This window comes from Phyllostomus hastatus, unplaced genomic scaffold (genome assembly GCF_019186645.2).
Source record: "Phyllostomus hastatus isolate PE091 unplaced genomic scaffold, TTU_PhHast_1.1 phas_scaffold_216, whole genome shotgun sequence".
NCBI lineage: Eukaryota > Metazoa > Chordata > Mammalia > Chiroptera > Phyllostomidae > Phyllostomus > Phyllostomus hastatus.
Genome location: NW_025334018.1, coordinates 21,013,159 through 21,084,384, shown reverse-complemented (window position 1 = coordinate 21,084,384; position 71,226 = coordinate 21,013,159). Strand labels below are relative to the sequence as shown.

At 51.0% G+C, this 71,226-nt stretch overlaps 1 protein-coding gene across 1 annotated transcript; it reads left to right on the top strand.

Moving 5' to 3' along the window:
* Positions 1–18,755: 18,755 nt before the first annotated feature.
* On the top strand, positions 18,756–52,584 carry PLPPR4 (phospholipid phosphatase related 4). Its single transcript, XM_045861635.1, has 7 exons — positions 18,756–18,910; positions 36,576–36,761; positions 42,246–42,375; positions 44,589–44,784; positions 46,588–46,645; positions 47,407–47,580; positions 49,468–52,584. The coding sequence occupies exons 1-7, from the start codon at positions 18,833–18,835 to the stop codon at positions 50,794–50,796; spliced, it is 2,151 nt and encodes a 716-aa protein (XP_045717591.1). The 5' UTR covers positions 18,756–18,832; the 3' UTR covers positions 50,797–52,584.
* Positions 52,585–71,226: the final 18,642 nt, after the last annotated feature.

The window sequence follows — 71,226 nt, the reverse complement described above, 5'->3', positions numbered from 1 at the left end:
TGTGCACTTGATCTTGAGTCTGCCTTTCACTCCATCTGACCTTGCATGGCATTTACATAAATTCTGAGCTTCTTTTACACGTCCTGAATTTCTTTTGTTATCTTTACCACGGATAAATAACCTCGTCTCCACAAAACCTGGGCACGTGCACACGCACGTGCACACGCGCATGCACAGACCAAGAGAAGTCTCAGGTTTCCAACCCTGGGCTCGTTTTCACGCCATGTGTGCCCGCTTTGCCACCCGGATCCGGGCGTGGCCCACCTGAAGTGCGGGCCGATTTCACAGCTCCGTTGCCTCCCATGCTCAGCCTCATCACAGGGCCTGAAATTATTTGCTTCGCCTCCCACTCGGAAATGTAAGCTTTTTAAAAGTAAAGCCCCGCTATAAATAGAACTGCTCTGAAATTACCTGTGGCACGTAATTAAGAGGCACTCATCTCAGCACTCAGCTCTTCCCTGATCCTCCAGGACCTGCCGGGGCCACCCCGAAACACAGAGAACACGCCGCCTGATTCTGGGCACGTCTCACCGGGCAGCCGGGCAGCCACGGGCCTGGCTGCTCAGGGTGCTGGGGCATGAGCCATCTGGGAAGTGGGCCCCCACCAAAGGGGCTTCTTTCCCCAACGCAGAAGCGTGGAGCTCAACACCAGCATCTTGGCTGTGCCGTCGCCCCCTCCCCCCACCATCGGGAACAGAGCCCGACCTTTCTGGCGGTTGCCGTCCTGGCCCAGGCGCCCGCCCACGGCGTCAGCCAAGTTTACAGACGCGCACGTGGCAAGTGGACCTTCTCCAGGGGCGGCGAGCCTCTAGAATCACACGTGGGGTTTTCTGTCCTTGGCAAGCCGGGCGTGCGGGGACTCGCGCGGGGCAAGTAACAGATAGAAGGAAAGATGTCTTAAGTCTCTTACCTGCGACTGCACCCACAGCTCCCCTGCCTCGACCGAGTGCCAGCCGGTTACATTAGTCGGCCACCAGCGCAATGCCATCAATATTTAAAGGGGAAAGGGACGGGCGGGCGGGAGGGGGCTCGAGTCTTTGTTTCCCAGGGACGCCTGACCGGTGTCTCCTTTCCATCTCTAGTGACCAATCGCCTCTGAGCCTGGAGGACTGAATGTCAAGGCCTGTAACAGGCCTCGTCTGCGTAAGAACAGGAATGCAAAAAGGAGGGGAGGAGAAAGGGGCAAGGAGTCGAGGGGAAAGGGGGACAAAGAGAACAGAGGGGGCGGAGGCAAGAGGGGAGCAGAGGATGCGGGCCTGGAACCGGGAAAAGTGAGTGAGGCGAACAGGACACAGGAGAATTGATGGTATAAATGAGAAGGCAGAACAGAGGACAATTACACTAGCCTGAGCATCATCAAATACTTCTCTAGTAGTCCCAGGGGAAGGCTTCCCACACTCCGAAACGGGAGGGGAGGGACAGATGCGGACGGACGGTCATTTACCTCCGTGAACACAGCTGGACGAAGGGCACCGGATGTAGGGAGGCTCCCTGGCCAGCTCTGGGGACGGGGCAGAATTACAGGAGCGCGTTATTTAGTGCTGGAAAGGAATTTAGGGGTCACGTAACTCGGCCTCCCAGTTAATGGAAGAGTCCTCTCTGCAAATTTTCAGATCTGTGACGCTCCATCCTCTTCTTGATTGTCTCTTAAAGGGAAGGGTCTCTACCCAAAAGGTTGTGTTTGTTTTGGATAGTGCTCAGATTTAGAAAGTTCTTTCTTCTTTGCAGCAGAAAACGAGCCCCGAAGAGCTCCCTCCTAGTGGTCTTACTTCTGCAGACACACAGAAAAGCAGCAGAAAAAACAGCATATGGCAAGAGGGGGGAAGTATAGTGGAAGATCACACGATCGCAAAAAAAGAGAAAGTATAAAGAAAAATGCATGAGTGTTGAAAGGGGGGGTTGTGACTCTGGAAAAAAAGGAAAGTTGTGAATAAAAAGAGAATAGAACAAGTTACCCACCGTAGGAGGAAAAGAGAGAAACTGGGAAGCATGTTTGATCATCGAATTAATTTTATTTCAGTATTTCCCTGATGACTCTTATGCCTTCTCTAAAATGGACCTTTATTGTTCTGCAGAACAATGGTAGCAGTTTAATTGCCTTTTTTATGTTATAATTCTGAAAGTATTATTTTTCCTCTAATTTTCCAAACATAGCCATAATCTCTGCAATCCAGCTTTTGATGTAAGCTAAATTTGTGATTCTTCTGTCTAACACGGCCATTACACGCTTAGAGATACAGTGATTGCTTTTTTTGTTTTTCAAGTGTTAGTAATTTCTGTGCTATAAATAAACTGGATGTTCTCTGGTTCATAAACAACTTCCATCTGGGGCCCAAAATTAAAATTGTTTTGGCTTGATATGTATTTATGTATTTGCCAGTATCTGAAATTTATTAAAAAGGGAGGTTTTGTCGACTGTTAACTTGTTCCTAGCCACAGGTTCCTGAATTTTCAAATAATTGCAAAAGGTCCTATTTATTCATATTTCCTTAGTGCCAATATAGCTTTATAGAAACCATTTTTTTTATTTCTTCCCTACACAGCAGAAAGCAGGCCATAACTATGTATTATTCGTGTGAAGAAAATCTCCTCACATAAAATACACTAGATGAAAAGACTCCCAAAGGCAAAAGCTGGATAAGGAGATTACTGCCCACTTGTGGAGTTAAAAAAAAAAGTTTGTTTTTTCTATGTGTTTGTCAGAAATCTCTGGGTTAGAGGAACATTTCAGAGCTAGAATGGCCAATGGGAAAAAGAATGGGCCCCAAAATGATGTTATTGAAAGTAATGCTTTGTTATGAAAGCCCTCCAAGTTGTATATAAAATCCTCTTTAATCATCTTGAATAGACTCTTCAGCATGAAAATTACACAGAGAGCCCCATGTGATTGCATCATTCAGATAGTAATTCAATTCAGTGAGAAAACATCTCCTGGGGTGCTTTACACTTAGCATTTGTTCATCCTGATTTTTAAATTTTATTGCTCTTCATGAAAAATGGCAGCATATTGAGAAATCAGGGGGAAAAAATGTATTTTGAATGTGAGGAGGACAGATTTGAAACCCAAGTGGGCAAAACCAGGATTTTATCACCCAACAAAAATAAAAAGCAATGAGATTTTTCTTCTTTCAACAGATAGAATTAACTCACTGACTGCTAACGGCCAATCGGAACTGTCATCGGACAGAGCCGCTCACGTGCTGTGGCAGTTTTTGAGACAGTTCCTGAGGTCTCGTCCAGGGTGGCTGCTGAAAATGTCCACGTTCAAGAATATCTACAGTGGAAAGTGACCATTTTCAGTAACAAGCTCTGAGAAAGAGCAAAAGCTCCTCTAGCCCCCCACCCCAGGGTCAGTCCGTCTGCGTGTCTCTCTCTACGCCTGTGCTTCTGCTGCCCGGCGTGGGGGTCCTACTTGGGAAGTGGACACTGATGCACGTAGGAGCTACATGAACCCACATCAACGTGAGGTCCTGGTGACCCTTCCTCTTCCCACACATTTTTTCTCTTGGAGAGTCGCGTTCTATGAAGAACACACCTCTCTTTTATCCCCTTCTGTTTTCTGCCTGTGACACTGCTCCCCAATGGCACGAAATGCTTCATGCCGCCTTGGCTTTGTAGCCATGACCCCTCGCTCCGTGACCTTGCCCGGCCTCTTCAGCTCTGGAGCTTCCTCCTCTTGTCTTAAAGGGACCTGCTGCGGTGACACATCGGGCTAGAACCTTCAGGAGCCTCTCCAGACCTCCTGCCATGCTGTGCCTTGAAGTCTGTCTGTCTGCACAGTTACTAACTCGTGTGCTAAAAATCCAGAAAGTACAAGTGACTGTCTGTACGTGTTTTCCAGGGCGGAGGGGAAGAAGAGAGAGAGGAAGGAGGGCCCCATACTCTCGGCAGGTTGGTCTCTGGGCGTGGCGGTGTGGAAGGGTCATTTTTATGAAAGCATGCCACGATGTGTATTGTCTTAAAACAGAATCATAACTCTTAAAAAAGGAAAGATGTATCCTGTCATCAGGTATAATTTCTTTTTCCGAGAAATAATCTAACAAAAAGGAAAAGCATTCTTTTTCATGGACGTACCTTAGGGTTGAGATATATATGTGTGTGTGTGTGTGTGTGTGTGTGTGTGTGTGTGTGTGCGCGCGTGTGTAGGAGGGCAGCGCAGCTGCAGGGTCCTCAAGGAAAAGAAGCTATTTAAGGCATCCTATGTCCTAGGTATTATTCTAGGAGAAGGTAAAATTATAATGAATAGGAAATAGTCCTGGCCATTCAGTTGATTGGTATTAGTGAAAACGTTTAGAAACTGTCCTAAGCATCATGACCTCGGCGGGTGATAAGTAAAAAAGGTTGCAGACTACCTTAGTTACCTCCATCAAAGAGAAAATACGATTCTAAAATCCCTGGAACCCCAAGTTTGAGAAAGGTTCATCAGAGAAGTTACTACTATTGGCCCCAGCATTTCCTCACATTCCTTTCTGTAGATTAAAAAACAAAACCAAACCAAACCTGGGGATACTCTGTGTTCTGAAACTTGACGAAGGCCTGCCCAGCAGACACAGAGGAACTTCGGGTTCGTTCCACCCCGCTTAGATGAGGTGGGACAGGCAACAGCGACACTTGACCTTGGCCTATTTCATGCCCACGTTTTAACAAGTGTCAGAATGCGGTTGATTTTCCGCAGCCTTCGGCAGCAATAAAGCACCTCCAACCACTCAGCGGGAGGCCTTTGGCCAGCTGCAAAACCTGAGCTCGGAAAAGGGCGCAGAACTCCACGCTGAGCCGGAGAGATTGGGGAAAGAACTTGGGCCACACAGCCTGCCTTGGCAGCCTTGGAAATTCGTGATTTTTTTTCACGTTCCTCTTTCACTCCTTTTATCAGCACGTCCACAGACACGCTTGATGCGCTGTGGTGAACCAGGCATTGTAGTTGACGCTACAAAAATAAGAAATAAAAAATCTCTCAGGGGACTGAGGGATGAAGTGGGGAGTCAGACAGATCTGGTAGCACTGGAAAGATCTGATGAATAAGCTGAGTCTTACTGAGTGCTTGGGGAAGAAAGCCTGTATCCCTGCGATGCTTTTGTAGGAGCGAGGGTAACCAGTGGCCTGTTCCCATTGGCTGGAGATTCTGGGGCAGCCGGACGCCTTTGGAATTGGGCCGGAGGAGGGAGGGAATCGACACCGAAATTAGGGCAAAAGCTCTGAAACGGAAAGAGTGGAAATGCTAACTCGCTCAGCGACCGTCTTTTTGAGTGACAGCCCTTTCTGGCAGCGGAGAATTCAGGAAATGAGGCGGCCTTTGCCCACGAAGTCCCGCCCTCGCAGATGCCCTGGTCTGTGCCGTCCCCTTCCCCCCACTCCTGCTGCGGCGAGGTCCCTACCAGCTCCTATGGGAGCCCAGCGCCAACCCCCTAGCTCAGCTGCAAACAGAAACGTTCTCCTTTGATTCCAGGTGCCTTCCAACCCCCCGGGGCCTGTCCCCGCAGAGAACACCTGACCAGGGCTGTGCCCACACGCTGCCCATCAGTCCGGGGCAGGCCCGATGGGCAAGCAGGCCCCTGGGGACCGCTCAGGTGTCGTGTGCGACACATGGGGGAAGGAGACCTGCTGAAGTTGTAGCTCTCCACCGCAATTCCAATGACAGAACAGGGAGTCTGGACCCAGCAAAAAGGCAAATGATCCCAACGGGACGAACATCAAGTTCACAACATCTGGGTATACAGCTGATTTCCATACATACTTGGTACAGAAGCCACAGCTAAACATGGGCAGCCACGGGGGAGCGTCCAGGCTGCATCACTGAACGGACACAGCGGCACAGAGCGCAGGGTGGGAACAGTGTTTGGGGGAGCTGTGCATACACAGGGTGGGGCAAAGCGGGTTCAAGTTGTCGGCATGCAAAAGTTTACTTTTGTGTTATTACTGATTGATGCTTGTCTTGTTCTCCACACAAACAACCGTAAACCTCCTTCCCTCACCTTGTCACTGAGGTCAGTAAACCACGTGATGCCAGAAGGACTCGTCAAATTGTTGGTCTTCTGGCAACAGGAGCAATGGCATTTTTCCCTCGTGATTTTCTGTGTTCTCAAGCAGTTTGTGCTGTTGCGTTAAGGGTTTTATGTCAGAATGTTACACACATAAATAATTCAATAGAATTAAACAATCCAAGATTGGACCATGTATAAGAGACGCGTGTATAAGTGCACTTGGGCAATGGTTATAGAAAGTAGTCCCTTTACGCTTGTAGACTCATAATTTCATTGGAAATTACATTTTTTACCAATGAAAAATAAAATGGATCTCTGGAAACAACATATTTGCCTTTATTGAGGACAGTGTCTCTAAAGTCTGCTTTAGGCAAAACAAAGGTATACCCTGTTCGGCGCGGCGTCTCTTGCTGATAGGCGCTGTGATGAAGCCAGAACTGTGAATATACACCATCCTCTGATTTCCCACTCCCGAGTGTGCCGTCGGCATGTTCCGCGGCCCTCCCCGGCTTTCCCTATTTCAGAGCGGCAGATGGATGTGGGGGCAGAGTGTGCTGGGAAACGTTCACTCCTCCCACTCACGGTTTGCGCCCACGATCCCCTTCTCCCGAGCAGCTTCCCTTCGACGGGTCGCTGAGCCAAGGCCCGGGTGCGGTTAACCCCCTGCGGGCAGGGGCGATGGTTTCTGGTCCCTTTCTTTCCAAGGGAGATCAGGAGATTGAAACGGAGTCAGATTCCAAATGCTAATTTGGGTCCATTTGGAACCTTCTTGTATTTTCTGCTATTAAGAACCCAGTGAAATAGCCCTGGCTGGCGTAGCTCAGTGGATTGAGCATGGGCTGCAGGCCAAGGCATCACAGGTTCGATTCCCAGTCAGGGTACATGCCTGGATTGCGGGCCACGGCCCCCAGCAACCACACATTGATGTCTCTCTCTCTCTCTCTTTCTCCCTCTCTTCCCTCTCTAAAAATAAATAAATAAAATCTTTAAAAAAAAAGAACCCAGTGAAATAAATTGTCATTGCTCCCCAGCATGTCAGTCTGCCTAGAAAAGGCGGCGTTAACAGCATCCTTGCCCAGGTCCGAGTACGGATGTCACCGGGGCGTGCTGTTGGCAGAGACACCCACGCCAGGCTGCAGATTTTTTCCAGCGCGATCTTGTCCTGCGGCTCCTTCAGATGTTGTGAAGATGTTATTCTGCTTGCACGGTACTTTCTTTTGTACTTTTAATGCAAAATCATAAATTAAAGAGTCCAAACATACTATTTTATTTAATTCATTTGCTATAAATGCCCTGTTCTGTGAAACGAGGTCTGAAAGGAACCTGATGTACATAAACTGTCCCCGGAGAAGTATAGAATTGTAAACTCAGTGTTCATTCTCAGCTGTGGCTGATGCAAAATACTTCAAGCGTCCTTGCCTTCAAAGTGAACAATAACAGCAACACACGAGGCAATGATTTCAAGAGTGGAGCCATTATTATGTTTCTACTGTAAACGCTGCCTGAGTAACTGCTGGTGCTTTCTATGGGGGAGCCAAGGGTGGTATAGAGAAAAAAATAAACTTTTTTAAAAAACTCATTCTAGCCCTGGCTGGCGTAGCTCAGTGGATTGAGCGTGGGCTGCGAACCAAAGTGTCGCAGGTTCGATTCCCAGCCAGGGCACATGCCTGGGTTGCAGGCCACGGCCCCCAGGACTGCACATTCATGTTTCTCTCTCTCTGTCTCTCTCTATCTCCCTCCCTTCCCTCTCTAAAAAAATAAATAAATAAAATCTTTAAAAAAACTCATTCTAAATTTCTTCCCTAGTCCAAGAACTGCTTTTGGGGAGTCACTGCAATGCATTTCATCTGCTCTCCAGAAAAGTTAGCGTATCACACAGGGTGGCGCAAAAGGAGGCCTACAGTTGTGCGTTCACCAAACACTGGTTATTCTCGTATCATTATTTATTAACTGTTGTCTTATTTTCTGTACAAACCATTGTAAATCTATGTTTGCCCCACCCTGCATACTGGCTACTTTGAATAGAAGAAAGGATCATGAAATGATATAAATTACTGGAAATAAAACTGCGTTAGGACATTGGAACCCTGTCTCCTTGCAGCACACCCGTTGGAGCGCTCGGTACAGGCAACAGGAACCGGAGCTCTGGCCGATTTCAGCAGGACAGGAATTGGTGTAAAGGTTGTTTGAAAATCTCACAGCATCACGGGATAAGCTGAAACACAGGCTTGAGAAAGAAGAATGAGAGATTTTTACAGCCAGATTCCCAGGCAAAAATCATTTCAACGGAAATAGCTTTTGCTGTGTAGTAAGTCACTCCACACTGCAGTGGCAACCGTGTGCTCCGCTGACACTTCCGTGGTCTGACGGTTGGACGGGGCCCCCTCACGGGCTGTCTGCAGTGCCAAGGAGCTGGGCAGCTCCGCCTCTGGGGGTCGGCTGAGCAGCAGGGCTGGGGTTCTCATCCACCAGCTGGCTCGCCCAGGCCCTTCGGCAGGGCTGCTCCGTGAGAAATGCGCTGCTGTTTCCATTTCACAAAAAACAGATACAATTTTGCACCTACCTTCACTCTCCTTGTGGTATACCAGGTCCCAAAGTGCAACCTACGATACAATATGCTGAATGTAAACAACTGGCTTTAGTTCCTTAGGATCCAGTTATCCTCCTTAGGTGGAGATACACTGCTCCATTTCATAATTGTAAATGTAATCAATATTAACCATAAAAAGCATTAAGCAATTTATGTGCAATAAGTCTAGTGTCCATTTCTCTTTTCATTCATTTCATATTTTAAAGTACTTTGGTCTTTAAAATAGTTAGCACACACATATACATTTTCACTTAAAGTTAATGAACAATCTCCAAAACCAAATAATCCTAATTTTATAAAGATCCTTTTACTCCAAGTAAAATAAATTTTACTCAGTAAACAGAGAGCTTCTACATGAATTGAATAAGGTACGGTTTATGTCTTCCAACTACATGTTGGAAGAAACTGAGAAACAAATAACATCTAATTAACAAATTATTTTTAAGACAGACAAAATTATTCCCATATAAATTTTAGAAGCGGAGTGTCAAGTTCCTCAAAGAAATGTTTTGGAATTTTCATTGGAGCTACTTTGGAATTATAGAGAGGATTGACAATTCTTCTATTGTTGAGTGTCCCCCTCCATGAACATGGTGTAACTCTCTGTTATTTAGGACTCCCGTTTCTCCCATTGGAGTGTTTTATCTTCTACTGTAGAGGTCTTGTAAAACTTCAGATTAATTTCTGTAGGAACTCACTGCCTCTTTATTCCATTAAAAGTTCATAACAGCTACAACAGTTTCTTCTGGTTAAATCCTTGTATGGTGTATTTGCTTTCTTTCCCCACACTTTAAAATTTTTTGAATCTTCTGTAAATAGGATGTAATTTTTAATCTGATGTGTTAGTTCCTATATTTTAACTAAATAACTTGATCAATTTGAAGCCAAAGTCATAAAGATATAATGTATTATATACATAATGCATTATATATTATGCTTATACCTTCCATTTCCCTGTGTGCCTTTTTTTGCTCCACCTGAAATTTTTTCCTTCATTTGACGTATTTTTCTTCCCTTTTGTTTCTTCCTTTGATACAATTAAAGAACCTTAGACTGCTGCAGGTCTATTTGACACTTTTCTGACTTACATGGTGTTTCTATCATTTTTTTTAAATCCTTATACTTTCACTAGGGCCAAACCTGCAGCTATTTAAATGTATCCATATAATTTTTCACTTACATAACTTTTAGACAGTTTTTCTTCAAATCTGCTGACCCGGTTTCCCTGAAACAGCTGAGGTTTGACTCTGTGTCCAGGAAGAGAGTGTGTTTTGCCCCAGCCAGCGTGAGTCAGATACGCCCAGTATGTGGAGTTTGTTTGGACAGTTCTGGTGCATGGCTTCTGCTGGTTCTGTGTCCCGAAAACTTATCTCATTACTTGCCTTGCCATTTTAAATTATTGGCTACCCAATTTTATCTTTAAAAATACCCTTAGAGAGAGTCTGTCACTTAGCGTACCATTGCCTTCTTCAGAAAGGATTTTGCTTCCTGCTTCCTGGGGATGGAGGTCTGAGGGTCCCCCGAGCTGCTGGGTGAGCCCCGAATCCATGCTCCTTCCTCCATCCCCAATTCAGCCCTCCGCGGTGCTGGCCCCTGGCAGGGGGACGCTGGGTTACGGCCGGGCAGTTACCAGATTCAGGCTCAGTCCCCCCTCTCCACAAGTCAGCCCCAAAGCTGTCTCCCAGGGAGCTCCACCCAGGCCCCCGTGACCCGCCCCCCACTGGGGTATGAGTGGTTCCCGCTGCAGGAGCAAATGGCCCGGGGTCCACAGCTCCGGTCACTTCTTTGCAGTGCTCACTCTTGCCGGTCTGAGATCGGCTGTTCCCCACTAGATTGCTGGGTGCATGATGCTACTCAGGGGGTATTTTCTGCATTGTGCAGAGGACACTTATTATGTCCAACATTTTTTACTAGCGCTTTGCAAGAGTGTTAGTCTGAATCCCATGGCCATTCCAGGGAGCATCTCTGTTTCGTTACTTTATTAATGAATGAAGGTGGGTATCCCATCATGATGGTGCTTCGATTCCAGTGGACACACGCTCCAAAGTGATCTTACAGATCTACCGAATACTAACAATACTTACAACAGGCCAAAATGACACCGTCGGAAATGATTCAAACATGTGTTAAAACTTAAGACACTGGTGTAAAATGGACAAGGAGAAGCATTTTTGTGTTACGTTATGGGATCCGCGAGAAAAGTTTTGGAAGGCCGGTGTCCGTGTTCTGAGCGTGGGGTTTCACGCAACTTCCCCCCGCGCAGCGTGGACTCGCCGAGGACAGAACTGAGCCGCCTGTTTCTGCAGCCTCGCTGCCTGGCTCAGAGCGGCCCTCGGCGACACCTGCTCAAGTGTTACAGGGTCATCTCGTCCCCAACGTGACTCACTACACGGGGGCGGGCGTACGCCACACTGCAGCCACGTCTCTCTTGTACCTGGAGGTATGCGTGCGTACCTATATACTCACTATGCTCACCATGCACATATTCAATATATATACTTTTTAAAAAATGTATTTATTTATTTTTAGAGAGGGGGGAGGGAGAAACAGAGGCAGAGAAACATCAATGTATGGTTGCTTCTCGCACGCCCCCTACTGGGGACCTGGCCCCAGGCGTGTGTCCTGACTGGGAATCGAACTGGGACCCTTTGGTTCACAGGCCAGCATTCAATCCACCGAGCCACACCAGCCAGGGCTCAAAATATATACTTTCAAAGAGTGTGTTGTGCACGGTGGCCATGAGCGACTGGTCAACAATGGAAACACTATTATTTTCATTAAATCAAGTCGTTTTCCTTTGTAATCAATACCACAGCTGGTGACAGTGTTTAAATGACATCCAGACCAAGCTTCCATCTGTTTTTCCTGAAATATTGGTTAATTGACTCTAATTTTCGTGTCATCCTAAATAACTTTGAAAGAACGGAGCACAGATTGAACAAACGAAGGATACTCGTATAATGTGGGTTTTGCCATTTTATGACATTTTTAAGATTTAAAAATGTCTCTGAGTAACATTTGCAAAGGCAACTGGGATGTCTGAAATTTAAATGTGGTATTAAAAATATTACTCTGCTGCATTTTATGGCATGCTGGGGTCTATTTTTAATCTCTGTGAAATCACGGGTAAAAATAAACCTCAAACTCTAGTTTGTGTACGTGCTAGTCCGACGCGCCCGAGGTCACGTCAGAAAATCTCTGCTCAGGGAGCGCGTGCCCCCAGAAGGCGGCGTTAACCAGCCAGGCCGCCGACGTCAGAGCGTGCACATCAGAGCGTGCACATCAGAGCGTGCACAGCGTGTCTGGGGGAGACTGGTGAGGGCAGCGCAGGCGGTCATGTGAGCGCCCCCATCGGGCCCCCACGGGGGCCGCAGCTGGGGTGAGCGCGGAGCAGGACGCGCATAGCCAAGGGCCAGCGTGCAAGCTGCTGGGGAGCAGGGCCAGCCGAGTCTTGCGTAAGGGGCCCGAGCGTGCCCAGTGTGCGCTCTGTGAGCCACACACTCTACGTCACAGCTCCTCGGCTGCCGCCGCCACGTCCAGGCTGCCCGGAGCCCGCAGGGAGACAGGGCGCGGTTGTGTGCTATCCACACCGGTTCTGACAGCAGCCTGGGCTGGGCCAACCCCTGCTGTAGACGGTCCATGACCCCCGGGCCGAACCGCTGCCCGGAGGGTCCAGCCCACACCCACGGCCGGAAGGGAGGGACATGACAGCTTCGCTTCTCCAGGGGCCCGGTGGCCCCGTTTGCTGCCACCCCTGGTCCTCCAGCCGGTGCCGGTCCTCCCCGAGGCGGCTACGGAGAGTCCCTCGGTGACTGGGAACCGGCCGGGCGGCAGCAGCTCCCCCAGGGGACCGCCACCAGGCCAGGACCAAGGCCAGAGGGGCTCCCCCTCAGTTACACTTCCTCCAGAACTGGCCCTCCCTGGACACCCCGTGGGTCCTGTGATGATGGGTCAGGGTCGCCGAACCTGAAAACTTTTCCTCCCAGCAGTTCCTCCTGTGAGTCTGTCTGTCCTCCCACCGGGAGACGTCTTGTGTAGGGCCACCCTAGGGCCCCTGGAGAGACTCCCTTAACTCCCACCCACCCAAACAGGGGTCAGAGTCATGGCCCCCTTCTTCCATGAACACCTAGCGGTTCTGAGAAAACGGATTCCTCTCTCAATATACCAGCAAACCGTGCCCAAAGTTCTCACGTTGGACGAATTATTACACAAACGCTGTGTGGTCAGTGGGTCATCCCAGGAGAATTGGGAGAACAGGAGTCACCCTGGACTCATTAAACGGGTTCCCGTTCGCACGTGGCCGACGCCCTTCGCACCTCCCGTGGAAGTTGCGGCGTTCTCAGGGCCTTGGGCGGAAGACGGGGAGCGTTCATCCCAACAGACCCGTGAATCACGGAGCCCTCGCCCGGCCGGAGTCTCACTCAGAATCCCAGAATCTCCGTTCCAGAGCCATCCCAACCCACGGTAGGAGCGAGCAGAAATGATAAAACGTATTCACTCAGGAAATAATCACCGAACTCTTCGTGTACACACAATACTATGTGGAGGGTTGAAAAGACTAGAGAAAGATGAGTCACCCATGGCTCCTGCTTTCGAGAAGCAAAATGCCACCGGAGCCGAGAAACTACGACAGTCAGGGCAGAACGCCACATGGCCTGCGAACGGAGTCCAGAGAGAGTCCTAGAGAACCACAGGGCGGGAACGATCGAGGAAGCCCCATCAGGAAGTTGCTGTTTGTTGGAAACTTCCAGAATGGGAAAAGGAAGCACACACCCAAGGCTCCAGTGCAGCAGAGAGAACACGGTCTGTGCGGTATCTCAGGGGCCGGGGTACCCGGGATGAGGTGTGTTGGGGGGGGAGAATGGAGAGCAAGGTGGACAGATCGCTGAGGCTAAGCCACGGGAGCCCTAAACACCACGGCTGAGACCAATGCAAACTAGCTGTCTAGACAACAGAGAGACCCAAGGGGTGTTTCGGAGCAAACAAGTAGCACGGTCAAAACTCTGCTTTAGGAGGAGTACCCTAATTAGGGCAAATTAAAGCAGTGGTCAGAACAGGAAGATTTGGAGCCAGGAAAAATGTCCAGCAGGTCGTTACCATGTCACCGAGATAACAAAGAAATAAAGAAAATGGTGAGAACAAGGATGGAAAGGGGGGGGGCGCGGGGCAGAAGAGAAATGACCTGTGTCATCTCCCAAGTCACAACGACAGTTGGGAGAACAAGGCCAGAAGAGAGCCACTGGAGGAGACGGCTCGCACCCCAGGGTGGGGGGCACGGTGCGGCAGAAGGCTTGCGGGCGCTCAGAGAAAGGCCCCCGACGGCTGAGGAGCATGGGTACCACTCAGGGACATGGGGCGGGGACACATCCCCACACAGGGGGCAGCACAGGAGGGCCCGAATGCACACGGGGCAAGCACAGTAGGTGAGGCCATTGGCGGCGAGGACAGTCCTCAAGGAGCCGCCATATCGTCGGTGATGAGGCCGGAACTAGAACATCACCTTCCCTCCTCCGGAACTCCCTTCATTTTGGCACTTTTGCTGCTTCCCACATCTACAAATTCAGGTTTTTAAGCCTCTCTCTTTTTAGAAAGATGCAATAAAATCTCACACTGTCTCCTCAGAAGGCTGTGGGGCGGTCTGAAGTCTGCAAAAAGACATGAGTGAATCAAATGCACATTTTTTTAGAACCTTAATAATAAACGCCAGACAAATATCCTGCGGATGACTGGTTGCCAGGAAGCTGGAAAAGAGTTTGCATTGATCCGACAATACGCCGAACGAACCCAAACGCACACGTGGGAAGATGACTTCTTCCTTATCTCAGGGGTCTGACAGATTTGATGATGATGTCAAATGCATTTTCAGGCCCGGCGTTTCCGGCTTATTTGCGCTGTGAAGTCCTCTGTCTCGTGAAATGTCAGCGTGCTCTTCCGTGGGTGCTGTCCTCATTTGAATGCACAGGCGCAGCCTTTCCGCGGAAAAATGTTCAGGTTCCCTGAGGCACAGGAAGTTGCTTTTCATGCCACCAGTTTCCGTGGGGACCTGCCAGGGGCGTGTGTGAAGCCACACTCAAGCCGTGAGTTCTGCCCTTGGCCTTGCCGTGGAGCCCATGGTGCAGTGGGCTGGACAGGTTCTCTACCGCAGGGACGTCCCCCGGAGCCACGGGGGCTTGGACAGCAGCCCCTCCCGGGCCCTCCTGGGCCACAGCCACGGCAGTGACAACACAACCTCGCCGCCCCTTCGGCCGCGGGGGCCCTGAGACAGCAGCGGACGTGTGTCCCAGAGGCAGCGTGTGGCCCTCGCGCTCACCAACTCAGAGCGGCCTGCCAGTCCCACGTTCTCAGCGGCACTAATCGCGGCGGCTGCCCCTGCGTGCGAAACCCAACTGCCCGGAGCTCGGTTTTCCAACTGGGAAGTGGGACCATTGCTGCCCGGTTCTTAAGGAGGTAACAAGGGTTAAATGAGGTTCATTATTATTTTTTTTTTGAGACGGAGAGAAGGGAAGGGATGGGGAGAGAGAGGGAGAGAAACATGGATCGTTTGCCTCTTGCACGTGCCCCGACCAGGGACCCAACCAGCAACCCGAGCCTGTGCCCTGACCGGGAATCGAACCCACGCCCTTTCTGTCTATGAGATGATTCTCGACCAACTGAGCCGCACCGGCCGGGGCATGCCAACCACGTGTGACAGGGCCGTGTCCAGGACGGTCCTCGTGTGAGTGTCTTCTGTTGTCAGGCGTGACTCCGGTCCGGGTCCCTCCCCTGGCCCCCTGCGCGGGCCAGAGCCGCCCTCCTGCGGTGGGGGTCCCTCCGCGTTTGGAGGTTGAACGGAAGGACGGGGAACGCAAGGACCAGACTGACAACTGACCAGGGCTGCCGCATGCACTGTCGCCGTGGGTCTGCAGAGCGCTGCCCCGGGTGGTGGGTACACGCTCCTCTCGTTTCACACCTTGGGAAACGGGAGTCCCCGAAGTGACTCGCCGTGGAGCAGGGCTGCAGCCGAGCGGATCCTGCGCCTGGACTCGGGTTCTCAGGCTCCAGGCCTCACTGCCCCCGGACTCAAGCTTTCGTTTCCTTTATCCCACCCCTGAATCCTGTCCGCAGTGTTCTCCGCATCGCAGGGACACCCCCTGGCCTGTCGGTCTCGCCGTGTGCGGCGTCAGAAGTTAACGCAGTAGAACACACCTGACAGCTAGTTCCCCCGGGGGGCGCCGCTGCCGTGGTGTTCGGTGCTCGGTGGAGGGCATGAAGGGGCTGGATTGCTTTGTGAAATCATTTTAAATGGGGAAACGCTAGTTTAAAGGAGAAAGGAGAGGAGAAAAATCTGGGCAAGGGAGGGATAGAGGGTTTATAGTCGGAATCGGTTCTGAATGCTGAAGCATTCCCTGACCCCTGACCCCCGAGGGAGGCAAGGAGACACCTCTGTGATGTTCGACCACTTCCCGAACTTCTACGGTGTGGTCAGCACACATCTCGGTGTTTGATCGTATACTTCCAGCTCTCGGCTAGCAAAATTAGGGGGCTATGGTTTCAGCCTTAGGCTTTACCTCACTTTCTATCAGAATCCTGAGTTTCTAGGATAACAAACTCAGAAGTCTTCTAGCTTATTTTTTTTTACCTCTACCAAGAATTGTAAATTCTGTTGAGCTAGTAAGAAAGTTGAGAAAAAGAAAACAAACAAAAAGTAACTCTGGTAGTAATAAAAAATACAGTTATTGATACATAGCATAATTAACGAGCAGAATCCCCTCACATCTATTGAACATTTAGTATGTGGACAAACCTATGTGACATGATGTTATATACAATATTTAATTTCATTGATTCATTCTTCCTTCAACAATGTTTGCTGCAGACCCACTATCTGTGAGCACATGCCACTTACTAGACTTGTGGTTATGGAAACGTGCTCGGCCTTGCAAAGCTTGCACGCTAGTAAAAGAGGACAGCAATGGAAAACCGACCAAGAAGTACTCGACAAACTATCAGATGGTGATAAGTTCTCTGAAGAAACGTAACGTGCAAGAATAAACCAAGAGTAAACAGTGATGGAGGCCTGGGCTCACTGATGCTCCTCAGATGAACAGTCTGGTCGAGAACCCCCCGACGAGTTCAACTTGAGCAAAGGTGTGAATAAAGTGAGAGGTTGGCGGAACAGTGTCCCCAGACAAAGAAACAGTAAGTGCCAAGTCCCTGAGGCAGTCGAAAGCTAGACTGGGCTGCCAGACCCTGGGGGCACAGGGTGAATGAGGCCCGTGGACTGGGCGGGGCCCTTGGGCAGGACTCTGAGGAAGTGGCAGGTGCTTTGACTTTCTCCTGAAGGTGACAGGAAGCTCTTGGAGGGTTTGGGCTGAGAGATGACCCGACTGGGCTTACTTTTCAAGAGATCCTTCTGGCCACTCCACAGGGAGTGCTTTGTCCTTACAGGGCTGGCCAGGCGGAGGCTGGCAGAACAGTTAGGAGGCTCCTGTGCCCGTCCAGGCAAGGGATGATGGGAAAGGACCTAGGTCCCCTCCGACTCCTCCCATTCTCAGGGGGAAATAAGAGTCCGAGGCATTACCGGGAATGACGGGAGCCAAAGAGAGAGGGGCAGGGGTGAGCCACCCTCGGAGAGTCAGAGAGCGAAGGGACTGGGGACAAACACGGGGACTGGGGACCAGCGGGGCCGGGCTGAATCTAACGTGAGACAAGCCCACGGGGTGGCGTGTTTTCTGCAAACACTCAGGCTGCTCTGCAGAGCGCACAGACCTGGGTGTAACCGTGGGCTCGCTGCACGGTCGGGCCATGAGGAGTGAGGCTGCTGGACTCTGGACCGCAAGCCTGGTAGACAGAGGGGGCAGGGGGTGGACTCTCTGTTGGAGTCTGCTGTGGACTGAGTGTCTGTGTCCCTGTCCCCAAATTCGTGTGCTGGAACCCTAACCCCTGAGTGGTCTCATTCGGAGTTGGGGCCTTCCCTTGAGAGACACTTAGGTTCAGAGCAAGTCACGGGGGTGGGGCCCTCATGATGGGATCCGTGCCCTTCTCAGAAGACCCCAGGAAAGTGGCTCACTCTCTCTCCTCCTCCACCACGTGAGGACGGAAGGCCACCACCTGCCAGCCCAGAAGGGAGACCACGCCACACCCTGACCATGCCGGCACCCTGGTCCCGGACTTCGGCCTCCAGAACCGTGAGGAAGCCCGCCGGTGGTGGGAAGCGCCCCAGCACGGTGTTGCCACGGCAGCGGGGGCGGACGAAGAGGGAGCGGCCAGTGAGGCCGTGAGCGAGGAGGGGGCTGGGACCTGGCAGAACCGGCTGTCACAGGCTTGACACGGAGGCTCTGGAGACGCTGACAATGCCCCGGGCGTGTGATTACGGGACGTGTATTACCTCTGTGAGTACAGTAAGCTGGCCGTGTTCCTGCTCACATCACTTGCAGGTTGCCAAAATAATCACCAAGTTCAGATCAGCCATGCACCCTGCCAAAAAAGGTGGGCCCTCGTGGTCCTGCACGTCTCACCTGCGCACCTCCCCTGCGGTTCTGGGACTGTGCCCAGAGGCTTGGACCAGTCCTAGCCTCTGAGCTCACTGACCCCACACACGCACCTGCCTGGCTTGATGCAGGGGACCCTCCCCGCCCCCCGACAGCAGTGGCCAGTGGCACGGGGAGTCCTCCCGGCACAGAACCCTCCAAAGGGGCGGCCATTCCTGGGTAGCAGCCAGCTCTCCTGGAGTCCCCACCACGGCCTGCTTCTCAGGGGGGGATCTGGGAAGAGGCTGGTTTTCAGACCGCGGGACGGGGCGCCGCAGGAGCCAAGCTGCCCGGCAACCCTGAGGCTCGCGTTCCTAGAAGGACCCAGGAGGCTTCCCAGGGGCGCGGGTGCCCTAGGTCGCCAGGCGCAGTGCTGCGGCATCCAGGGGTGTGTCCCCCTTTTTCCGATCCTTGACCCCCAGGCCTCACAGCGGCGGGGGAGAGGGAGGGAGAGAAGGAGGGAGGGGAGGGGCAGAGACCCTTCGTTGCAGCAACAGTTTGGAGGGGCAGCGGCAGGTCTCCCCGGGAAACCGGGGCGCACGAGCGGAGCTGGGAGGGAGAGGACGGCGGGCGGCGCACCGAGGGGCGGGGACAGGAGCGGACGGCGGGGGCGCTGCACGCGGAGCCCGCGGGAATGTGACATCAGCGCGCGCGCGGGCGCAGGCGGCCGGAGGAGGCAGCTCGCTGGGCTGCGCTGGGCTGCGCTCCGCTCACCTCGCCCGGGCAGGACGCGGACCCTGGCTGGCGGCGGGATGTCGGCGAAGGAGCGGCCGAAGGGCAAAGTGATCAAGGACAGCGTCACCCTCCTGCCCTGCTTCTATTTTGTCGAGGTAGGTTGGCCCGGCGCCTTGGCGTAATGCAGATCCTGCGGGCAGCTCGGGGCTCGGGTCCGGGACCGGGTGCGGGGGTGCGCGCCGCGGCCCCGCGGCCCCGCGGCCCCGACCCTCGCCTTCCCCAGCCTCCGGGGAGCTCCCCGGAGTGCGCCTGGGACCGCCTGCCAGCCCGGGGTGGCCCGGGTGACCACCAATGGCCCCGCCGCTGCCCCGCTGGTGGCCCGCAGGGAAGAGATACCTGTGTGAGTGAGCCGGGGCTAGTTCCCGGGCCCTCCTGCCGTGCCCGCCGTGGGCGCCGCGTCCGTGGGCCACGGGGGCCATGATGCCGATATCTCGGGATTTGTGTCTTCAGCCTGCGAGTGTGTTACCTAGCATTCTACCAGCATGTATTAAGGACGCAAATGCACACGGCCATGCCTAGTGGGGGGCGGGGGGGGGGGCTGAGGACGGGGGATGTGTATATAGTATTAGGCTTATCGATTGCTTCATTGTAAAAAAATCTCCTCTCCTGTCATTACTAGGGTGTTCGCATCTGCCTCTAAATTTGGGTCTGCACCTCTAGGCACCCATCTGCCGGCCTTTTTACATGGTTAGCAACAAATTATGTGTGCATTCACGCACAGGCAGGGACCCACGTACGGGCACATGCGTGGATATATGTGCGTGTGTGTGTAAAATGAGTGACATCACCTGATTTTACGTGGTCTGTGCATGTGCGTTTACCCGGGGCTGGGCAGGGCTGCACATGAGCCGTGAGCCTGCAGACGTGCCCCCCCCCTCCCCATAACGCACCTCTAACTCACCACAACGCAGCGTTCGAGGAGGGACCGTGCGGGGGAGGGCTCTGAAGACGGACAGGTGCAGTGACTCTGTGCACCGTGGCCCGGTGCAGGAGGAGGACATGTTTGAGCAGGAGGTTCGTTACATCACAGGTGGGGAAGGAACGGGCAGACGAGGCTCGGTGGGATCAGGTGGTCTCGGGCAGGAAACCGCGTCCTGTGCAGTCCGAGCTGGGGTGGCACGGAGAACGCTGAGACCGTTGCTGAATTATACATCTCCCCCCTCGGTCGTCTTCTCAGCCAAACACGGAGGCTGAGCCCGGCAAGTGCGGGGAGCGGAGTCTGTGTTTTTCGGTGGCGGGGCTCCTCTGGGCTGAGGGGTGCCCGCTGCCTCCCCACGTGCGGAGGGTCGCTGGCTGAGAGTCTCCACGGGCCCCGGCGCATTTGCAAGTTCCTCTTCAGAGTCACAGATGGTCTTACGTGGTTTCCATGGGAAGAAAGATGAGGGTGGTTTGCGTGAGTCCCGGAGAAATGAAGGCTGGCCCCCTGCTCCGTGACCCACAGAAAAGGAGCAGAGAGACTGTCCTACTTACTCAAAGTCACTCCTAGAGTCATTGACTGCTGCCCGTCCCCTTTTCATAAGGGCTTTTGAGGCCATGGTTTAGGCAACTTTGCTGAAAGATAACGAAGAGTTTTCTGAGGAGACAGGCGGGCAGCAGAAGGGCCCGTGATGAGAGGGGTAAGGGAGCAGGAGCTGGGGCACCTGCCTCCAGGTCCACTCCTCCCAGGCCACTTGCCGCACCGCGGACCCGCCGCTCCCTCTGTCCGGGAGAGATCCCTGAGTGGCTCGGGTCCGCCTCCAGGGCAGCGCACAGCCAAGGAGGTCAGCTGGGAGCTGGCCACACAGACCCCAGTCGCACGGCCTCGTGGGAAGTACTGCCCCGAGGTAGGGGGCGAGCCAGAGAGCAAGGCCGCGCCTTCAGAGAACCCACGTCCGCCCTCCCGAGTTCCCGAGCGGGCGTTCCCGTCCCTTCACGTCCAATCTTAAGAGCCAAAATGCCTCATAGTGCATTTGGGAGGCGTCTCTAGGGAGAAACGTGGCACCACGAGTGGGGACAGCCCAGAACCCTGGCATGCCCTCGGACCCGGTCGGATCCCCTGTAAGAACTCCTCCGCAGGCCGGCTCTCCGACCACCTCCTGAAGACAAGTCCCGGAGCTTGTCCCGGGGGTGGCGGCCACGGCCACAAACGGCCGGCGTGCATGAGGAAGGACCCGCTAGGGAGCAGGGGACGGGAGAAGGCATTAGCACACCGACTAGCGGTTGGGTGGAGGGGGGGGGTGGGTGTTGGCAGGCTGTGCCCCGAGCTCCCCGGGAATGACTCACTGGGAAGGCGCTGAGAGGGAGTGTGGCCTCTCCTTCGGGGGAAGAGCAAACGCAGCGCTCAGGAACATGCCAGGAAGATGCTGGAAAGCAGAGGCGCTGCTCCCCAGCACGGGCTCCCAAGACCTCGGCACTTAAGACGGGAATGGGAAACGGGGATGGCTCTTCCGTCACGTATCGGCCCAGGACCCACAGACGAGGGTGATGAACTTCAGTGGCAAAATGGGGCCCAAAGGACCGGGTTTTGAGGAGAAAGTCTCCAAGTCTCAACTCAGAGACATCAGAGACAGTTTAAATGGCTGTGCACGCTAGGAACGGGGTATGAGGAGACTTTAACTGGGAAACTGAGTGAGGGGCGACTTGCAGTCAGCCGAGACCGGGTGGGGCCTGAGCACGGCAGGGGAAGCCGCGGCCGGGGCCGCGGGGCGGGAGCAGCCTGGGCCTTGCAGACGGGGCGCCCACGCACCGCCCGGGCCACACCCTACGCGGGTGACCCCGGCCAAGTCTCTTCTCTCCGCCTGGCCCTGCGGAAACAACAGAAACTACGTGCTAGACTGTGAACATGGGCGTATAAAAGAAACTGTGACACCCACGTACCAGAAAACGAGGCGTGGAAGACACAGGGCGCCAGCCCCGAGACACAGCAGGCCCCCCCGGGGCGCCAGCTCCCCTCCTGCCTCCTGACTGCCCTCCGGGGATGGCTTCACTTCCAGGGGGTCAAGTCCGGGCCACCCCTGGCTCAGGGGTTCCCACTGTTGGGAAGAAGCCACCTCCCCCACCCGCCGTGTCTAGAAATGGCTTGGGTTCCAGAACGTTCCTGACGCTGACCTGCGTTCGCGGGGCTGAGTGGGGGAGTAAACACGAGTGCGGCGACTGTTCGCACAGTAACGATGGCACTGCTTCCGAAGCGCTCAGTGGGTGGTACGAGTAACACTAAGCGCATTGCCTGCGCCGTCTCGCTCGGCCTGCAAAGGTTCTCGCGCAGAGAGGCCGTTGCTAACATCCCTGCCTCCAGGAACTCTTAGAAACTGCGACTCCTAGAGGCAGAGCGACCTGCCCAGACCCCCAAGGCCAGGCCCGGGGCGCAGCCGGGCGCTGAGTAACAGCTCAGGTTCTCCCCCAAGGCTGCGCCCGTCTCCCAGCCTACAGCAAGAATGTCACCCGGGCCGTCACTTCCCGTGGCTTCCCACTGGTGACAACAGGGAGATGCGGTCCAGATGGGGACACACGGCCCAGCTGACGGGGCGGGCCTGACAGCAGCCCCTTCCCGGGCGAGCTCCTCCTCCCCGGCGCACCTCTGAGCAGGGTGGGTGGGCAGACGGCTTCTACTCCCCAGGAGTCACGGGTTAGCAGCCAGTGTCCCCTCGCTGTGGCCCCATGGCTGGGCGCTGGGACAGAGCGGAGACGCTGAGGCCCGGGTGCAGAGTGCCGGGGTGTCTCTAGTTAAATGCCTGCGGCCACGAAGCTGACACGTCCAGCCACTGAAGTCCGGTGGTCTTGTCCTAACCCACCACCGCACTTGATGTTGAACAAGCATTAGGTTAACGGAGCCCTGGCCGGGTGGCTCAGTCGGCCGCAGCGTCAGCCCGCACACTAATAGTTGTAGGTTCCGTCCCTGGTCGGGGCCATCCCTAGGTTGTGGGTTCGAACCCCAGTCGGTCGGGGCAACCGACTCCTGTTTCTCGCTCTCATTCCCTCCCCCTGCCTCTCTCTCTCGAAGCAATAGAAACACACCCTCAAATGGGGATTAAAAAATAAAAATCATGAAGTTAATGGACAGAATTAACTCTCCTTACATTTGGTTTATGCCGACTGCTGACAAAGAGGTTGCCGGTCACTAAGTACGTCAGTGTCACACGGCGATCTGAAATGAAACCACAGGGGGCTTCCGGCGCGGCCCCTCACTCTGAGCACAAGGTTGGCAGTTTGCTTTGCACCGCTCCACTCGGGCACGGAAAGGTCAGGGTGCGCAAGGGACTCTCGAGACGAGTGCATTCAAGGCCTTATCAGGTTGAACAGAGGAGCAGGTGAAAAGGAATGTTCCACTGAAGGAAAAGTGTCTCTGGCCTTCGAGTTCCACAGCCCTCCCCCCGTGGCGGGCGTATCACTTACGGCGGCGGCGGCGGCGGCGGCGGCTGGCTGCTGCCCAGGAGCTGCAGTGAAGGCCCTGCGAGCCGCCTGACCCGGCGTTCTCCGCGGCAGCCTGGGGCCCGTCCGGGGGCCCGAGCGGGCGTCCCCCGGGCGCGGCGTCCCCCGGGGCTGCCCCCTTCGCTCCCGTCGGTCACCCTGTCCGGAGACAGGATGGCACGTCACCTGGGTGTGCAGTACAAACAGATGATGAGCCACCCTTCAGCACACAAGCGGGACAGAGACCCTGTCCGTTCGAACACCGTGCTCCATGCAGGCATTTCATCGCCAACGTCACAGTCACCTTACGGAGCTGGGCGCCTGGCCTGTATGCACAGATCTTTTATTTTTTATTTATTTATTTTTTTAAAGATTTTATTTATTTATTCTTAGAGAGGGAAGGGAGGGAGAAAGAGAGAGAGAGAGAGAGAGAAACACCAGTGTGCGGTTGCTGGGGGTCATGGCCTGCAACCCAGGCATGTGCCCTGACTGGGAATCGAACCTGCGACACTCAAAGATCTTTTTATATGGCTATAGACACAGACAGTATCTGTCTTTTACACACACACACACACACACACACACACCCTGCAATCACAGGCATGCACACACTCAGAGGGAGGAGACATGTCACAGCCCTCCCCGGCACACACAAAACAGCACCATCCGAGGCACTGCAGATTCAGAATGTTGTACTCACGACACACGTGAATCACACGGGAAGTTTTCACTGATCTGAACGTGGTACTCAACAATGGGTGTGCTCCCGGTACCCTTAGTGCAGGAGGGGGTGGTCACAATGGGGTCAGCGGCTAGTCAGTGTGCTCGGGGTGGCTGCCATTGTTCTGCTGTTGCCAACCTGCCTGGAGAAGAAACTCGGAGAACCTCTGTCGGAGCCAAGATGCCCTGGGGGGGTTCTATGTCTGGACCCTGGGGTGTCTTCACAAGACCTTCACACGCTCTTCGCTTTCTCCCCAGGGGAGCGTGTCCCCAGATTCCTCCCTAGCAAACCTCGGCTCACGAAGTTGCTGTTCCGGCTCACGTTCTATGTGCACGTGGCACCACTCACGTGATCTTCCTGCTGAGGCACGGAGCTAGCTTACTTCCTCTTACATAAACTTCAGCATCCGTAGGAAGCACACCGGGCTGAGATTTCTGCAGTGCACACCCCCAGACGGAGGCGGCCGGCTTTCCCTTGTCTAGATGGCGTAGAGAGAGAGTCTGCTGAGCGCTCCAGCCCCTGCCAGCGTAGCTGGGCTGCTGATCCTCGCCCCTCCTTTCACAGTCGCAACGCACAAAGTCTTTTGATGAAAAAGAAAAAAAAAAATAGAGAACCTAACAGACTCCTCAGTGTTAGAGAGACTAAAGGAGGACATTGGCACAAACACCATAACCAAATATTGGGCACCAACCCTGCCACCGGGGAATGTGACATTATTTCTGGGGGCCACCAGCAAGCCCCTCAAAACATTCTCTGCCCTACTCCAATGATAAACAGGTACCGGCTTCTACCAACCTCCAATCGAGATTAATGACAATGATGACAACAGTAATAAAAAAGGGGAGTGTGTTTCAAGTCTCCTTTGTGTGGCTGGACCCTGTGGCTACATTATCTCTGACCCCGAGAACCAGCCTAGAAGGTACTATTAGTATTGTGTTAATGTAGTTCCAAGGAGGTGTTATTGCCCTTATTTTTTTAATCATCGAAGTGTAACTCAGAGAGCTGAACAGCTTTCTGGGGACACAGTGCAACTGTGTGAAGGAGCCAGGATCTGAGCGCTTGTCCGCCCGGCTCTTCGCCAGCGCGGCGTGCCCTGGGGATGACGTGGGGCTCGGGGACCAAGTGGGTGGGACACCGTCTCCGCCACGGCTTGGCCAGCTCCGTGGAACCTGAGGGATGTGCTTGGGAGACGTCTGCTGGGGCGCCATCTGAGCTGCGAAATGCAGTTTTTCTCTCCCCTCAGCTACTGAACTTGGCTTTGGTACTGCCACCCCCTCTTCAGGGTGACTCATTGCAGTCTGCCGTGGACCTGTAGATGGCAGGTCCCTATGATGACCCGGTGCTGACCGGCTCCCTAACAGGTCTCCCTTTGGGACCGCGCGGAGGGAGAAGGGTTGGAACTGAATCGAGTGCAGGACAGTACACGCTGCAGGTCCAGGGGAGTGACAGAGCCTGGAGGGAAAGTCCCAGACAGGTTCCAGAAACCTAGAGGGGCCAGGCCTCGCAGGACCGGGAGGAGAGGCCAGAGACGACAGACGCGTGAGTGGGCACATGTGGGGGTGGGTGGCAGGGACCGAGGCCAGGCGCAAGCCAAGGAGACGGCTCTAGCACTGGGTGGCCTCGACTGGCTTGTTGAGACACAACTGTGACTGTTTATGCGGAGAATGCATTACAACTCTCCCAAGAGGCTCCCTCTCAGTAAATGTGTCCAGTGCAGGCTGTTTCTCAAGCGACCTCTCTTGAAAAAACCGAGGAACTGGCTCCTTCGTTAGAATGAAGTCTAATAAAACCGTGTACTCCAAGAACATCCGGTTTGACTCTTTCTTCCATCACGAATGAGCAAACAATGGCGCGACGAGGTTAACACGTTACCTTGGGACCCGTGGTTGACATCTCAGGTGAGGGCCGTGCCTAATGACACCTGTTTCCGGAACTCCTCGAACTAGAAAGCCCCCCGCTGGAGGGCAGCGCTGGCAATGCAGGCCCTCCTGCTGCTGCTGCTGCCTGAGACTGCATTGTGCTGGCGGTGCGAAGCGATGCCCAAGCACCTAGCAGTGTATCCTGTGATGCCACAGGTTACATTAAACCACACGTTACGGCTCGCAGGGTGGACCTACTTTTCCTAATCGTTAGGCAAAGCATGGCTACAGCTAGAGGTCAGGTTGGAAGTGGTATTTTCCTTTCTCATGCCTAGCGTCTCATCCCCATCTCTCCACAGTTCCTTCCTGGGACAGGAGGTCCTGGGCGGGCAGGGAGGGAAAGAGGAAACGTTGGAAAGATTACAATGGTATGCACAGCATTGGTTAACAAAATCACTTCCAATTTTCCAGGACAGTTTCATGCACTTTGTTCACATACATGATCTCCCGTGATCCTTACATGCAACTGAGGGGTAGATATGAACTCTGCAGACTGAGACTCAGGAAGACCCAAGAACCTGCCCCAAACCCGAGTGGTACCATTCTCCCCTGGGGGCCACAAGGGAAACAAATGCATTTAAACTGTGAAGTGCCTAGTTATCGGCACCCCAGCTTTGTACGGCTTCTTCAGGAATTAACTAGCTGAGAGACGCACTCCCAGGCAACTGCAGAATGGAGCGATTCCTCACGGCCAGGTGGAGTTTGGAAGGTACAAGCCAAAGGCGGAAATGCTCCTTGTGATGCAATTAATGCTGAGGTGTTTTTCCTTCCAGTAATTAGACACTCATTTATGGTAATTGATATAAAGGAGGATAATTGCCTCCCTCTTTGCTGTAAGAAGTTGGCTTCTATACGTTCTCCTAAAACTGGTGTTAGACCAACGAGGTATGCACTGAAAGGAAGAGAAACTACAGCTAGTGAAGGTCAAGGTAATTTCAGGAAAGGATAAACGAGGGGTCTGTGGGGAGTGGGGGCATGGAAATGTGGTGTCCTCACCATGAGCCGGTGCCCCCGCCCCCCCAACAGTCTTCCAGTAGAAGTCCCCCTTCACAAAGCCTGGACGGCCTCAGACACTGCCTCCTGCTGGTCGGAGTCTGGAACACAGCGATCCCGCCCGAGCGCTCTCCCAAAACACTCCAGTCGGCGGCCGCCGTCGGGACAGCTCATTCATCCAAGGAATAAACATTTGTCGGTGGCTCCTTGTGCGCCTCCCGGCAAATGAATGGAGATCATTCCTGGCGCGCTTCCTGGTCCGTGGCGGGCTGTCAGTGAGGTTTCTGTGAATGGATGGGGTAGAGCAGGACGAATAACGAAGATCATAAATTTCCCTTAACTCTCTGTTTCCAGCCAGTGGAGACACTTTTATTTGTAAAGTACGTGATGATGGATGCCCCATCACAGGCGCCGCTCTGCCTCGGGGACGACCGAACAATTGAACGGTAAATCCGTCTCCAAGGTCGACGGGTCGCTGTGTCTTAGTTCTGTTGCGCTCCCGCGCGCGATCCAGGCCACCCCCTGTGGAGTCTCTGAGACGTGAGGCTGCGGAGGGAAGCCTCGTTGAAACAAAATAGTCAGAGTTTCGATTTCCTTAGAGAACTACTTTAGTTACATGAGGCACACTCGCCAACCAAGGCCGTATTTTATGCGACGGTAGGGCAAACTATTGGAGACCTGCTCTTCACTCTTATCAGATAATATAAATTTTCACTTGGCCTGTTTATTTACCTTGGTAATCTGGAGCACATAACTCACTTCCTCCAAGCCTCAGTTTCCTCATTTGTAAGACGGTGAAAATATTGTGGGCGTGTTAGTTTTTATGACCTTCCAGTTATATAAATATGACATAACCTGGCTAACGATCTCTAATGCGAACCTAGTGTATGGTCGATGAGTTTTATCTTTCCTTTAGACCAACCTCCCCTTCGTGTCTAAAGTAAACTTTTCATGTGGCCTTAATCATCACCGGATCCCCCAGAAAGGAGTTTGCCCTTCTGATTTTATTTTCGTATCATGCATTTAGGTATGTTTTACAAACTGCGTACGGTGAAGTAATTCATTATACTATCATGCATAAATATATGAAAATAAGTGCTCTTTGGAATGCATGCTCATTTCCGATAGCGGTGCATGCACGCCCTCAAGAAATGGGGACCACTTGCCTTAGACCCACTCACTTGACCTTGGCAGTGGGAGAGAATGCCCGTCAGTATCATCTCCTGTATGCAGAAGATGTGATATCTATATTCTCCAAAAAACTGTGACGGATCCATCCTTGGGAATCAGCGGCCTCATTTAGACTACCGGGGTGAGTTCATCAGACTCTCTCCACGGCAGGCAGCCGGATGTGCCCTACGGAATTCCGGGTGTTTGCCCACCGGGGGATGACCGAGACGTGCCTGTATCATGGCAACCGAGATCTAAATGATTGAAACACAGAGGCCTTCCAGCTAAAGATTTTGGTATAGGTCATCCGTCTTTCTCATGGGAAAAGCTTATAAAAAACGGACAGGAATCTGTTAGAAACTCTGTAATAGAGAGAGAGGAACTTTTGAAAATCTCCTACCCCAAGTTCTCATTAGGTTTCTTTCTGGCTCCCCCGTTGCTCTCCCCGGTATGAAGAAAGGGGCTGGCGTGCCGGACTCTGCCGCAGTCCGGTCTCACGTGCGGGTGGCTGTCCCAGGCCGTCTCCTGGGCCTCCGCTCCCTCAGCTGCAGGGCGGGGACAGCACCGCCGAGGAGGGGCTGTAAGGTTGTGTGAATTCAGGCAGGTAAAGCACTTTAAACGGTCCCTGGCACGTAAGCAGCATTCAGTTGCTATTAGTGCCCATATCTTTAAAAGGCAGGTATCTGTTCTAAAGGAAAAGGAATTACAGCTGGAAGAAAAGATGTACAAGCAATCACTTCCAGCAACTGAAGAACAGGGCCCTCGCCACAGGTGTCTGCCCGTAATTCGGTTTAAAGAACAAAACGCTTTCTAAGACGGAGCTTACAAGTCAGTGTCTAATTCTGTAGGAGGAACGGACCCCCGGGGCCCGAGGGGGAAGCTGGTGGTGACAGCGCTGACTACCCCGAGCCTGAGGCTGGGTCCAGTCCGGCCGCAAACCGGCCTCGGCCCACTGGGTCCGACTCCACCGTCGGGTCGCCCAGGGCCTGGGATCCGGCCTCTCAGGGTAAAGCAGTAAAGATGCGGCTCCTGTTGGGGCCGAAAGACACAGGGCGGATCTTTGCCGTTGAACCTCACACGTGCACCCCACATAAGGTCGGTTGCTCTTCCCTCGTAATCACCACTGCGATTTGAGAGAGTTTCTCGTGTCCTTTCATGGTTTTCAAAGAAACCATTAGAATTTCAGAAACTCACAGTAGAAGCAATTTCTGGCAGGAGTCAACAAGGATTTTTAACTTGGGGGACTTACTGTTTGGCCTGTTGTTAACAAAACAGAATTCAACCGAGAAAATGTGGAGATCTAACTGCCTCGTGGAGCGATTCCTGAGGGGGAGCGCCCGTCCAGCACCCCATCCCCCCCCAGGGTGCTCCGAGGGGCCGCGCCGCCGAACGGAGGGTCTCCACGGGAAGAGGGGTGGGCCGAGACTGGGGCTGACGAAGAAAAGGAAGCGTGATCGGGGGGCCGGGACACCTTTTCTGTGGGGGACGCAGAGAGCCCATGTGACAGATAACCGTACTGTGCTTGACCAGAAAATTCCAGACTGGTTGGGGAAGATCGTGTTTCCGGCAGAGGCTGAAAGGGCAGTGAGCTCAGGGGCTGAGTCTGAACTGGGGATCACGGGCTTTTAGCGCGAGTGAGGACTTTTGGGCCTGTACCATCTCACCCTCTCTACAAAAGCTGTCTAAACATGCTCCACCTCTGTCCAAATACTGCACCCGCATCACTAACGCCCTCCGCACGGCAGACACCCCGTGCGTCGGGTCCTTCCCTAGACGAGGCCCCGGGAGTAGGGAGGTGCCGAGACAGTGCGTACTCTCCCCAGGACCTGGTCCTTGGACGCACAGGAGAGGAACCCCGCCACCCCGGGTGACAGCTGGATGACAGAGGCCTGTGTCAGGCCCCATCTGTGCCCTCAGAGACAGGGGGCCACAGACGTGCACTGGCTGGAGCTCCAAAATGCACCTCCCCCGACTGCCCACACCAGAAGGCATATTCAGTGGAGAAGGCAGAAGTGAGTGCCAGCGGACTACAGCCCAGGTGTAAGGAAGGGTTCTTCAGACAGGGCTGACAATAATAACAACAACAATAATAACACGGGAAAGCCCGCCCAGGGGAGAGCGGAGGCCTTGGGAGACCAGGTCTCCGAGAGTGGGATTTGCAAGTGCCCGCAGCCCCCACCCCTGGCGCCACGCGGGTCCCTTGCGCAGATGGCGCCCCTCACGTCTGTCCTTCCAGCTGGCACGTCCACCGAAGCCCAGGGCTACTCATTCCTGGAAAGCGCCAACTGGTGCCAGATGGCGACACGTGCCCGAGGCAGCCGGTGGAGGGGGGCCGGCCGCGCTTCAGGGTTTCACAGGTCAGTGGCCGGCCCGGACTGAGCGGCCAGGCGGACGGTTCACTCCTCTGGACCAGAGTCTGCGTCTTAACGTGGACGCAAAAAGGCCTCACGAGGTTGTGACTGGGAAATTAGATAATTTAGGGGTTGTGTCTAAATAGCAACTCGACGACCGCTCTTTTCTCGTTAGGTGGGAGTAGGGCTCGAACCTGGGATGAAATGAGCCCTGGGAGGGACAGACAAACATCTGAGCGAAAGAGGCAAGCGCCTGTTTGGGTGACACGCACGAGGCCCGTAGGAAAACCGAGTGTGTCTAAGAGTTCACAGCACCGGAGCAACGACACATGCTCTTCCCGCGTGGGAGTGGCCGCCGCGGTAGCGACATTGTGGGGAGAGCTGGCGGAGACCCCGAGGGAAGCCGTGCAGAGAGCGTGTTTCCTGGATTCGGGCCCCTGGGTAGGAATGGGGGTGCTCCCCCACACCCGGCTTGCTGACCCTCGCACAATTTAGGCAACAGCCTCCTTCTGTCTCGGCTTTCGCATCTGTGAACTGGGGGCACCCGCCGGTACCTGACAAGGTGTGCACTGGCCGCAGCAGAGGGGCACAGAGCTCAGCCCGGCTCTGGCGCCTGCACCCTCGGTGCACGCTGGCCCTGTGAAGGCGCGGTCCGTCCACGTTCCCCGTTTGTGTGCTTTTTAATAGTGATGCCCTGATCCCTTTGGGTTACGTTTAGCGAACATTTCCTGACCACCTCCAACATTCAAAGCACCATGTGAGTTCCACGGCTCTCACGTTTACCTCCTCGATCCCAAGGCCAGGGCTGGTAGCGTACAAACAACCCCCACCCAAGGCGCAGGAACAGGCCCCACCGCGCAAAGACGTGCGTGCAGAACGTGAGGCGGGTCTTCGGTTCCAAACAGCGGAGCTCACAAGGAGGCTTTCGGAGAGAAAACATGACGGGACCTCAGCCTTTGCGGGGCCAGTTTCCGTGGGGAACGAGGGCGACGATGCAATGCAAAGCGGAGACTGGGGCCTCCCTTCGGGGGTGTCAGTGTGACGGGCAGCTGTGCGCGGGCTGGGAGAGGGGACAGTAGGGTCAGAGCCAAGTTACACAGGAAGGCAGATTGAGGCTCTCGAAGTATCAAAGGTCCTGGGTGTCGTTCGAGAAGATTGGCCCTTTATGTTGTAAGTGGCAGACACCAGGAGGAGCTGATCGCATGTGGATTCCAGGAAATCAGCCTGGAGGCAGCCAGGAGGCTGGGACCAGTGCTGGGAGAGGAGAGGCGGCCAATCTCACCCGCGCGGTACAGGCGGCAGTGAGGGTGAGAGACAGTGGCCGCACACGGGGAGTTATGTCAGGACTCGGTGGCAGCGGAGAAGCCCCCCATTTCACTGACGCCGGAGGAGGCCCAGGAAGGCAGAGTGACTGGCTCCTGTCCCAGACACTCCTGTCCCAGACGCTAGTGGAATAAATGAGCGGAGATGCTGGGTCCCCTTGAGTCACACTGCCCTGCTTAATTTGTGTCCGCGGGCATCCCCTAAGCCCCAGCCCTGCAGTCTGCGAAAACTCAACCTAAACTAGCAGTCCAGGCCCTCGATGACCACAGCCCTCTGTTTTCCCTTCTTTAGAAGCAAAAATGAGATCTCCATGAGAATAAGGGCTTGGTTTCATCACAGCTCTAGTCCAGCACACAGCTCAGTGCTGGGCACAGGGAGGCTCGAAGTAGATGTTTGTTGAATGAATAAATAAACGCACTGCGACTGTCCTAGATGCTGATTGGCCCCTTGTGACAATGACCTCTCCAGTCGAGGAGAGTCTCAGAGACTCTGAATTCACCGTGGCTGTGAAAAAGGAACAGAATGGAGGTGACCTGTATTATTCTAGCCCGAGAGCAGAGTGAATTCTCTCCAAGGAGAAGTCAGGTCTTCCTTATTATCAACGTGCTAAAAATAAGCAAGCATCTGACCTAGGTAAAAAGTCATAGTAGATTCCATAAAATGTTTCAGTATAATTGATATGCACTGTAGACTTGGCCTTTTAAACTTAGTATAAAAAAATGAGTATTATCTAGCAAATGTAATCTTTTGGAACACATTTCTTTTATTTGCTCTCTTCTCCAAAACTGTTATCATTTTCTCTTTAAAAAATGCCCTATTATTATTACTCACAGGTTCCTTAGCAGATGGTAATTACAAGAATCAATCTTTTCTCTTTGAAACCATTTTTCTAATCTTCAGGTAATTTCCCTCCTCTGTATTAATGCATAAAATAGTGTGGCTCATACTTTTTTTCTTCACTACAACATAACTAGAGAATAAAATTCCTAATTCATGATTATATAAACCTTTTTTAAATCTTTTAAAATCTCATTTTAAGTGCATTCAAAAGATGTCCGTGTGATTTTATTATGTATATATCTATGCCAAAATTAGCACATACCATCTGTTAAATTCCTTACATTCAAAAGAAAAATTCTGTTTTTGAGCACTTCAAAGATGAAAGGTATTTTTGAAGATAGATACAAGTACATTAAACATTTGTAATTTAATACATGACACTGTTCAGTGTAGGAAAACAATGTATATAATTATCTTTCCTGCAGAGCATAAATATTTTGTTCAAATAACTCTTAAAAATAAACTCTATGTAAAAGACAGAGTAAAAGATACTTTTTAAAAAGTCAGAGAAACCAACATCAGACAGGAAAAAAGCACATGATTCTTAGTCTGAAAACAAATAAAACGATATTAATATATGGATAGAAAAATGGTGTAACTGGAGTAGTTGTCAGTTTGAAGAAACCAACGTCTGAAAGGATGGAGATGTGTAAAACTAGTGAAGGAAACCCTTCGCACTCCTGTGTTAATTTACTATCTGTATACAAGCGTGTGTATTCGGAAGTCACTCTGATGTACTTCACTAGTAGAAATATAGAACGGAGCAAGGTCAGACCCACGCCCTCAGGAGATCTTTTAGTCGGGAAGCGGAGCAGAGACAGGAACTCATCTGTAACAGAGAATGCTGATGAAGAACAGCGTACAGGAATCGCCTTAAAGGACGTGCTGGGGAGTTAGGAGGAGGGAATAACTCCCCGAGAGAAGTGCCAGGTGAGGCGCCGTGCAACCGCGGGCATCTGACAAGTGTGTTGTTGTCAACAGTTACAAAAACAGCAACAACTGTTGTAACACTGACATGGATAAACCGGCCTTCCTTCCAGGTACTGGTGAGTGTCGGCTGTAATACTGTATTTATTCCTTTCAACCACCTGAGACGATGGTGCCAGCAACGCACCTGTGTCACAGACCAGAAAACCGTGACCTAAGAAACATATGTCCCCGGTCGCACTGGGGGTAGCGAGTAGAAACGCTGATATTAGAATCTCCAGGGCCTTGAAACCCATGGGACCCGCTGCTGTTTCTGCAGCGTTAGAATCTCACTGCCACCTCATCGTACAGGACTCTCTCGGGCCTAGAAGGCATCATGCTGCCTCGTCAATCTATTTATGTTTAAACCACACAACCAGAAATCATGGGTGGTCAATAGTGTCAAAACAAACAAATGAACAAACAACAACAAAAAAGAAAGTGCTCTATTTTGTTCAATGGTGTATCCGCCCCCAGTAACAAAGCCTTAAACGAAACCATGTCCTCAGGGTCCCGGAAGTCTACCCTTCCAGGTGCTGCACGGCCTCGCAGCACTGGACACGTGTTCGCAGCACTTTCTCCGTGGCTGGAAGCCTGTCCCTCACGGAGCTGACGCTCCACGGTGGCAAGCCCAGGTCTTGTTGGCCGCATTACAATTAGCACCCGCGTAGCGCCCAGCACGCGGTAGGTTGACTGGATGAGTAATTGAATCCATGACACAAAGTGTAGAAAGCAAGTCGTGTCTAGTTTAAGTTTACCACACAAACTAGAGAACATCCAGTGAAATTAGAATTTCAGAGAAAGAACAAACTAATTTTTAGTATTAAGTATCTCCCAAATAGTGCGTGGGACACTTTACACTAACATTATTCACTGCTTATCTTAAATGCTAATCTCGCTCAATGACCCGCATTTTCATTTGCTAAACCTGGTAACTCTAGTGTCGTTATTGTTATACATTAAGATTCACTCATTTGTTCAACCAGTCGCTTGTCAGTAAGTGTCTGTTGCTTCTATGAAATGATGCGCTGCATGGCACCCACGTGCCAGGAAAAGCCCTGTGCACGGGGCCTCGGCCACCCAGCACACGGGCAGGCTGTCGCTTCACGGAGCCTGCACGTCAGTGGCACAAGGAGGGAAGGAGAAACAAACAAGGGAGGCATTACATCACCACACTCATCTTCATTCACAATAAGCGCCAAGAAGAAAACCGAGCGAGACGATGAGGTAGAGAGGGGAGGATGGACTGAGGGCTACCTTGGAGAGAGAGTGGGGACAGGTCCCGCTAAGCGATGAGAGAAGCTGTCCTCCAAAGAGCCAGGAGAGGCACAGCCCAGAGAGAAGGAGCAGCGAACACCGGGGCCCCCAGGGCGCCGCAGAGAGCCTGACGACCACAGGAGAGGAGGGAAGACCAGGGGACCACACCAAACACTCTGAAAAAAAGCTCTGCACCGCAGGGGGGGCCACCAGCCGGGTGAGAAGGCGGCCTACCAAGCAGGAGACAATATTTTGTAAATCTGTGTCTGTAAGGGTTCATCTCCAGAAGGTACAGTGAACTCACGTCACTCAACAGCAAAAAGCAACCCGATTAAAAACTGGGCAGAGGATCTGAGCATTTTTCCGAGGAAGACACACAGATGGTCAAAAGGTACCTGAAAAGGATGCTCGACATCACTCGTCGTCGGGGAACTGCAACTCGAAACCACAGTGAGAGGCCACCGCCCACCTGTCGGAGTGGCCGTCGTCAGAAAGAGAAGGAGTAAGTGTCGGCAAAGGTGTGGAAGAAAGGGGACCCTCGTGCGCTGTTGGCGGGAATGGGAACTGGTGCAGCGGCTGTGGGAAAAGTCTGGAGGATTCTCAAAAATTAAAAATAGCACTACGACGATATGGTCCAGCAACGCCATTTGTAGGTGTACATCAAAAAGAAATGGAAACACCAACCGGAAAAGAACTGTACCCCGGCATCCTCATCACGGCGTATTCACAATAAACAAGACATGAAAGCAACCCAAGGGTGTATCGATAGATACAGTAATAAAGAAAATGTGGTGCACACACGGAATGGAATATTAGTAAGCCGTGAAAAAGAAGGAAACCCTGCCATTGACAACGATGCAGACGGAACCCGAGGCGTTACTGTAAGTGAAATAAGTGAGACCGAGAAAGACCAGTAGTGGGTGCTGCTGCTTAGACGTGGAAGCTAAAACCACAGCAACAAACCGAACTCTCAGACACAGAGAACAGATTGCTGGTTGCCTGCGGAGGGTGGGGAGTGGGCAAAGTGGGTGAAGGGGGGCAAAAGTTACAGACTTCCCGTTATAAGATAAATAAATCCTGAGGATGTAAAGTACAGCATGGAAGCTATAGTTAATAACACTCTATTTTGTATTTAAGGGGGTATAGATCTTAAGAGCTCTCATCATACAGAAAAAAAGATTTATAACTTTGTGTAGTGATGGACGCTAGCTAAACCTATGGTGGTAATCACTTTGTAATATATACAAATATCAATCATTAGGGTGCATGCCTGAAACTGATCTAATGTTACATGTCAACTATATCTTGATATAAAAAAGAGCAAAGACCACTCGGACTGTAGTGGGCAGGGGCCTGGGGCCTGGTATAAGCAGGGGGCATGAAGGCGGAAGACAGTGCGGCCAGAGCCAGACCGTGCAGAAACTGGCATTTCCACGGAGAGACGTCTCGGCCAGAATGGGATCCACGGGAGGGGCCAGGGCAGGAAGCGACTCCTCTGCACTGTGGTCAGAAGGCCCCTCGGGATGATGGGTCCCGGATGGGTCCCGGGAGGATGGGTGGCGTGGGAGGGTAAGAGTGGGCGTGGCGGACCAGGTAGGAGCGCTCCGAGAGCGCAGGTGAGTGAGAGCATCGCGGCCTGGTGACCGAGGGGGGTGAACCGGAGGTGTGTTTTGGAGGCAGAAGCCATAGTGCTTCTGAGTGATTCCAACTCTGAAACTGGCCAGACGCGGTGCGAGCAGGGGGAAAAGAACACGCTCGCTTCCCACTCCGCGGTGCGTGGGTTCTGCGACGTGCGTGGGAGGCTGAGTCGCTCTTCCGTGTGTCTCCCCCGCAGCTGCCTATTCTGGCGTCGTCCGTGGTCAGCCTGTACTTCCTCGAGCTCACGGATGTCTTCAAGCCCGTGCACTCGGGGTTCAGCTGCTATGACCGCAGCCTCAGCATGCCGTACATCGAGCCCACCCAGGAGGCCATTCCCTTCCTCATGTTGCTCAGCCTGGCGTTTGCCGGGCCCGCGATCACGGTAAGGACCGCCCTGCACTGTGTGTGTCCGCCAGGCGCAGGAAGCTGGGGAGGGCCACATCGGTGCCGTGAGTGGGTTAAAAGCAAACAGAGGGGACTCTGAATCTCGGACCAGAAAGACCCTATCTTTGAGATACTGTGAGGGCATCACCTGGGAACACTTGCCAGTTTAAAATTGCTGGCGTGGGTAGTTAAAGATTATCTCATCGTAGAAGTGATATTTCTCTAATGTTTACTTTTATAAGTCATTCTGGAAGAAGAGTTTGTGGCTGCGTGATATTTGAGCAGCTCGTAGGACACTCGTGGTCTGCTTCCTCACGAACACGGTTTCCACGTGCTCACGAGGTGTGTCAGTGTGGAAAACCTCGAGGAAAACAAATGGTTACATAGCCCACAGCCTTTCTGAGCAACAGTGTGTGTTGCCATCCCTTAGTGTTTCATTTTGTACTAGGTTAGCACTTCGTATTGATTCTGAGCACTGCGTATCAACGACTGTAAAGAGAGTGTAACTCAGCTTACACACACACACACACACACAGAATACTTTCGATTCAGAAAAGGCACTTGCATTTAAAATACATAACATAAAGAAATGCCCTCCCCTGCTAGAACGGAACTGAAACAATAGTTCTTTATAGTTTGCCAGCAGAAACGTCCTAAGGAACACACTTTTGGATAAATTCATTAATAAATTCGACTGGACAACCCTTTCCACCATCTCTTGTGCCCCCAGAATCCTGCCTCAAGGACAATATACTTGTTTCAAGGTCAGTGCTATTCATTTCTACCAGGAGGAGCCCCACTCTGCTTTTCCCCTGCCCCTGGATGTCGGAAGAAGTGGTTATCCGTCAAAAAGCTGTATCTGAACGGTGTCTTTACGAGATTCCTTGATGAACTGGCCTGTCTGGGTGCAGACATCAGTAGCAAATCTTCTGAAGTCCGTGCTCATAGGAGCTGTGGACTTGTTTTTTTTTTAATTTTCCCCTATATTAAATAATCACAACATGCTATTTGCACTACAAATACATCACACCACATGCTCTCAGAAGATTAAATTTGAGCTTAATTTTCCATGGAACTTTACTATACTTAAAAGATCTCAAAACACTTGGAGAATTCATGAGTGGTTTGAGCTCCGGTTACTCTAGGGCAATCGGAACAGTTCCTGCTGTCCTTAGGCGTAGCCAAGGCTCGGACCAATAAAGCACACTCGGACCAATAAGGCACACTCGGACCGATAAAGCATACTGGAAGGGCCATATTACTCAGAATAACAGCACTTCCCTGTCATTTCTTTAAAGACATATGAAAAATCCATATCACCCAGCCCTTTTGCAAGAGTAAAATGAATATATGCTTGTAATCTATTACACTAGAAAGCCTTTCTCCTAGTTGGCGTGCAGTGGGCAAAATTATTGGTTTGTTTGAAACAAAAGTAAAATTCAGCACGTGTCCACAAGGCTGCTGAAAAGACCGGCTGGTAATCACCATTTAAGTCGCTGGTTTTCATGTACCCACAGCCCCTTCCTCCCCGGGGGGTTGTATTAAGTAGCCAGGAAAGCAGGTCCGACCACAGTGCTATTCACTTCACGTCGATTCCTTCATGGACTCCTCCGAGTCCTGGGACAATGACCTTGGCCTCATCACTGTGTTCCTGCCTCGCTGACCCCCTCATTCCCAGTAACAAAGTCTAAACACGCAGCTTAGTGGTGTTTCCTGGGGGGGGGGCAGAGTTTTGTTTCTGGAACCCTAAGAAACAAAAGAAGACGTCTATCATGGCCCCCTTACACCAACCAGACCTGGGGGGCTGCCCCTCAGCTCCTGGTGTGGAGACCCCCTGAATGCATGCCTGGGTCCCCGCGGGGCCCCTTCCCATAACAAGAGGGACCCTCGGGAAACATTCGCCCTCAGAGTCTCTAACTTCCCCCGAGTCACCTGAAGCACCACCGCGCCCCACGCCGGCTTCACAGGTCTGGGGTAAATAACTCAGTAACAAAACAAATCCTGACTTTTGCTGACATCACATCCTGTTTTTCCCTCCAACCACGTATCACACATCTTCCAGATTTCTCTCCATCGCACCTTTACCTGTGTGAGGGCCTTCTTCCGACACGTGCATTTCCTCGGCACGGACCCCGCAGTCTGCGGTCCTCCTGTTCCACACCCAAATTCCGTCTCTAGTCTTACTGCACGGGCTACTGCTCCGGCCCCTCCCCCACACACACTCTTCCCGAACGTGAAGATAATAGACTCTGATCCTCATGCGGACATCACCCTGTTCCCACACGGAGGGGTGGGGGAGGTGGGGAGGGGCCAAGTGGGCCCTTCACTTGGAAACGGCACCCAGGGGCGGGAGGAGAGGCCCTTCCTGTGTTGGCCTGTCCACGTGGGGACCCCTCAGCGCCGAGGTCCATTAAGAGGACCTTACAGGGGCTAAAGGAAGACCAGCGGGTGGTTTTGTGCAGGGATTTACACGTCACTCATTGGTGTTCCCTCCCCAGATTTTTTCCTGTGGCTCCCAGGGATGTTTTAAAAATATCTTGTCTTCCTGATACTGCAAGACAAACTGTACGAATTCTTTTCACGTCTGTAAAGTGCATGTTCCTATCTCTCTAAAATTGCCCCTAACATTCCATGCTTAATATTCACTTTTCCATTCACTTCAGAGCGATAAGGAAATGAGCATGTGGTTCTGTCCTCTGGAGACTATGTTGCAGGAAAAACAAGGCAGAAGACTCTCTGGGTCGGCCAGGATTTTGTGAAATCTACGTGAACAGAAAAAAAAATGTGCATGTTCTTTGCCCTGGAAGTAAAATTGTATTGCATGTTCTTAAAGGACAAGTATACCTAATTTGAGAAGAGAATTCGATCAGAATTTGATTACGGTTCCCAGCAGGCAACCTTAGCCTTAGGAGTTTATACAATCAAAATGTAGAATACTTACATGTGTTAGATTCCCGAAAGGCATTCGTTGCAAGCTTTCACACTAAAGGTGCTCTGATAAATATGACACTTTTTGTTGCCTTCTCCGGTGTATTCACAGGAAAGACTTCCTGCAGTGTGAGACCTCCCACTGGTGGCCACGCCCAGGGCGGGGCCTGCATAATAATGAGCCTTCTAGTTCCCCGCATCACCTGCCCCAGGGCGGAGTCACCTCGGACTCTCTCCCAGAATCCTGTCCATGACACTGGACACGCAAAAAAAAATCCCATTGTTTCTTTGCGGCTGTGTACAGCATGGATAGAATATTGTGGAAAGGTCCTTGTCATAAACCGTTTCTCCCTAGCATTGATAATGGCAACAGATCGTTGTCCCTGAGCCCATCCTGCAGGTGAGCCGTGCCCCGTTCCAAGCGAGGAGACGGCGGGCGCATCCGGAAATACACCGGGAGCGTCTCCCCTTCCCCCGCCCCCCCCAGGAGATGCTGTCCTCAAACCAGATTGCATCCTTTTGAAAATCCATGCAGTGACCTCGCGATCCAGGATGAGAGAGTAGAACTGTGGGGGGGGGGAGTGATGCACCCCCTGGAGATGGACACTCGGGTGCGGTCAGAATACTGACCCATACATCCCTCGGCCTAGCCTCGAGCCAGACAGTGAGAGAACACTCTGTCGACATAACCGTTTTCAGCCTATTGAGTAGCTAAGAGAAAATTCCTGAACTCTCAAGGTCATTTGAGATAACCGCTGCTGTGTTGCATGATAAGACACATTTTCCCAATGGCGCTGTGCAAAATAAATTCTTATATAACATAGCACTCGCTGATGAGAAGGAAATTAAGCAATGAATTAAAAAGAAGGAAACAAAATCATTCACAGAGCTGTTACTGGGGAGGTAAAGAGGAACTCAGCCCCTTTTGGCCATACGGCAATGTCTTTTAGGAAGGAGCAGCCAATTTTCTTAGAACAATCAACTCGGGAGAACATTACACTATTCTCTGCGTGGGGTGCGTCAGGCCGAATACAGAACCTACTGTGTCTCCCTGCCCAACTGACAGTGATAATGTGGATATTTTTCAAGGCAGATACTAGCTCAATGTTCCATGATTTGGAAAAAAAAAATCTTCTGATTACTCTACAATTGATCTTAAAAGTTCATCATGTATGCCACATGATTTTCAACACGTACGCTTATTGGTAGAGTTTCATTAAGAATATCATTCTTTATACAAATTAAGATTCTTTATCATTGTACACATACCATACTACCTATAGAACTACATGCAGCAGACGGAACACGTGAGACGGAAAGCCATAGGATCCCTGCCGTGAGTTTTTAAAAGTCTGTCATTTTCAATGCGCCATAAGATAAATGTTAAACTAGTACTGACCACTGGGAGGCTTTCCCTGGAAAACATGTTCTGGCCTGAGCACGGCTATCCTCTCGAAAAGTGACGTGGCGGCGTCTGTTGAAGGGACCGCCAGCATCTCTGTAACCCTCCCTTCCTCCTCTCCACAGGTCCATACCAATCAATTCTAATTTCACAACAGCCTCTCAGGCACAGTAATCCCAAATATTTTAGATTTTTTGCACAAATAAAACCCAGGCTTTCAGATCTCGCTCCTTTTCCCCAGAGTGACTCACAGCCCGGAGGCCCGGGGAGATGAGCCACAGCGACGGTGACAGCGCAGGCCCACGGTGCCAGGTGCTGGGCTGCACAGGGAGGGTCACCGTGACCTCGGAGGGTCACGGAGAGTGAGAGAACAGGAGGCGGAGCTTTGACGTGCACTTTGATCAACCATGCCAGCGGGAAGGACAGGTGCCCGGGGGGCCTCAAACAAGGGAACACAATTTAGTTTCGGCCTAACTACACTGAGTTCCCTCCCTGGTGTCCTCTGTCATGGACTCCTCCAGCAAGTGCAGGGTCCCCATCTTAGGAGAGTCTTTCTGGCACCGCATTCCGGATCTCTGTCCACTGCAAACACATTTTCTCCATAGCTGATGCCCGGGAAACACTACTCAGTACAAACAGGTAACCCTTCCGAAATGGCCTCAGCCACGTCAGTGATTCCGTTTTAATCGCCCTGAAGTGTCTCACCCACAAGTCCCTGCGCACCTAGACTCTCCAGTAAGACAGTTAGTAGCTACATGGGGGGCTACTTCACTTGAAACCTAGATTGATACAAATTTTACATCATGAAATACCAAGAAAGGAAATAAAAATTTAGCTCCTTAACTGCGGCAGCTGAATTCCAAGTGCTGAATGGGCACGCGTGGGTTGTTCCCACACAGGACGGGCCAGAGAGGCGGCGGGCCAGAGGGCCAAAAGCTGGCCGATGCCATTGCACCCTTGACCAGGGGGAGGCGCTCACAAGAGCCCGCCCATGCCCTTCCCAGTGCCCTGTCTGCTTAGGAGAGATGGATTGCGTTCCTAATGCTATTGAGAAAATGCATCTTCACCTTGTCCACTTGGCAGCGTGTTAAGAGGTAACTTAGACCTCATGTGAACCCACCGAGCCCACTGTGACTCCTCTTGTCTTTGCAGATCATGGTAGGGGAAGGCATCCTGTACTGCTGCCTCTCCAAGCGAAGAAACGGGGTGGGGCTGGAGCCCAACATTAACGCCGGAGGCTGCAACTTCAACTCCTTCCTTCGACGAGCCGTCAGATTCGTGGGTGGGTGTGGGAACCGCAGAGAAGGGAAATGTGTTTTTCAAACAGAAGTGTTATGTTTAATTACAGAGATTAAGTCTTCAAAGCTATAATTTAGATGTGCGGTTTCAGGTACAGGATGAGCTTTACATTATACCAGGGAAAGAAAGAAAGAAAGAAAAATCTGTTTCCACACCCAAATTGGGGCTTTGTATCTGAGCTGTGTTATTTGCGGGGATGGTCCTTGCTTTGAGAGCTAACACGCCGCGCATTTCAGCAGCTCTAGTGGAAGCATGAGTCCACTTTAAAACAGTTTCATTGGATCAGTGTTCACTTTTTAAAGTGGAGAATAAATGTCGGCAGGCCAGTAGGAATGGATAACTCTTCAGAAATGATTCAGCCACATCCATGGTTCCATTTCAATTGTCCCGGAACATTCTCATCCAGAAATCACGGCACATAAAATGTCGCTATATAGTCCTGCATCACGGCTATCTCTCCTGGGTCATCTCCTCTCGGTTGACCTCCCAGACTCTATGGAGCTGTAGGAAATCACGGGCCTGCTAACCAGCATCTGAATCAACCAGTAGCTAAACCCTCACCTCCCCTGGTTGGCATGGAAATGTCTTCATGTTCTTGGAGTCACAGGCCTGTTTCGTTAAGTAAGTTGAGAAGCCCAGGGCATCGCACCAACGCAAGTGTTTTCCGTTCATTCCCAATAAGTCAGTAGAAAGGTATTTTGCCCATTGTCTCCAAGAAATGGGTAGCTTCACCCAGTACCCAGTGGGTGATTCAATACAACCGTCTCTCCCACCAGAGGAAAAGTCTGGTCTAAATCACGGCCCAGACTCTGCTGTCTCAGCACGGCAGTGAGATGAGAACTGGCCCCTTGGCAGGGTCATGAACTGAGGCCAGGAAACGAATCTTCAGGACATAGAGCTGACCTCAGAGACAGCTTTCCCTAATGGAACAAAACGCCACAGGAAAGGGGCATGCGCACTCCCTGAACAGCCTCCGACCGTGAGGACGGTCCACCTCCCCCCAACCCCCCCAGGGAGCAGGTCCCGGAGTCGGCGAGCCCGGCCTCCGCGGGGCTGGAGAGCATCCCTCTCCAAAGGTAAAAGTGGGTGCGCTTCCCCCCTTTCCGCACCCCTCTCTAAGACCTCACGTGCAGCCAGGACCTGGGAGGTGGAAGCAAAGGTCCTGAGTCCAGAATGCCGGGCGCGTGTGTGGAGAAGCACTGGGCAGAGTGGTTGCTAGGTGACGGGAAGCAGAGAAGGAAAATTCACAGCGGGGACACGAGCAGGCGGGCGATGCTGGGCCGGAGCGAGTCCCCCGATGAACCGCCCTGGTCCCTCTCCAACCGAGAGCCCGGGCTGGTGAGTCAGTGCGAACCCAGGGTGCTGAGACGTGTTGAGGCGTGTAGGGGAAGCAGGCGGGCTCAGATCGCGCCCGTGTGAGCAGAGCCGGACGCCCGCGGGTGAGCCCGGGCCAGGGACCAGAGCAGGAATGGTGTCCGAGTGCGTGAGCATCCATCGGGGCTCGTGAGACGCGCTTGGAGTCCGACCCTAAGAGACGAAAGGCAGAATCCGGACCAGGAGATACAAGAACATTGTCTCTGACCTCCAAACGTGCGGGACGACTCCCCCGGCCCTGTGCCCAGGGTGTCATTACTGTGTCCACGACAGGGACCCCCGCCCTTGTCTCCGCTTCGGTCAGCATTCCTGGTGTGACTGCAGCCTGCAGGGAGTTTAAACCCATTCTTTGGGGCTTGGCGGCTGCGACTAGAATTCGGGACTGCTGGGGAGACAGCGCGCTGGCCGCTCAAACAGGCCGAGCAACGTAAAATTACCCCTAACTTTGCTTCCTTCCCCACGTTTAATGCGACTGGTCACCTTAGCCTGTCCCAGGTGTTTGGCCCACAAGTGACTTGTGGTTAATAATATTGAGAATTGGCCTTGTTTAACCAAACTGGCCAAAATACCCAAACCTGAAACTGCCACTTTGAAGACACTCGTGGCCATTATATTGACCCCAGGTATCTGTTTAGAAGTTTGGGGGTGTTCTCCGTTGTCTTCTGGAGGTAAGCTGGGAGAAGAGGACTGCGCGGCAGGCTGGGCAGGCTGGGGGGCCGTCCTGCCGCTGTGCGGGGAGCAGGGCTGGCGGCGGCCCAGCATCAGGCCTGGGCCCGCGAGCGCATGGTGACAGCTCCCCCCCACCCCCGCCCGTGCCCACAGGTGTGCACGTCTTTGGACTCTGCTCCACGGCCCTCATCACGGACATCATCCAGCTGTGCACCGGCTACCAGGCGCCGTACTTCCTGACGGTGTGCAAACCCAACTACACCTCCCTGAACGTGTCCTGCAAGGAGAACTCCTACATCGTGGAAGACATCTGCTCAGGGTCCGACCTCACGGTGATCAACAGCGGCAGGTGGGACACCGAGGGTTCGAGCGCTCGGTCTCGCGTTTGCGTTGTTCGCTGACGGCGGAGGTGTCCCCTTAGGCGGACGTCTTTCGGTCATGACGCTTTTGGGTTTATTTTTCTTCTCAAATCAGTCACCTCTCTAGTAAGGACACCATGGGTGGCTCATGCCAAATCTTCCCCTCTGTCTCCAAATTTCAGACTCACGTTCTGTCTCCAATCTTCCTGCCGCCAAACCTGGCTCCTGTTTTGCGATCCGCCCCGTACTCCTCATGGCTCTAGGTTACCGCACTTGGTTGGTTTTAGGATATTTATAGTCAGCCGTGGCTTCCAGTCAGTAGGTGCCCTGTGTTGGCCTCAGGGGAAGAAGACTCAATATCTGTGCCATTTACCTCTCATTGTATGTTTTATTTATTTTTTAAATCCTATGAATGTTCCTTTTGGGAGATGTGTCTTCTGTGAATAAACCCAGAAGATCTGTATAGCTTCTACCCCTGCAGTTCAAAGAACAGGAGACAGAAAAACTCAAGAAACAGCCAATGCATGACATTTTTTTTCAATCAATAAAGTAAAAGATAACTTTTATGGCAAGAGGTATCTTAGAAGTTCACAATAAATTATAGAAGGGTGGAGGGCCATAAATGATTGTTAGAAGAATTTATTTGTCATTCAGTGACTTCCCAGAGATCAATTTGAGAGTCAAAAATAGGTTAGTAAGTACACTTAAAGAAACAGAGCCTGATATTATGTAATTACACACTTTCAGGTTCTCGTGGTCCATTCAATAGCTTTCAACCTCCATTTATGACCTACGTCCTCTATTCTTTCTCAGTCCTTTTACATTATCTTGTCTTTATTGAGTGGCAACCTTCTTTTTTTAAAGATTTTATTTATTTATTTTTTAGAGAGGGAAGGGAGGGAGAAAGAGAGAGCGAGAGAGAAACATCAATGTGCGGTTGCTGGGAGTCGTGGCCTGCAACCCAGGCATGTGCCCTGACTGGGAATTGAACCTGCAATGCTTTGGTTCGCAGCCCGCGTTCAATCCACTGAGCTGCGCCAGCCAGGGCTGAATGGTAACCTTCTTTATTGTGTACCAAATACTTAGAAGGACACCATTATAACTGAATTTTATTTTTCCATTTTTTTAACCATTAAAAAAATTTCTATCCTTCTTTTGTCTGTCTTTTCCAGCGTCTCTCTCCCTATCCTGAGCTCCTCTCTCTCCCTGCTTCTTAAATTATTCGACTGCACGAGAAGCTCAGAGATTTTTGAGATAACATTTTACAGTGCCATGCAGAGAGAAACATTTTGTTAAAATTAGATTTTCCTTATGCTTGGTAGAGTGTAAAAGACACATTTAGACCCATTGCTGTGAGAAAATGATTTTGCCTTAACATTTTATGTAAATGAAGCCATATATTTGGGAGCATGGAAAAAATTGAAAGCTTTAAGATCCAGGGTTTTATGAACTTGTACTTTAAACCGGCATAATTCTCGCACCAAAGAACAATCGGAATGTCTTCCCGCCTGTGTCCGCTCTCAGCCTGCGCTCCAGGGCTGTCACGGGGGGACGCCTTACAAGGCCGGCGTTTCCTACTGGAGAGCGCATCAGCACTAGTCTTCAGCACTGATGGTGGTGAGCTTGCCTATTCTATCATTCAGCTCACTCTCCAGGAAAGACACCGGAAGTTAGTTATTGCCTATGGCCTTGTGGCATTTCGGCTGAAGGTTTTAACCGCGCCGTTGTTCCCGAGGTGATTGTCAGCAGTGTGTCGGAACCAGAGTCATAATCTGACTGTCTTCCTTTGGCAGAAAATCATTCCCTTCTCAGCACGCGACCCTCGCTGCCTTTGCTGCCGTGTACGTTTCGGTGAGTAACCAGGTCTCCCTCGCCAGTCCGTGTCCTAGGGGAAGTGGGGGGGCGGGTCTCGTCTCCCACTAATCCCATCATGTAGCCGGGTAATAAACAGCAGAGCAGTGGAGTCGAGCACAGCGGTCCTTCAACAGCAGGCATCAGAGGAAGGGAGCAGATGCTACTATAAACACTGGAACAGTAAAGTAGTTCTTCTACACAGTCAGGTACTTAGTTAGCCTGGGAACCCCTTACTGTAATAGTACACCTCACGGGAGGGTATTGTGAGCCACGTGAACGGTATAGATTCCGACACTGAAAGAATTGTTAGGTACACACATACGTACACGCGCAAGCTTTCCTCTCCGTGATTCGGGGGTGACTGCGAGTCCTAAGTCGGCGTCGATCTGATAAACGCCGTCCAGTGAACTGTCGTCACGCCTGATCAGCGCAGCAGTTCGCGAGGGCTCACGTGAGAGAAATTGTGACCTGAAAATTGTGACAAGTGGCACGGAGGCCACGCAGTTGTCTGGCTAACTGTGCTGCTTCCATTTTTTTAAACTTCCCTGTACTTAAACGAGGTTATTTATTTGATGAGATCTGTCTTGCATTTCCTTTCCCTCAAGCAGACAATGTAGAAACGGCCGGGGGGACGGGACGGTGGTAAAATCGCCGTAGAGGGGGTCAGCGAGGCTGCTGAGTCCAGCTCTTTGTCTGGCGGTGACGTGACCGTGAGGTGCCCGCTCTCACGGACCCCGCCTCTCTCTCCCGCCCGCAAGATGTACTTCAACTCCACGCTGACGGACTCCTCTAAGCTGCTGAAGCCCCTGCTGGTCTTCACGTTCATCATCTGCGGCATCATCTGCGGGCTGACCCGGATCACGCAGTACAAGAACCACCCCGTGGACGTCTACTGCGGCTTCCTGATCGGAGGAGGGATCGCTCTCTACTTGGTAACCGCGTCGCGTCGCCGCTCCTGGTCGGCGAACCACCGCGTACAGTGGAAAACATGCCCAGAACACTCTGCCCCGGGATCATTCGCTTAAAATGTAATATGTATTCACGAGAAAATCTCCGGGTGCATCTCCGTTCTAAGCCAAATCACACACCCGACTTTCAGCAGGACGACTTAGTAAACTCTGACCGTAGGCCAGAAACCGTGAGGATCGTTGCATCTTGTCCTCGCGCACGCAGCCCACACGGGCCAGGGACAAGCACCGTTTCAGAGATAAGGAAAGTGAGTATCAGTGGAAGTGAAGTTAGTGGAAGTGGAGCTCGAGCGGAAGGTCATATAACTGGCCCAACGGCACAGAGGTAGCCCCTGGACACAACAGACCCGGCGAGTGTGGGGTCTCAAGCCTGGCCTTGTGCTCCATTTCACTCGTGCACTTTACATTCGCACAATATCCTGTCTGTGCCCAGTGCTACACTGAACATCAGAAGGGTGAGAAAGAAGATATATATATCCTCAAGGAGTTTACAGTGCAAAGACTAATAAAAATACAGGGGCAGGCCAAAGTAGGTTTACGGTTGTGAGTATGTGAAACAAGAGTTTATTTATTAATTATTGTATTATTTTCCATACAAACAACTAAAAACTACTTTCGCCCCCCTCTCTGCAGCTGCTCACAGTCTAGTGGAGGACTTTCCTAAACTTACCAATTTAAATACAATTATGAAGGTGACGTTACGTGGGGGCCGCTCATCCTGGGACCTCGGGCAGCAAGAGTGCAGGCAGATATCATTTAGACGATTTGAACCAGACATGGAGGGAGTTGGAGAGGCAGAGACTGGACTCCCCGCCATTCCCATCTGCACCCTGAGCCCTGAAATTGGAAATGCATCCATTCTGAGCTAATGCCCTTGTAAATTGTTAGGTAGCTCTATAAATGCTAAACCCACGGGATCCTTTTGGTGTGATTGGGAAGGGACACAGGGGCTACCCTCCACTGAAATCAGCACACCGGTGGGACTCCACGCTCGCTCCTGTCTCTAAGCCAAGCGCCTCAAACACCGAAAGCCCAGCAGGGGTTGGGCCCTCTACACAGGAAGGGTAGAGATTCTGAATCTGAACTTTAGCCTCTTCCAAAATGTTATCCCCCGAATCAAAGGCAAGAAACCTGCGTGTGAAGACAGGATTAAATAAAACGTGGCTCAGAGGTCGTGTAATATAGCACTAAATTGGTCACGTATTCCTTCCCTCCCCAAGAGCGAGTGTAAATCGGGAAAGAGCGTGGCCCCCCCTCGAGCACGGTTGCCGCCCCGTCTTCCGAGAACACTCTGTCCGGAGCGGAACACGTGGAACCGTGCTCGATGGGAGTTGCAGCCACACGTTTCTGACCTTGTGGCAGAACCCGGTGTCCTGTCCTGTGAGCGATTAGTTGTTCTGTATTTTCCACACCTCTTCCGCACCCCTCCTGAGGCGTGATCAAAAGTCTGAGGTGTCACTCAAGAAGAGAGTCCCAAACCCAGAAAATGGAATTGCTTTGAAAAGCAGGAGGATGTGTTTCTATCTCTCCTTGTCCAACTTTTCTTTTGAAAACATCAGAGGATTGAAGGTAGAAAAAGCATCCAGTGGGAGGGAGAGAGGAGAGAAAATCCAACTAACAATAAAAAAATCACGGGCTCGGAATTCTCCAACAGTCAGTACGGTGACTTGTGGTGTAACTTCCAAACTACCTCCCCAGGGGTGGAGGTTCTTGGGGTTTTGTTATCTGGGTTAGCCGGCAGTGTTTAGTGAGCTCCTACCTTATTAATGGGGGGTGCAGGGTCCTCGGGGTGGGGCCAGGGCGAGCAAGCGCGGGTTCAGCGCGGTATTCATGGTCTGCCTTCCACGCCAGGGCCTGTACGCAGTGGGGAACTTCCTGCCCAGCGAGGAGAGCCTGTTCCAGCACCGAGAGGCCCTCCGGTCCCTGTCGGACCTCAACCAGGACCCCAGCCGGGTGCTGGCTGCCAAGAACAGCAGCAGCAGCGACGGGATCGCGCACACCGAGGGCATCCTCGCCCGGAACCCCCGGGACGCCAGCTCGCTGACCAACCTCAAGAGGGCGAACGCGGACGTGGAGATCATCACGCCGCGCAGCCCCATGGGCAAGGAGAACATGGTGACGTTCAGCAACACCCTGCCCCGGGCCAGCACGCCGTCCGTGGAGGACCCCGTGCGCAGGAACACCAGCATCCACGCCTCCATGGACTCTGCCCGGTCCAAGCAGCTGCTCACCCAGTGGAAGAGCAAGAATGAAAGCCGGAAGCTGTCCCTGCAGGTCATCGAGACCGAGCCTGGGCAGTCGCCGCCCCGATCCATAGAAATGAGGTCCAGCTCAGAGCCGTCCAGGGTGGGGGTCAACGGAGAGCCCCACGGCCCCGGTAGTCAGTACCTCAAGCTGCAGCCCGGCGCGGTCGCCGGCTGCAACAACAGCATGCCCGGGGGCGCCAGGGTGTCCATCCAGCCCCGGCCTGGGTCCTCGCAGCTCGTGCACATCCCCGAGGAGACGCAGGAGACCGTGGGCGCCTCGCCCAAAAGCAGCTCGGCTCGGGCCAAGTGGCTGAAAGCGGCGGAGAAGACCGTGGCGTGCAACCGGAGCAACAGCCAGCCGCGCATCATGCAGGTCATCGCCATGTCCAAGCAGCAGGGCGTCCTGCAGAGCAGCCCCAAGAACACGGAGGGCAGCACCGTCTCCTGCACTGGCTCCATCCGCTACAAGACCCTGACCGACCACGAGCCCGGCGGCATCGTCCGCGTGGAGGCCCACCCGGAGAACAACCGGCCCATCATCCAGATCCCATCCACCGAAGGCGAGGGCAGCGGCTCCTGGAAGTGGAAGGCCCCCGAGAAGGGCAGCCTCCGCCAGACCTACGAGCTCAACGACCTCAACAGGGACTCGGAGAGCTGCGAGTCCCTGAAAGAGGGCTTCGGGTCCGGAGACCGCAAGAGAAGCAACATCGACGGCAGCGAGCACCACCACCACCACGGCATCGCCACCATCCGCGTCACCCCCGTGGAGGGCAGCGAGATGGGCTCCGAGACGCTGTCCGTCTCTTCCTCGCGCGACTCCACGCTCCGGAGGAAAGGCAACATCATCCTGATCCCCGAGAGAAGCAGCAGCCCCGAAAACACTAGGAATATCTTCTATAAAGGGACCTCCCCGACGCGGGCTTACAAGGACTGAGCCATGATGTCTGTTCAATCATTTGGGTGCATCCCCCCCCCCACAAAAAGACCACGGGTTGATGATTCTCCTTGCGTTCTGTTCCAACAAATTGGGGAAACCTCTCATCCAACCAGATCCGCCACGGTCAGCCCGGGACTCGATGACTCTGGAGAACTGTGACCGTCAGGCTTGTACATTCACATCAAGGGGAGGGAAAAGCACAATGCGAGAGCCCAACTAATGTGACAGCGGGGAGTCTCCTCCTAAGACCTGTCTTCAGACTCGAAGGTTGGCCGAGGGCAGTCTCGAAAGCCAGCGGTTTCCTTCCATGTGTACTCCTTTCCTTCCTGAACGTGCCAACGTGAGGGGTTTTTCTTTCTAACTAGCCGTGGGGATCCCGAGCAGGTGCCCCCCCGGCAGAGGCCATGCAGTTTTATATATCCATTCTGCAGAATCGTGTGCACTGGCACTCCGCGCGGGCGGTGCTGGTTAGCATAGTTCATCCCCCATGTCGACTCTCCGGTCCTCTGTAGCTGTGAACTCGTGGTGTGTGCGGTCCCTCGTCAGAGAAATGCTGCCGTGCCAGGAAGATGCTGGCTGCTTCGTGGTGGAGTAGGGCCCCGAGGCTTCCCCGTAGTGGCTCGGTCACAGCCCAAACGCGAAAAGGTTCTGTATGGGTTTTGGGTGGTTTTTTTTTTTTTTCCCAAAGCGATGCTTTCTTCAACAACAAAATTTGTGTAGGAATATTTTCAGCCCAAGGGAACAGCTAGTGCTTTTCTGCAGTTGTTTTCTGCTCATTTTTATTTATGTGTAGGCGCTGCTCATAAAGAAACTGGTTTTTGGTGGGTCAAACTGCACAACTTAAAAACTAGGTTGTTTTAAGAGAATCTTTTGAAACAGTTGCGACCCTATTCTGTATTTTATGGCTTCTACTTTATTTATGGAATTTTAAATTTGTTGGATGTTATAGATATGTTCTTCTGTTTTTAAGTGAAAGTAATAGTCAATACTCCTTGAGCAACATATATTGCTGTGAGTTTATAAACAAGAAATGTGAACCAAAACTTGACATCATGGGTTACGTCGCCAGCTCGCTTAGTTGCTATCTTAACAAGTAACCCCAAAACTTCATTTAGTTCCAGATCATTAACTTTTTTTGACATGCTGACAACTGGTAAATTAGAGCCACCAGAAGTGGGTTGTACCTTCCTCCCTACTTTTGTTCATTGGACGCCAACAGGTAGAATCTGAAAAATATGCAAATTGTTCATAAAAGTATCTCGCAGAATAAACAAAGAATGTATTTCTGCAAAATATCTAAATAGGCACGGTTTTAGGGCTTCGTGTGCAAACGACAGTTTTTGCTATCTGTCCCTAGTGAAGGTTTGAGCCTAGATCAAAGAACACAGTATTTTCAAAAAGGAGATGAAAACAAAACATTTTGAGGTGTTTCCAACGTAAAAAAAATTAGTTTAAATATAAAGAAGTATTTGGTTCTTGGAGTTTAGCACAAGATTTTTCCTACATCATTTCTTAAGAATTCTAGTCTGTACGTGAGGATGGCCACCAGGATCCGAGGTCACGATGAAGCGTGATGTTGACCTGGGGGTAGTTTTCAGAGTGAGCGGAAGGAGCCGTTTAGAGATGAGGGCACCCCACATTTATCGCTCCTGCAGGAAAGGGGCAGAGCTTTCCAGAGCAACCAACCTCCTCCTTAGGGAGTAGGGGTTCAGCTGAAACCAGCAGATTCGAAAACTGGCAATAAAACACAGATTCGACCACATCCCCTGTGGCGGTGTCCTTCTCAGAGAGGCGGGGGCGGGAGGGGGGGGTACTGAAACGCAGCCTTCACCGGTCCCTACGCCACTACCCCTCTGCCGGCGCCGGCCGCCCCCGCAGAGGAAGGCGGGCTGGTTTTAGCGCTCCGGAGACAGCAACACAGCTAGCTGCAGCATTTCAGGTGCCGTGCGGCATTTCCTAATCTTTCCTACTTCTTAACAAAAGGTTTTAAAGTACTTCTCTAGTCATTGACTTTCTTTTTCTTTACATGAATATTGATATATTCTTTTTCTACTCAAAGTGCCAAAGGCTACAGTTTTTAAAGACTTAAATTGTACCACATTGTTAAGGAAATAAAACGATAGTGGCTAGAACTCAGACCTCTGCATGTATATTTGATAACACATCTTTTGTAAAAAGAAGTAATTATGAAAAATTTGTTTACATTCCACTGGTACCTTAATTTAAACGTCAATGAGACTAATAGGTGGTATCTCTTCTTAGGGTTCTATTGATCTTATTTGCTAACGAGAGCACTTTTTCCTGTGTTAGGCTGTGCTTTACTGATAAAACCAAGTATTGAATAAAGAGAGTTAATTATCTTTTTAAAGTAAATAAAATTATGAAAGTATATATAATATATATATAAAGTATTGTGTTTAATAAAATGTTACGCAATGTTTTCCAAACTGATAAAGTTTGTACAGTGCTATAACGTATTTTGTTAAGTACAGATCACAGCTATTGTGTGAGTATATTGTGCTAACATCATAGAAATAAAGATTAGATTTCTTCACCAAAGTTGGAACGTTTGGGGGTCCTTTTTTACTTTGTAGTATGTGTGAATGGATAATAATTTGGCTTAGAGGAAAACAGATGAAGAAATAAGAATGAGCCAGAGCTGATTATATTTATAATAGTTTAGAAGAAAGATTGTTGCACTAGGAAAAAAAGTTCATCAAACCAGGACGTAATATTTCCTTATCATTCAGAATTTTTATTGTATGCAGATTAAAGGAGTTCTTTTAGGCTTATTCAGACATAAATTATTCACATAGCAACACTGTAGAGTATAAGAAATGAAAATATGGCCCTGGCTGGCGTACCTCAGTGGATTGAGCACGGGTTGCAAACCAAAGTGTCGCAGGTTCGATTCCCAGTCAGGGCACATGCCTGGGTTGCAGGTCATGACCCCCAGCAACCGCACATTGATGTTTCTCTCTCTCTCTCTTTCTCCCTCCCTTCCCTCTCTAAAAATAAGTAAATAAAATCTTAAAAAAAAAAAAAGAAATGAAAATATGGGCACGTCGTGGCCAATTTCCCTGAATCGATATTTCAGTAAGAGTAGCTGACGTACAAATCTTCCCCAAGATTGTCGCCCTCTGGGCTGGGTCTTCCTCAAAAGAATGCTTCACGGTTAACCCCAGGACCGCTTCCCAAGCCAGGGACCCCTGTTGTGTAAGTGCTGACGCTGATGCTTCACGCCACCCCCTCAAAGGTGCTCACACACGTCTTTACACCGCAGCCAGGACTTAAGGCTTTACTCAGAGGATCCTTAAGTGGCTCGCTGACTGGAACGTGAAGTCACCATTGCCCAGTAAAGCCACCAAGTTCATACAATCACCCAACAGCAGCCAAGTTCATGATCCCAGGCAACTGCATCATGACGGCCACCTGGCCAAAGCCACTATAGGATGCCGTGAACTGAGCAAAACATACCGGTTTTAGGGACCAGTATGTTTTGGGGACCATTCACAAGTGAGAAGCCATGTGTATCTTATAGTGCCTGAAATATACAATGTTCAGCTTTTCTGGGTCTTGAATTTTTATCTCTACAATGGGGGCAGTCAGCTATATTATCCTTTCTAAAGGATGTCCTGAAGTCATTTCTAAACGTCTATCACGTCTTTCATGCAGAGAGTGAAACCTCTGTGAGTTACGTGTCATGGAGTCAGCTCCGCCTCCTGCTCCCCGGGAACAAGTGGTGTCCACGGCGTCCCGTCCTCGTCCTGCTCAGCTCCCGGAGCCTCGCCCCTGTGGCTTCCTTTTGGGGTCAATCCATCTTATAGTCAGTCTTTTTCTTTTTCTTCTGCCTCCTACTTTTCCCAACAAAAACTCACCGGTCCAAAATGAGTATTGTCACCTTTGACCACAAAGTTAGTGTGAGCAAGGCGATGGGGTTGCCCAAAGCCTGCATCAACCACTTCACGGCATGTTCTATCAAAACAGGTGACTGTACAGAAGGACCCTGGTCCTCGTCCCTTTGTCACACTGTGTCCGGTGAGCGGATTCTGTGTTATAAACATAAGAACTATCATTGGGAGCCGCGTTATTTCTGCTTTTTGCAGGTCAAGTTCTTTACTCAATATATGTGGGTCATTTCATACTATAGTTCAAAGGGGGTGTGCAAATCCATGCACAGTTTAGAGAGTAATTTAATGAAAATACTATAACTGAAGGACATCAAAAGAAAAGAAATGGTTTGATCTGAAGGGAACTTGTGGCCTGGAAATCGGATTGCAGTCTGTTTGTGACGGGATATTTCATTCCCACTGCTCACGCAGTGCGTCTCCTGACTCGACTGCGTAGAAATCTTCTCCAATGGTCTCAGTCAATTGCTCCAGTTTGAAGAAAACACAGACTTCTGGAACAGTGTGAGTTATCACAGGTGAGACCCAGATGGAGGGAATCCCTGGTGAGCATGCTTGCTAATTATAAGAGAATATAGATGAGCCCTCTGACATTGAAATGACTTCTAGGCCCTGGCCGGGTAGCTCAGTGGGTTAGAGCGTCATCCCAATATGCCAAGGTTGAGGGGCCGATCCCTGGTCAGGGCATGTGCAAGAGTCAACCAATGAGCGCATCCGTAAGTGGAACAACACCTCTCTCTCTCTCTCTCTCTCTTTCTCTCTCTCTCTCTCTCTCTCTGTTTCCATGCCTCCTCCCCTCTCTTCCTTCCTCTCTAAAATCAATAAACCAACTTAAAATATTTTTTAAAAAGAAGTGAGTTTGATTTCTGCCCATACAATTGTAAGCTGATGAAAGCCCCTAACTGTGCGTGCGTGTGCCATGCCAGGAGAGGAGAGAACGGAGCACAACTGTAGTTCTGCCACCAACCCTACCTGCCGCACCTGCCGCGTGCCCATTCTGTCTCCCTTCCCCCCTCCCTTCCTTCAGACTCCAGTCACCGCCCGGGAGAAAAATCCATGTAGGTCCCGATGTTAGCTTTCAAAATAGTCCCGCCGACAAGCAGACTAATGAGCTTGAAGCAAAAATTATGACAATTGTACATCTATAAAGTCTCCCTGTCTCTGAATCACCTCAGCACGCTTTGTCCCCTCCAGAAGGAATACTAGACACTCTCCACCCCAGGCCCTCTTCTCCCCTGTGCCGCAATCAGACCTTCCAGACTGCGGCATCCTCTGAGAAACACTGTCATCTCTGAGTGTCAGGAAAACCCAGTTCACTCCATCCCCAGCTCAACCTTTCCCGCCCTGCATCTACAGCATTTAATCAAAGATATTGTTATAGATATTTCTGAAGCTATAAAAAGCAGTATTTTCAAAAATAAAGTCAAAATGAGTCAAGGACTTCGATGTAGAATGTAAAAGTATAATTATTAGTAAAAAACAAAGGAAAAATCTGAGTGGCCTGGAATGAGAACTGGTTACTAGTCCTCGGTTGACTCTGTGGTCTTTAAATATTTTTTCCTCTTCTGTAGTTTATCCTTTCATCCAGTAACAGGGTCTTGCAAAGAGCAAATGTTCTACATTTTGAAGAGGACCAATTTCTCTTTTCCCTTGACAGGCCACATTTTTAAAGTTAAATTTAAAATATATTTTAAAATCCTCAAAACTCAACAGTAAAACAACACACAGTAAACACTGAAGACTGAAATGGTAGGGTAAAAAATGGGCAACGATACGAACAGACATTTCATCAAAGCAGGCAAACAGCAAAAAGGCCCATGGACAGCGACACCACTAGCTATTTGGGAAACGCAAATTAAAGGCACAATGGGATCTTACTGTACATGTACAAGAATGACCAAAATAAAAAACCAGCGATCCTACCAAATGCTAGCAAGAACGTGAAGGAACTGGCTCACTCACACGTTGCTGGTGAGAACAGAAAATGGTATAACCACCCGGGAAAACAGGTTGGCAATTTCTTATTTAAAAAAAAAAAGTAAGCATACTCATATCTTTTCACCCGGGAATTGCAGCCTTGGACGCTTATCCCACAGAAATGAAAACTTATGTCTGCACAAAAAATGGCATCTGTGTAGTCATCTCAGTTTTATTAATAATGGGCCAAATCTGGGAACAATCGCGACTCCCCTCGTGGGGGAATGGCTGGGCAAGCTCTTCCACAACAGTCAGCAGTACTACTCTGCCCCCAAAGGAAATAAGCCGTTGACACACACAGCCGCAGTGGCTCTCCAGGGGCTGGCACTGAGTGGAAAGGCCAGGACGCAGAGGTGACACGCTCTGTGATTCCATTTCACGTCACAGCCCAGCTAGAAGCAGCCCGTGGCTGGAGCCGTGGCGTGACCACGTTTAACTCACGGCTTCCAAAGTTTTTCTAGTTGCCACCGTTTCCCAGCAGGAGTGGGGGCGGGAGGGAGGAAGCCAGGATGAGCAGCTTTGCCCTTAATTCGCCCAATTGGTCCAAGCTACAGGGCGCAGCGGAAGTAAGGCCTGCTCGAGTGTGCTTGGTAGGGTTATAATATGGGTGAAATAAGTTATAGTTTCAATTTGAACATTTCACCTAAAATGTCAGATGGTGTGCTTGAGTGTGATATTGTGATGTTATAAGACTCCGTGCTTATGATTTGGCAATAAAAGATGTCGTAATACAAGTGGGGTGTTATTTGTGCTGGACCCGTAGACCGCCGGGCTGCGGAGAAGCTAGGGTGTCATCTCGGAGGAGGGAGGGTGGCCCGGCTGGAACGGGGCGTCTTCCCCGACCGAGTGGAGAGACGGGAACAGCTCCCGGGGCTGCTGACCGGTCTCTGTCACACCAGCCGCAGGGCCTTCTCAACACGGCCCCAGACCCTCACACCCACTACTGCTCCGTCCACACCGGCTGCTGCAGTTTCACTTCTTCGTGTGTCTGCGTGTGTGGCGTATTTTTAACTCTCTTTCTGGAGAGTCTTCCCACCCCTTTCGCAACCCCCTTTGTCCCTGAAGGCTGAATCTCCATGCACCTTTACACAGCTCGAGAGCTGGGAGGCCTCAAGATATCACGCGTCCATTCACGTATAATCACTATAATTACCTATGTTTCACACACGAGAAAATGAAAACACACGAGAGGTGGTTCACTCAAAGTCGCACAGTTGGTAGGTGTCAGGAGGGCACTGATGGCCGCAAAGAACTGCCTTCTGTTCATTTATAAATCCCCAATACTGAGCACATCGCCTACCACAGTGGCTGGAAATTCAATATACGTTTGGAATGAGCGAATGAATGAATAACATTCTGACACCAAAATGGGTACGTTCTTCATAAAAGGCTAACCTCGCTCTCCCTTTTGAGAATATTTATAGATCTTTGTTGTGTATGACCAAAGTATTCACTTAATCATCAAGTCTGGACTATGTATCCACTTGATTAACAAGGCGTTGAATATCTAGCCCACACTAAATGGTAAGTTCTGTATAAGCAGCTCCTAGCCTAGTAGGCTCAGTAAATATATGAATTGGATGAATACAGAATGTTCTATCTCCTAGGAGTGAAAAAATCATGAAAACGAATAAAGAGCAGAATTTATCGCATAAAGGAAGGCACGAAGGATTTGGCAGAGAAGGTGATGGCTGTCTACTTGATTGTACCCCGCAGCTCCCTGGTTCTCAGAAATCCCCTCCAAAACTCTGAAGCCTAATTTATGTTATTTGTATTTTTCCCTTTTTCTTATTTGAAGTATCTTTTTAAAATGTTGACATGGTGCACGCCAGATTTTTGGGAACAGGCTGTCTCCTCACCACAGTTGTTTGTTCAAGCGCCTCCGCCCCCCGGAGGTCTGTGGAGGCAGCTGCCAATAAAAAACACCGACTTAGTCTATCATTTAAAAACAGGCCTCTTGACAGTCAGCACTCACGGCTGTTCCCAAGTTCAAAATCAGGTATGACAGTGCAGGGCCCCCAGCGGATTCGTCATGTCTGGCATGGCCGCTGGTCCCGTGTTCCCGCACATTCCCCCACTAGAACACCACCGCCGCTTTCAGAGCTGTGCCAATCCCGCTGACTTCTCTGCCGGCCGCCACCGAGGACTGTGGGACAGGGTGGCAGAGCAGAGCACGTCCCTCTCACACGGGTTCAGCGGGGAGGAGAGTCAAGGCGAGGTGAAATTCCTGTTGCCGCCGCCTTCCTTTGCCCCCACCCTCCCACATCCACGAGTCCGCACACGCGTAGCCGAGTAACCGCAGGAGATCGCTGATGTAGGAGGGAAGCATGCGAACACTCGGTGCTAAAATTAACTTCCTGTCACCAGAGAAGAAAGAATCTAGGAAGTGAAACTCTTCATCCTGTTCCACATCATCGATTACCTCAGTTTCTCACTTTGCTTCTATTGTTTCAATGATTCCAAGCACCTTGGCTTTCACGCAGACTTCGCTGAGCAAACCCCTGACTCACCTCCTGCTGACGCGGGGCAAACCCATTTCCCCACGCCATCCGCCTTTCTTAGGTTCTTGTTAGAGCAGTGTCCTGGGAAGAGAGGGTCTCAGAAGTCTTTGGGGGGCTTGGGCTGTCCAAGTCCCACCAAAATGTTGAATTTGGGCTCTTTGATATTTCCCCATCAGAATGCATTACAGCTCAAACCCTTAATTCTTCCACCGCTCAACTGTGGAATCGATCTCCGTTCCCTCGGTCCCCCCCCCACCCCCCGGGTTTCTGCCGTCCTTCCTTTCCTCCCTAAGCCCTTCCGTTTCCGTTTTCACCCTGTTACCTTTTCTTATGGCTCTCAGTTTCTATGTCTCTTCTTTTCAGGGGTGTTTTTATTTCTTGGTATTCAAACACAAGTGTTTATTTGTTGGTTTTCATTGTATTCGTGATATTATTTTTCTTGGGTTAGTCCAAGGAAGACTACTTTAGATGTAGTCTTCGAGAAAAAAAGTGAACAAACAAGGACCCCTTCCAACATCCATGACCGGCCAGGACGTGATTTCTCTCCATCTCTGCACCGAGCTTTCAGCCCATGTCTAATCGGCGTGTTCGTCAGTGGGCACCGGGGGCAGGGCAGGGGCTACTGTCCACACCGGCCCAGAGCTGAACCGCCCAGCGCGCCCCGTGGCCCCCAGCTCTGCTCTCCTCACTCTGGCCCCTTCCAGACCTGCCTTGCCAGACCTCGGAAGGCCATCGCGGCGTCGCTCCATGACCAGGTCAGAGAAATTCTTTGGGTTCTTGCGGCCTGGAGCATCGGGCATAGCCAATACCAGGTGTGCGGGTCTGGCAATGTGGGTGCAGAACCTTTGAGAGGAAACGCGCACCTGTCAAACCTTCTAAGAGGTGGCTGTACAAGTGCTTCAGGTTGCCCTCTGGCCCTCCTGCAGCCTGTGGCGAACGTGCTGAAAAGATGGAGAGAGGAGAGGGCCAGGGAGGTGAGTTTCCATAGGAACAAACGTTAACAACGGAAAAGCCCTCAAGAGCTGGAGGACGGCCTGCAGGGGAGCTGAACTCCCACCACCGGTGCATTAGGAACAGCGTGTTGACCTAAATGCATGGCATTTTCAAAGTTCATCTCTGAAAACCTTTCATTGCTAATAAATATTTAGTAATTTTTGAGTGTACAAACATGGGCTCTCTGGCCTCTGAAAATAAAAATATTTTAAATCAGAAATTAACTATATTTTTTATTTGGATTGGTACTATTTGAATATGGGGGGAGCAGCTAACACATAATTATTCTATGAGAAAATTAAAGCACTGAAAAATAATTACTTTTTCTTAAATATTAACTCTGTAAATATTAATTAATTGTAAAGCAGAGAGCCTGCAGAATCAAAAAGTAATCATAAAGTAATAAGCAACTTATAAAACTCTTCTAAATTTACAAGAGGAATTGATAAGAAATAATTCAATTTAGAAGAAAAATTGGTAACTTGCAAATAACCTTTCATAATCAATATGAGGAAGTGAGGTTCATCTGCACTGTATTTGAAGGACCTGGAGAAAAGAATTCCATTTTAGGAAAATCTATAATTCTTACATAAATTCTAAAACTTCTACTTGTAGCTCCTGAAGAGGAATTTAAGTTTTAAAACAGTGACAACGTGTAAGTTCTAGAAACCTCAGAATGATCTTTACGTCCTTGTTTCTTCTCTCTCCACATCCACCTCGACACAAAGCCTTGTGCCCATCACCTGCCACCTCTCTCCCTTTCCCCACGCTCTCTTCCTCCGACCCCGGCCGCGCGAGGCCCCCACCCCGCAAGCCTCCAATGCCCCACGGCAGACGCCACTTCCAGCCTGCACGCCCTTGCCCAGTCTCCGGATCCACTCCTGCATTGACCAGCAGGGTCTGATTGAATTATTCTGCAGCAGAATGCCCGCGGATGATGGGGAGGTCATTGTGCTGAACTTCCCAGGGCAATCTGCCTTTAAAGGGGACATTTGTAACCCCAAGACATTAATTAATGTGCTGATTCGAAGCTTTGGAAATGAGGGGAACGATTTTTTATTGAAGTAAGCAAACAAGTGAATACACATAGGAAGGACAGATCCATGATGTTAGAATTTCAGCAGCAGCCCAGCTGGAGACCCCACCAGTCTCTTAATCTGCGTAGTTTTGGCAACTAGCTCCCTCACGTACAACCACCAGCTTGGCAACAACATTTTGGGAACTCAGAAGCACCCCGGTATGTCTTTCACCACCTCTTCCACGGTGCTGAATTTGCAGCACCAGGCACTGTTGCCATGGAGATTATGGTGAATTTACAAATAAGAGGCCCTTCAAGAGTTGGCAAGAGGCACCTGATATTCTATCTCACGGTCCCTTCCCACCTGTGCAGGGGACCGAGGCTGTGTCCCTGACATGGTGAGACAGAGGCTCCTTGGGGAGGGTACGAGGTCTGACCCTCAGAAGCACACACCACCCCCTGGGGCAAGAACCCCTGTCAGGGGCTCAGAGTCCAGAGAAAGCTTATCGGCTGTAAGCGGATTTTGAAAACCCAGCTTCTTCCTGCAACGGGATCTCAGAAGGAAGTCAGGCAGGGTAACAATCTCCAGGCCAAAGAGCGAGAAGTGCATTTCGAGGACTTTGTGTAGCACAAGAAGTACAACTAAAGCGACCGCCATCAGCCCGTCCAGAGGAACCATGCCCAAGATCAATGAATCGAAAGACGTCATAGGCCTCCGTGTGTGTGTGCACTGAGGCACACAACTCCGAAACACGCAAAGCAAAAAGGAGCGGGACTCGGGGGAGAAACGAACACATCCGCGGGTACTTGTGTTAACACCCTTTGCTCTGTCATTGGTAGGACGGACAGAAAACCTGCCGCTCAGAACACCGAAGCTTTGAACGACACTGCCAAAACTCGCCCTAACGGGTACTTATGCGTTGCACACAACCGCGGGACACAACGCATCGCGTCTCGTGGAACGAGTCTACACTGAGCCATAACCCTCCGTCCCTGGGCCGTGGAGACACCTGGTGGCATTTATGTCTCCTTCTTGCACTCCGAGCATTTTTCTTTTCCTCTAGCAGACATGGAGGGAAGCAACCTCATGGTGCCTGGTCTGTGAAGTCAACTTTGGGGACGTTTTTAACTAGACAAGGGCCGTGTCCTTGAATTATAGAAAAATGAATTATCTGGTGCCCTCTGGTCAATTATACACTTTCTCTGCTGTTTAGAAAAATGCAGTTCCTCGTATTGGTTTGTGTGAGGTTAAATTACAAGGCGCCTCAGAGTTTAGGGTGTAAACCGGTATCAATTTTCTAAACAAAGGATCTTGACATTGGCATTCTTCCTTACTACTCCATTGTTATACCGCTGAACACCCACAGGTGAGACAAATCCATTCATTAAGCCCTTCATCAATAGAACATTTGCTTTTTTGGTTTTACGTTTTATGAATTAAAACGTGGTTTTAAAGGGGAACTAAACCCATTCCCACCAGAATTAGCTACAACGCTGACTGTGCTGTTATCAGTGAAGCATGCGAGTGCACGCACGCATGCGGGAATGACGCATCGGTGCACCAAGTGTGTCTGTGGAAATACCCACGCAAGTCATCACCGTGGGCTTTTGCCATTTTCCTGGCCACGTGTTCTGATTGCTGGCCTCTTCTTCGGTTTCCCCCAGTGGTCTTAACACAAAGTAGTTAGAGAGGATGTAGGTTTGGGTCAAGATATGTATCTGCTGGCCCTGGCTGGCATAGCTCAGTGGATTGAGCTCGGGCTGAGAACCAAAGCATCACAGGTTCGATTCCCAGTCAGGGCACATGCCTGGGTTGCAGGCCACGGCCCCCAGCAACCGCACATTGATGTTTCTCTCTCTCTTTCTCCCTCCCCTTCCCTCTCTAAAAATAAATAAATAAATAAAATCTTTAAAAAAAGATATAGGCCTCTCAAAGTACACTAGGCCTTTGTATGTATCCAGTTTTCTTAAAAAAAAAAAAACACGATTTCTTGACAGCATCTTAAAATGAGAGCCTGCCTAGCTTCATTATTGTTGCACAAATTTATTCTAGGAGATAAACCATAGTTGTAAACTGTTTTTCCACCTGTTATCCCTTGAAAAAAATCTATTTTGCATTTTTCCCAGTAATTAGGAGAAATTTTGAGTTTTATTGCTTTCTATTCATAACACTTACATCTTTACTTACACTTTCATGGTTCCTGAATTGATTGCTGTTTTAGTTGCTATGGTAACTCTGCCAGTTGCCTACTATAAATAGATATTTTATAATAATAGCAGGCTTATGAAAGTTCAGTCTTTGAATACCCTTCTGCAACAAAAAGAATCACTAGAAAAAAAGTAACATATGACTCAAGGTTTAAGGAAACAGACATCTTTTTCCTGTCAGGGTGTGCACGTGGAAGGCTAAAACCGAACGCCTGTGTGCGCAGACGCATGCTGGCCAGTGCACACGGGAAAAAGTACTCGGGTATTTAAAAACAAGAACGTACAGCTGGCACATCCTTTTCATTTTACCCCCATTGAAAAAATTCATGGCACCTTTATAAGTAGCAGTTACTAACCACATCTGAACTCCGCGTCTCTTTCATCGGCTCCTGCTCACATCCGGGCTGGGGCACGGGCAGGGGAATGCAGGCTACCAGTTGTTTGTACGGAAAATGACCCAATGATTAATGAATAGGATACAAGAATAAACTCTGTGTTCTGCATGCTCACAAGTGGAAAACTACTTTCTCCCTACCTTGCATAGGGATATTACCCTTTGGGGAAATACATCTTTTTTCACACAATACCATCTCCATGGAGCCGTGAGCTCCTTTACCTGTTTATTTATCCATCTGGGCCCCCAGTTCCCCCACCAGGGGACTCACCCCGTGTTGCTGAATCAGTCAATCAGCCCTTGTTCCACTGGCCACTGGTGATCAGAAAAGAAAGGCCACAGCTCAGTGGAAGTCTGTGACACTTTACTCTGCTTTGAAAGAATTGCATTTTTACAATAAGGCCACATTTGGCCTTATTCCTAAATGCTTTTTCACACCAGATGATTGTGGGTTTTTGCTTCACTTTAATCGGAACAAGAAGGCCACCCGGAGCTCTTACAAACGAGGAAGGGAACAGAAAGATCAAAAATGGCTATGTTCAAAAACCCCTATTTGTGTAGAAAAGAAATATTTGGAACAACATACGAACATGCAAATACTGGTCACATTTTTCTCTTCTTCTGGAATTTGACAGTATCATTAGCATTGTACGTTCTGGGTGGATCCGTGACATAAATCGATATATTGTATTGCCTGTGCCCTTTTCATCTAGAAAATGCTCGTTAGCAGGGACAAACATACATCACCCCTGGCAGTCCGGGGCCGCATTCATCAGTCCTTTGGAGGCTCCTCCCGTGAGTTACTGCAAAAGCATGAAGACGCCGCAAGAGAGGGGGTTGGTTCTACTGTGTGCAGGGTGGTGTCCCATTAGTGGGCCCAGTGTCTGTGCTCATTTCGGGGCAGACCGTGTGATGACATCTATGCCAGGCACTCAATGTCCCTTAGACTGTGGAGCTGCCTTGGATAAAAAAGCAGAAGTCGATCTTATCGGGTACCTAATAAGTGAGGTCATTGTATCTTGTATTAATCAAAATGTCTTCCATTATAACAAAAATTGGATTCAACTCCATAATGAAGCTATTATTTCTGATGCTCGGTGGCTTATGATTAAATACATTCTTTCTGAGGCTAAAGAAACCCAGCCGTGTCTTCAGTTATATTTGGTACGCCTTCCATAAACAATGCTTTTAAAATATATCATTGTCGTAAGTAGGAGAAAGAAAACAGAGCGTCAAAAAAATCAAATAGAGCAATGCCTTCTGTCTCTTGATCTACCCAGACAAGGAGAGCGTAGAGCAGAACGTGTTCCATTTATCTCCACAACAGTGGGGTTTTGTTTGACTAAATTACCAGGAAACGATGATTTTTTAAAAATGAGTTGTGGGCCCTGGCTGGCGTAGCTCAGTGGATTGAGCGCGGGCTGCGAACCAAAACATTGCAGGTTCGATTCCCAGTCAGGGTACATGCCTGGGTTGCAGGCCATGGCCCCCAGCAACCGCACATTGATGTTTCTCTCTCTCTCTCTTTCTCCCTCTTTTCCCCCTCTAAAAATAAATAAATAAAATCTTAAAAATTTGAGTTGTGATGCTGAGAAACAGACCTAATATCTGTGGGGGATGGTTACTTCTAGAAACTGCATGTCATAAGACAGGTCCACACCGTGAATCGGGTTATTTTCCTGGTGCTCTCGTTCCATCAATGTAATTGTCGATGCCACGTGAGCAGTGTCTCAAGTTCAAGGCCTTCCTGCTGCTTTTTCTCCATCCGCTTTCTGAGTGGCTGGGCCCTGCCCTGGGTCTGGGCACACGTCCGTGCGAAGACCCTTTGGTAACTGTGAATTGCTTGCATTTCTTTTAAAGGTTGACAAACGCTCCTTGGTGTGTGGTTCAATTCCTTTTCTCCCTGAGAGTTTTAGAGTATGGGAATGTTTAATTCTCAATGAAAATAACAGTATTCTCACAGGCACAAGTGTAATTATTATTATTATTATTATTATTATTATTATTATTATATGTCCTAAAAGTCTTATCTAATGTTACACCATTTGCCTCTGATAAGGCTTATAAATCTTGGAAAGCTGACGACATCTTACCCTATTTGCGTCTGTGCTAAGGCCACACTTGCGTTCCAAGATTCCCGTGGCAACCCAAGCCCCTCAGCCCTAGTGTGTGCCATTGGTCCCCAACAGGACAGCTTTCCCGTCCTAAGCACCAGGATCCGTCCTTCAATACAGATGCCTTTGACCTTTCAGAAGTCCACGTGGGAAGTACGGAAGGGAGGCTACAGGGCCAGCCTCCACGCTTCACTCTGACACCTGCCATCGCCATCGTGTCCCCCCTGCTTCTCCCTGTGACAGCGCTCACACTGCCTGTCCCACCCCCAGCTTTGCAGTCAGGGCCCCTGAGCACCCAGCCCTCTCAAGTTGTCCCCAGCCTTTTCTGAAAGAGAGGCCTCCTGGCTCTGATTGGATTCTGCTGCTGCCAACGTGTGGCTTTCGGGTCGGCATTGCCTGGGGAACACAGCACACAGTCTGAACTTGGACTCACGCTAAGTTCTGAGACCTCCTCCCGTGGCTCACAGACCTGCTCTCACACCCGTGCGTGACTCCCACTTGCGGGGTGCTCCCCCACCCCCAGCTACCAGTCTTTCCCTCTTCTTCCTGTTCACAGAGAAGCGACAAGAAGTTACTCAACACACACCATGTGCCAGAATGGACTTAACACAAGGAGCTGAAGACATGGCCCCTGTCCCCAAGTATCTGACTTTTCAAAACTTGTGTTTCCTTGGAGCATTGCGAAGTCCACTTGACAATTGTCTGAAGGATCGGTATAACAGAAGGAAACGGAGAAGGGTGAACCGACAATTTTTTAAGCACGACCGTCATGCACTGGAAGGCTGAGATTTGGGGATGATGAACCATTCGGGCACATAGAAGATTTGGGAGGTCAACTACTTAGTTTTAGATCGCATGAAAGAAGCAGAACTTCGATGCAAACTTTTCCATAAACTTATCGTCTAAAACCGTAACTAATTTTACTTAACTCTGAGCTACTGTTTAATGGGTCTGTTTAAATACTAGGTAAGCCTCTGGGTGCACTGAGGGGAATGATACAGGAGGGAAGACCAGAAGCTGCCCGCCTCAGCAGCTCCGGTAATATTAGTAACTCGTCAAAGCAACAGGAGAGTCTGAAAACAGCACACATCGCAACCCGAGGGAGTCACGGGTAGCCTCCCGGGTTCGAGAGCCACGACAACCAAGCAGAACACGGCCGACAGCCGCCGTGCTCCCAGCCCTCGTCAGGTACGAGATACAGAACAATCCCAGACTTCTCAGCAGCTGTTCCTGAGTGCGGGCGTTCGAGAGATGTGCACCTACACAAATAAGAGAATTCGGAATAATAATAATATCTCTCTCCACGTTGGAAGCACTTTTTAACAGAGGTTCACATTTCTTATGACACTCCTACAAGAGTTTTGACAGGGAGTCCCACGTCCCAGCGTCCAGCCTCTGAGATCTGATGAGGAAACATGGACAGAAAAATGCTTTGGTGGAGAATAGAGGCAACTTCTCTAACTCCACACCTGCAACCAGAGGTTGCCTACTTGCAATATAATTGGGAGGGGGGTGCCTTTCATAGGAGCCCACGAAGAAGCCCAGGGGATACCAGCACAGACGAGAGGGTGCTCTGGACCAGGGGAACTTCTGCATGGGCTTCATAGACGTTTGTACAGAATGCATGCCTCCTAATATTTGCTCAGCTAGTTAACACACACCTCCCTGACGTGCAGAGGGCTCTCACGCAGCTGGTCCTGTGAGGAAGGTCATGCTCGCCACGCTTTAGGGAAAAGACGACAGAGGCGGCAGAGGCAGGGCACCTGCGCAGAGTCGCCCCAGCACTGCCAGGTGGAAGGAGGAGCAGGCAAACCCAGGGCCCTGGCCTTGGAAGTCAAGCATTTCGCTGCTCCGCCAGGGACTGGTAAGGAAACACAGAAGTTGCGTTGGGTTCATAGCCCTGTGAACACACGATTCATTGAACGGTTTCTGAAGTCAGAGAGTCATGAGATTGATTTTCCTAGTGTCCCAATAATAGAATTCGTTGAGTCTATAGTTTGAGCTCTTTTCTCAGGGCTAAATTGTTGTTTTATTATTTAAGCAATAATGCCAATAGCAAAGCTGCACAATATCTTTAAAATTGACTAAAAATGTCCACTTAATTCGCTAATAATTCTCTCACTTAGGTATCTCTTCATTATTTCATTGTATTTTGCGTTCCCTTGGCTTCGGATCTAGTCTTCCAGTTCTGTTACAGACGGTTTAGCAATTTTTTGCTCCAAAGCAGAGTACTGAGGGAGCTACATAAATGGCCCCAGTCCTGGCCTGTCGCCTCCTTGGGGAGCCTTCGCTAAGCCAAGGGACCCTCACCCCTCTTTACCTGAACTATTCGCCAGTCAATGGAAACACCGATTTGGCTTTGCCTTGGTCACCTTCCTCCTTTTCTTGAGAGCAGGTGGCATAGCCTCAAGCCCCAGCTGTGCTACTAACCACCCGTCAGACCCGGGAGAGGAGGTTTTACTTTTAAATTCCCTTTCTGATTATTGACATGAAAGTAGAACACGAAAAGAATAGGCCTTCTCAGTCCTAGTTACAGAGGCTTTTCTTTCTCTGGGACACGACCCTGAGCTCCTCCCACTAGCCCCGTTTCTCGCCCTGGATCAGGAGCGCTCTCGTGGTGTTCCAGCCCCTAATCACAGTGCCTGGGACAGGACACACGCCCCTGAATGGTCTGGGAGCGGTGTGCGGACAGCCTTCTATGCTTGAGCAGATAAAACAAAAGAAGGAGAACATTTAGTTTTTTGAGCATTAAGAGGACACACGCCATCTTCTGCCCTCTCCTCCTGCTGCCGTTGCTCTGGCGAAGAAGTGAAACCGCAGGTCAATGGTGATGGTGGTGATTCTTCAGGTCCTGCCCAGACACGGTCAGTTGGCTCAGGTTCTAGGATGACAAGCCCTGCATCACGGGCGCGGCTGTTTCCTGCCCCTTCACCTGCAGGGTGTCTGCGTCACCCTGTGCCCGTCACAGACCAAACCTGAGGCTGCAGGTGGCAGTCACATTGGGCACAGAGGGCGGGGCCCCTGACTGCCACTGAAGAGTTTTAAAAATCGTGGCATCGGCGAAGAGCATCTACGGAAGGTGATGTGTGGCCAGCACTAACCACAAAACGCGTGCTGCCCCAGCTGGTTCTCTGAGGTGCTTCCCGGCCTCTCTGCACAGGCGGACCTGCTCACTGGCGTCATTCCGCAGCGAGGCCGCCTCACACTCCTGTGCACAGGGCACGTCTGCAGGGCCCGAGGGGTGGCGGCCGCAGGAACGGAAGCCGGGGCCCTCTGTCCGGCTCCGGGCCCCTGCGCACGCCCGCAGACACAGGGTGCCTTCGCATTCTGCCCTGCCAACCTCGGGTCTTCAAGGTCAACACATTCCTTCCTCCAGGGTATTCGAAAGCATCTAGAATATACATCAGCACACCGTTAAGCATCTCTCTCTGTATAAGGGTCTCCAAAGAAGTTTAGACTTTTCCCACGGGCCAGACTCGGATCACCTTGTATTCGTGCCGCAGACTCTGGGTGCGTTTATAACCTCTGTGCTGGAAGCTGTTTGGGGGAAAGCCCGGATAAAATGAAGTGACCGTTCCAATGTGGAAATGAGTTCCAGTGTCAGCCTTTCAAGACACATGCTTGACAAAAGACCCAAATGTTTCCTTCATTGGCATCGTGAAAGAGCATTTTAAGGACCGCGTACCAGGCTAGTGAGATCCCCGAAATGAGACGCTCGTCTGAAACGTCTTGTGTCAGCAGGCGACCGCCGGGGTTCAGAGGCCGAGAACTCGCACGGCCGGAGACGTCCCACGTGGAAGGCGGAGAGAGCGCTGCATGGTTGTGGCGGACTTCAAAGGCCCGCAGGCAAAGATCAGCCGAGCCGTTCCGACTCCCCGAAGGAAACAAAAAACAGCTCATCCGTTTTGTACCCGGAATCTCTAACACACTTCAAAGGGAAGCAAACAAAACGCTCTTTTGATAGAGGGTGTGTGTCTTCTCGACTTGAAAGAAATTCTCATTTGCAGAATCTGAGCCAACGTGCAAATGCAACCCTCTGAATTTGGGGGTTCATCCTCCCTGGCCTCTGGGGGTCTGAGACCCGAGAAGGGACGCTGTGTTCACATCTGTGGATCAATAATATGTTTCAGCCTGTCTTTGAGCTGTCTTCTTGCTATCCTGCACTTAACAAAGACAAACCCAATATTCATTTTTGTGACAAAATGGTAAGTTTTGTTTCCCTGTATTTCTATCTGTGCTTCACGTTTTATGCAAACAAGCGTGTGGCTTAACATACACCTCCACGGCCTCCTTACCAACTCCAGCCAACCATCCCCTTCCCCGCTCCTCTGGCCCCAGTCCCTTCTCCATCTCGGCCAGACTGGGGGCCCCGGCCTCTCTCCGGCTCACTAAGGACTACCCTTCCGGGGCTGGAGCTGGGCCTGGGCTCTGGGAGCCGTCTTTCCCCAAATCACAGCACCCCCTTTATTTCATTCTCTCTCCACTCATTTTCCAGCAACACAGGACTTTCTCTTTTCAGTCGTTGACTGTCTGATGATTTCTGCCCCTACACTGAAAGTGAATCTCTTTAAGCAAAGAACAAGAGGCGGGTTTTGAAAGACTCTGAGCTCTCCGAATGCCTCCCGACCGGCACAGCCTGCCAACCACCTGCTTGGGAATGCACCTGTCATCCTTTCCGGTGATGCAAAGGTGAAAGGCGTTGAGACAAAGCAAGCCTTTTAGGTGTCACCGGATTGGCGTCACGTCCGGCAACATCTGGAGCTGGCACCCCAAACAAACTGCCCCGAGGCTATTTAACGGACGCACCCACAGTTCTCGCACAGACTCCCCGCCTTCCCGGGTGTCGAGCGTGGCACGGCCGAGCCTCCGGGCAGCGGGGAGAGCCCCAGACAGGAAAGGGTGCCGTTTTAGACGGACTCTCCTGCCCTTTCCGTGCCTCTGCTCTTCAGGGTGCCAATCCCCAGGCTGCCGATCCTGGCGCCTCTTGTTCCGCAGCCGGAGTGTTCAGCTTCTCTCTCACGTGCTGAAGTGGCTCCTGATCTTAAAATAGAGTTAACGAGAAGGAAGCAGCTTTTGATCCTTCCTTCCATGCATTCCGACGAGGTCCCAGGAAAACACCGAGCGAGGCCTGTGTCGGTGCTGCCAGTTTGCTCTGTGCTGTGTTCCACGTGAGAGGGCCTTCAGGCACAGAAACGGCTGCTTTCGAAGTCTTTTCCGAGTGATGAATGGAGACGGACAAGCGCAGGCAAACAGCTCAGTCCTGTCAATGGGAGTCATGGACCCAAAACTACTTACTTTTCTTGGGCTTCCCTCA

Bases quoted from the DNA above. Each gene is read 5' to 3' on its own strand.
- PLPPR4 (XM_045861635.1), top strand. From the start codon at position 18,833: ATGTCGGCGAAGGAGCGGCCGAAGGGCAAAGTGATCAAGGACAGCGTC. The intron at 36,762-42,245 runs GTAAGGACCGCC...TTGTCTTTGCAG, and splicing joins TTGCCGGGCCCGCGATCACG to ATCATGGTAGGGGAAGGCAT. The intron at 42,376-44,588 runs GTGGGTGTGGGA...CCGTGCCCACAG, and splicing joins ACGAGCCGTCAGATTCGTGG to GTGTGCACGTCTTTGGACTC.